This window comes from Tiliqua scincoides, chromosome 4 (genome assembly GCF_035046505.1).
Source record: "Tiliqua scincoides isolate rTilSci1 chromosome 4, rTilSci1.hap2, whole genome shotgun sequence".
In the NCBI taxonomy this organism is placed as follows: Eukaryota; Metazoa; Chordata; class Lepidosauria; order Squamata; family Scincidae; genus Tiliqua; species Tiliqua scincoides.
In genome coordinates this window covers 179,255,264-179,327,352 of record NC_089824.1, presented here as the reverse complement: position 1 = coordinate 179,327,352, position 72,089 = coordinate 179,255,264, and the positions used below count along the sequence as shown (strand labels likewise).

At 44.0% G+C, this 72,089-nt stretch overlaps 1 protein-coding gene across 2 annotated transcripts; it reads right to left on the bottom strand.

Moving 5' to 3' along the window:
* Positions 1-32,075: 32,075 nt before the first annotated feature.
* On the bottom strand, positions 32,076-68,781 carry LOC136647386 (membrane cofactor protein-like). 2 transcript variants are annotated; one of them, XM_066622900.1, is made up of 12 exons: positions 68,570-68,781; positions 54,247-54,444; positions 52,694-52,790; positions 47,424-47,506; positions 46,244-46,441; positions 45,112-45,291; positions 44,944-44,994; positions 42,750-42,779; positions 41,561-41,590; positions 40,943-40,972; positions 37,775-37,850; positions 32,076-32,940 (listed from the first exon to the last, which is right to left on the bottom strand). In XM_066622900.1, the coding sequence occupies exons 1-12, from the start codon at positions 68,643-68,645 to the stop codon at positions 32,841-32,843; spliced, it is 1,149 nt and encodes a 382-aa protein (XP_066478997.1). In that variant the 5' UTR covers positions 68,646-68,781; the 3' UTR covers positions 32,076-32,840. The 2 variants fall into 2 exon arrangements, with proteins under 2 accessions (XP_066478997.1, XP_066478998.1); XM_066622901.1 differs by lacking the exon at positions 42,750-42,779.
* Positions 68,782-72,089: the final 3,308 nt, after the last annotated feature.

Below are 72,089 nucleotides of genomic sequence, written 5' to 3'. Positions count from 1 at the left end.
CAGCCCTTCCCATTCCCCCCACTCCAGCGCTGTATGGCCACTCCATTCAGAAGGTGCTTCAAAGCATGTTTGCACAAATCAGCTGGAAAGGGGCAGTGCCATTCTAGAGAAGGAAGCTCTTGTGAGGCTGGCCAGCAAAGGTGCTGGGGGACACCAGGAAGAGAACGAGGTGGGTGGCTGGGTGAACCCATGGGAGCACTTCAAGCATGTCCAACCCACGAAAACTGACAGGGCAGGACCTGAGTGCTTTTGTATTGCAGCTCGAGTGGGGCGGAGCATGCTGAAAGAGCTGAGGCCCCATTCCTATTTGGCTGCAGTCGTAAGAGCAGGGAAGAAGGAGCCAGAAGTCAGGGGAGGTGTTTGGGTGGGAAACAGAGGGATGAAGGAGAGGGCCATCCCTCAGGAGTGGTCAATTCACTTCTGGCTGCTGTAGGAGAAGGTCATAGAACTTTGAGCTTGCAGTTTTTGCAGAACCTAGCAAGGGATCACAGGCCTGCACAGCTTTTATTTTCCAGAACATATTGGCACAGGATATTGGTGCTTGCCTCAGTGTTCTGATAGCAAACCCTGAGTTTGCAGTCTTGAACTAGAAGTGCTAGCATACAAATACAAGTACATTTGCTCTTTAGTTTGGTGAACACTGCTCTGCCTGTGCAGTGGTCATCCAGTTCTCAGTTTAGTCTAAATGGGATGGGGAGAGCCCATTGCTTAGTGGTTGGGTACATACTTCACATGCAGAAGGTCCCAAGAACCAAAGGAAAGTATACAGTGTTATTTGTATTTTGTTATTTCCCCATCACTATCACAAGCATTGCTTTACCTGGTTTGTCTTCTGGAGCCTTTGTAGATGCTGCACTACCAAGAGAAAAAGAATCATCAAGTGCTGCTTTGCAATTTCTAAAATAAGCACTATAGAAGAATTTGAGAGATTTCTCCTTCCATCCACCTCAATTATATTTACCTCAGCAACACATCCCAAAATGTTGCTTCCTCTAGCGCTGTTTCATTACAGCACTTTTGAGCCTTGGCGTATAGACAGCTACTGCAGCCAATGGGAACAGTGTATTCTGGCTAGCACGGATTCACCAGTTCTAGTTTCCTACTGTATCCTTCATAAAGTTTCCTACAGCACTGTATTGCATAACACTCTGCTTTGTAGGTTTATATCCCTTATGTTATAGGAAGAATTATGGTATTTCCAATACCTCAGTAACTATACATCTGATAGCTTTTCCCTGGTCATTTTCCCCCCAATACAATACATGCTCTAATAGAGATGATCTGTGCAGGAGTCATTCACCCATTTGTTTTACCTTGAGCTTCCCCAAGTTCACTCTCCATCAACCTTCTGGTGTTTCTCTCAATGAACATGATTTCATCTTTAGCTACTCCTACTAACTTCATATCATAGCTCTTCCTCGGCATCTCAAGTTTACACCCAGTAGCTAGCCAAACAAAGGAAAACTGCAGCATTTAAACCTGCCATTCCAGGGCAAGCCCAGGAATGAAATGCGACAATTCAGGCAACAGATTCATGCAGGCAGTATCTGGTATAAACTGTTACCTCCACTGGTGGTCTCCATTTGCTCCCTACCTGGTCCTTTGGTACTCTATGCAAGTGTTCTAGAACCTGTGGGTCATGACCCCAATGGAGTCATGGAGCTTCATTGGGAAGTTGGGGTAACCTTTCAAACCCTGTGCAAGAGAGATCTTGTATCCAATCCAATAATGGTACTGCCGAGTACAAAACTGAGTTCTTGATATAATCCTGCAGAGCTTCTTCTCATTGACTTGCCCCACAGCTGCTAAGATCTGCGCTGCTCAGGTTGCTACCTCACCAGGTTGTTGTGAAGACACAAGAGGTATGGGGAAACAGGGTCAGAGTGGGCACATCAGGTCCTGGGAGGGGCAGGATATGCATTAGGTCCCCAGTCTCACACTTTACTTTTGGTGGGGTTATGACACAAAATAGTTTGAAGACCACTGCTCCGCAATTTAAAACAAGAGTGGAGTGGAACAAGGAAGCCGAGAGGTGCACTGATCTACTTCCTCTTCTGGCTTCCTTGTTTGCCCGACTCTTTTGTGTCATTTCAAAACAGCAGAGAGAAGATGCAACTTCCTTGCAATGGCAGATCAGGAAAAGGTTCTGTGCCACCATCTCCTCTTCCAGTTTGATGACATAACAACCCTCTTAATCTACCTGGCCTCACTTGTGGTGGTGAGTGGACTCAGAAAGTAATCACCATTTTACCATCTCCTCCTCCGTCAGAAAAGGAGTTGCAACAGGTGAGTTAAGGTGATTGCAACAGAAGCAGGAAGTGCATACCTGGCCACAGAGGTGGCAAGGGCACACACACTCCCGTCAATGAAGGCACCAGACTGGAGCCCTCCAATTGGAACACAATTGGAGGCCATACCAGGCCTCTGCAGGCAAGCAGCTAGAAAGCCAGTTTACTTCCAGGTTCGTGAAAGTGACTTCTGGTTGCTTTCAGAGGCCTGCTGAAACCAGGCGCTGGTGAAGGAGGTGGGGCACAGTGGGGGGAAGTTTGAGAACCCCTACTCTAAAAGCTTTGTCACTGCTGTTGTTGCTTGGTGAGGCAAAGCTGAGCCCTCCTGAGCTTTTGAGCTGGCAAGCCCGGCTAGATGGAAGAGTCAGCAAGATGGTTGCCATGTTTCCCACCAAAACTGCTGTGAGGGCTCCAAAGCTGCTGCTGGGTGCTCTTCTTCTGTCGCTCACCAGGAGTCCCTGCCTAGATAGGCATGGAGGCCACAGGCCTCAATCATGCAGTAGCATGAGGGGAAAAGTCTCTTCCAGGTGCACAGTTGTGGTTGTACAGAGCCAGGCAGAAAAATCCCTCCCTTGCCTATGTGAGGCCCAAACCCTGACTAGGGAGGTGCGGGGGAAGGAAAGTTAAAGAGAAAAAAAAATAACAAAGATAAGATACTGTGCTACAGAGCTTAGTGGACTAGGGCTGCAATCCTAACCACACTTTCTTGGGAGTAAATCCCACTGAACACAACAGGATTTATTTCTGCAAAGGATTGTGCCCTAGGACTAGTCTGGTGGTGGAATGCTGTTCACAGGAAGAGGAATCAAAGCTTATGCTGGCACTGCCTCCTGGGTAAGCTATGCCCCTTTTTGTTTGCCAGAGAACACAGGGACGGACACACACACACACACAAACACACACACACACTTTGGAGAGTTCTGGTATGCAGATGAGGCTGAAGCCAAATATATCCTCAAACGTATGCCTTGCAACAGCGTAATGACATAACCCACCTGGTGCAGTTCCATCTCCTGAGGGAACAGTGGTGGAAGCAGTTATTGTAGCAGTCGGAACAGTTATTGTAGTGATACCTGGGCAGAGAGACAGAGCGAATGGTTTAAGTGATAATTACCTCTAGAGCAGCAATTTTCAACCACTGTGCCATGGTACATTGGTGTGCCGCTAGTGGTCCACAGGTGTGCCACAGGAATTTGGGGGAAGGTCATTTATTAGTAGGGCCAATGGGGGATGTGAGCACCCCACTGGCAGCATGGTGTGCCTTGTCAATTGTAAAAAACCTGATTATGTGCCTTGACAATTTAAATGCCTTGTCAGTGTGCCATGCGATAAAAAAGGTTGAAAATCGCTGCTCTAGAGAGAAGCATAATGCTTAACTGTTGTGAAAGATGTAATTATCATAAAACTTACCAAAGACACATGTTGGAACAGGAGGATGCCAGTTATTGTCAGCTCCACATTTAATAAGATTGGCCCCTGACAAAGTGTATCCAGCATCACACGTAATCACCAAGGAATGGTCATAAGGGTACGAAGGCATAAATGCACTTATCCTACCATGTTTGATTACTGGCCGAGGACATTGAACCACTAGAAAGAGAAGAATGGTGTTAATCATGTGTACCAAATAAGAGACAGATTCTGAAGAACTGCCCACTGTTGGAGATAAGGAAGTCTAATTAGAAGCCAGGTCTGTGCTCTGCTTGCAGGGCCTGCACAGACCAACAGCAAAATGGACATACACGAACCAACTGTGAAACCACTCTTTGGTAAATTAAAAAAGTATAGTCTCAGCCATTTTGCATCTGATATTTTGCTGTTCAGGATGTGGCATCTGCTCAAGTTATTTCACCAAAATACTCTTGAGAGTTTTCCCAATGAGAAAAATGGGAGAAGGGAACTAATCCTATCCATACTTTCCAGGGAGAAAGCACCATTGACTTTAATGGGACTTATTTCTGAGTAGACATGCATAGGATTGTGCTCTAAGGGCGCAATCCTAACCAACTTTCCACCTCTGACATAGTTGTGACAATGGGGCATGTGCTGCATCCTGCAGTTGGGAGGCAGTCACGGAGGCCTCCTCAAAGTAAGAGAATGTTTGTTCCCTTACCTTGGAGCTGCATTGCCCTTATGTCATTACTGGAAAGTTGGTTAGGATTGTGGCCTAAGTGATTCAGGGCACTGTATGAAGGATCAGGGCCTAGTCCACAAATCTATTTTCATTTAATTAAGCAAGGCTTCCACTGAAATTGACTTTCTTCCATGCAGGAATATAAGGAGTCAGTATTAGATTCCAAAGCCTTTTTCCTGGCAAAACCTTGACAACTTCCATCTAAATAATCCTATTCTAAAGTTATTGGAGTTTAAGTTCTATCCTACTGATGGTTAGACTTTACAGTATTGCAAAAGCTTCACCAACAAATAGGAAAATTCTTGCTTGTAACTCAGTAGAGGATATTTTGTATTTTTGGGTCAGTTCATTTTGTATTTTTGTAATTTTTTCAGCCCAGTTTAGTATTTGCTTCTAGTATTGTTGAACCCTACAGGAACCCTCAGAATGACCTGCAGCCCAATCCTAGAAATGCTTACTCTGAGTAACTCTTACTCACAGAACAAGTGAGCCATGAAAATTGCAATACAATCGTACTGCGATGACCCACCGGCGCAGTGGTCCCTGCTTTTGCAGGGGGTGTTGCAAACAGGCCCTAAGGCATGTCACAGCAACCAGAAAGTAAGCAGCACCAGCAGGGAGGCCTGCGCTGCCCACCAATGCTGCATCCAAGCCTTCCACCAGATGGCGCAGGTAAGGTCGAGGTGGGTACAGGACAGTGGTTTGGAGGCATGTTTCAGGGCAGGTGCAGACCAAGGGGTGGATCTGGCCCAGGAGGGTGCTGGGGTTGGCGGAGACCTCCTTGTCCACATCCAGTCCTCCTTCCCAGGCCTGGCAGCCTTACACCGGGCTGCATGGATGTCTGCCAGATAAATAGTTGGTGGAGATCTTAACCCCTTACCCTAAGGAGACCTCCTGCCTACTCTTATGCTGCGTTGGATGCAGCAGAGGCCACGTAGCCTGGCTGTGCCAGTACTGGTTAGGATTTTTTTTTTTTGTATTGTATTGGCAACCTTCAGTCTCGAAAGACTATGGTTAGGATTAGGCTGTCATTTAAGTGACTTGTTTTCAACAAGACTTCAAACAATCTAAATTTAGTCATGACTGAGTACGCAAAGACAATGCTTTCAACAAGCAGCAACTCTGAGGGCAGACCTTCTCTATACTGCTACTACTATACTACTATTGCAGTATCACCACTGAATCTTTCACAAAGTTCACTGAAAACTGTGGAGGCTTCACAGCTGCACCATGGACTCCATCCAAACTGGATTGCTAGGAACAGTTTTCTTTCCCAGCAAATGTATTCACAACTGTGCTTTAGCATATTAAAAGGAAGATAAAGATTCCATCACCTTTGCATTCTGGTGGGGGGGAATCCCATTCTCCATTTTGGCCATCTGCTGCAGCTCTGCAGACAAGAGACTTCTTTCCAATAAGAGAATAACCAGCATCACACCGATATGTAACTGCTGTGCCATACTCATATTCATCTCTGACATCACCAGATATTGTACCATGGGTAATTTGTGGAGGGGGAAAACAAGGAATGCCTGAGGAAGATAATCATTAACACTTCAGTTAAATATAATTGCAAAAGCAAATTATTCAGTGAAAACAACATTAGCCTAAAGAGATGTGTAAAGAGATCACATCAGCCTAAAGAGATTCTCCGCCTTGGGTGCCCCTCGGGGAGAAAGGCGGAATATAAATCAAATAAATAAATAAATAAATAAATAAATAAATAAATAAATAAATGTGTAGCTGGTTGAAGTAGTTCATTTCTGAATCAGGTTCACCCACCTTGATACCTTCTGGCACTATTTACAGTAAGGGAACTAACTAGAAAATTAGTTCCCAAAAGGTGAGCTGCTACCCACTGGGTTGCGACCTGATTTCACATAGCACAGAGCAGAGCCTCCTGTGAAAACATGGGTGATAGAAGGATCAGTTAACTGATCGCCTCAAGCCCTGAGGCTATTAAAAAACCAGGTAGCTGTTAATTATCTGCAAAGAGCTCAGCTCCTGCAGTTTGCAATAGGAGAAAAATTAATAAGACTTGACAGGGAAGAAAGAAAACAGGCAGCTAGTCAGGTTGTAGAGAGAGGCAATGAAAAAAGCATGTTACAGGAGCCATAGATCTGGCAATGAATCAAATTAAATTTCAGTCACATAACCTAGAAAAGATTTTTCAAAAAGTATCAAGTAGGAGAGTGTGCAGTTATATTTGCAGATATGAAACTCTGGTAGTTATCTTGATAAAACCTTGTGCATGTATGCACCCCAAATGTTTCTAGGCTCTTCAGTCTATTAAAAGGGCAAATTACCGTTGGAAACCTCCAGCAATCCTTCATTTTATTTTAACACCACCCCCATCTTACAGAGGGCATGCAAACAGGTTGGAGAACAAGTAGAACACCTTGGCCTTGCTGTAACATTAAACCTGAAAATTCATGGACAAAATTAAGCCACAGCAATACAGGTCCAGCCTATTTATACACGGACTTGACTCAACAGGAATGGCCCCTGCAAATGAGAAAGAATGTGCTGATCCCTGGAGAAGGGGAAAGTGCATCCCTTTAAAATCAGTTTGAAAAACTGAACAGTCTTTTAACAATAGCCTCCTTAATGAGAGAGAGAGAGAGAGAGAGAAGGCAGCTGACTGACAAAGTATGGCTGTAGAAACACTTTCTATATCAAATTTAAGATTACCCAAAAGCCTGTGGAATGAAAGCATTCACTCCAGGGGTAGGGATGCCTTCATCTATATCTCATCTCAAGAGTGTTCCCTGCCTTCTTACAGAACTGTCCCAAACCCTTTCCTGCTCAGTATGATGTAGGCCTTTTCAGTTTCAATAGTGTATGGCTTTGCAGGAACAGGACAAACCTGGAGTCACTTTAGTGCAGCACTGACCTGCCCTGGGGGAGGCCAAGACCACCTGAGTGATTGGCAACAGCAATTATGGTGAGTGCACCTGAACTAGTGCAACTAAACATGCTTTGTATATCATCTTGAGGAAGTGGAAAAAAGGATGAGACTCAAATAGAGAGAGATCTATAGTCACATTTCACTTTTGTTTTGAGGCAGTGGTATAATGTACAAGAGTTACACTGAAAGATAGCCATTAATAGCTTTAAACGAACGTATCTTACGTTGGCAAGATGGGCGATTATCCCAATCAACTGTCCCAGCTTTCAAAGTACAACGCGCTGTGCGGTCGCCTATTAATCGGTATCTAAAGGGAATGTTTAATATGTTAAGACATGCAATATGTAGAGTCCGTGAACACAGGATTATATCTGTAAGTAGATTGAGACAAACAAGCTACAGGCGTTTCCAATATCCGCAGAACCGGTATCAGCGGATTCAGTTCTCCATGGATCCAGGAGGCACCGATACCCTTCTGTGTCCATGACAGTATCTTCTTATTTTTTGCTTAGTAGTACTTGAAGCTTTTCTTGCTTAACAAAGCAACATTCTTCCTTCACTGAAGAATGTGGCATGCAGGCAACTAGCCTGCATGCTACAGGGAGACTAAATGGTTAACAGGAACTCAAACTGTCCTGGTTAACAGGATGGGGCTTGGAGGGATTGTTCTGTGGTGGTTCCAAGCCTTCTGGACTGACAGGTACCAGAAGATGTTACTGGGAGACACAGTTGGCACTGTAGCCTTGGGCATGCAGGGTGCTACAGGGTTCCACCTTGTCCCAGATGCTATTTAACATATACTTGAAACAGCTGGAAAGATCTAAGGGTTTGGAGTGGGTGTCATCAATATGAGGACAATACCCAAGTTGACCTTTCTTTATGATGGTGAGGCTGTTGAAATCCTGGTGTGCTGCCTGGAGGCAGTAAGGGACTGGGTGTGTCGGTTTAACACACCCAGGGTTTTTTTTGTAATGGAACGCACCGGAACAGCGTTCCGGCACCTTTTTTCCCCCCCCCCGGCACCTTTTTTTTTTCTCTCCTCCCTGCCCCCGAACCTCCAACCTTGTGCTCCACAGCCCAGCACTCTCTCCATTGGGCTATAGGAAAGCCTATAGTTAAAGTGTTCAGAACTAATATATAAGGTCTTCAGCCCAGCTGGTGGCCATCAGCGCCTCAAGTATTAGTTCCAAACACTTTAAGCCTAAGACTTCCTATGGCTCAATTGCTAAAGTGCTGGTCTATGGAGCCAGAGGCTGGGGGTTCAAATCCCCATAAGGAATAATTTTTCTTCTTCTTCTTTTGTAGGTGGGGAGGTAAATAAATAAATAAAAGATTGCACTTGTTAATCTTAAACTGGTACTTGTAAGTGAGCTCCTGCACTTTTTTTTTTTTTACAGAAAAAGCACTGCCCCTGCCTCACCGCAGTCACAGCTCTCGCCTGAGCCCAGCCCGCCTTTCCTCTCCCCACGCTCTGCTTCCTGCGCAGCTTCCAAGCTGGTGGAGGGCACAGGGACATGTGCTGAAGAGGAGGAGGACGACGACGACGACGACGGAACGGCCAGCCAGCCAGGGAGACGGGCTGCAGCACCCAGGTACTGGTTTGGCAGAGGAGGGAGGGAAGGAAGCTGGCTGGTGCAGCCCCTGCACCTGAGACAGCCTAGGCATGTCTACTCAGAAGTAAGTCTCATTGTGCTCAACGGGGCTTGCTCCTGGGAAAGGGTGCATAAACTTGCAGCCTGAGAGCCCAATCCTATGCATGTCTACTCAGAAGTAAGTTCATTTTTAGGGGGGAAGCACATAAAAAATATTTTATTTCTCCTATAAAAAATGGTTAATAAATAAATAAATAAATAGATAAAAGATTAACAAGTTGTGAGTTCCTGCACCTTTTTTTTTTTTAACAAAAAAAGCACTGAACACACCCAAATCGAAACAAGATTATCTGGCTATTCAATCATTTGGACTAAATCTAACGGTTGCCAATAGGGCAGGGTTTCTCAAACTGTGGGTCACGACCCACCAAGCTGATGTCAGGTGGGTCCTAAGAAAGTCCAAGCTGCCATCTTGGAATCTGGCAATTGAAGTGGGTGCCGCCATCTTGGAAACTGGAGCCCGGCAAAATAGACTGCCGGCTCCACCTTTGAAGCTGTTACAACCTTTCCCAGGCAGTAAGCTCCTCCCAGAAGCAAAAGAGCGGCAGGCACAGGTGTGAGGCTGTGCCTGCTCCTGCAGCATCAAGTGGAGAGCTTGTGCTTCTTGATTTGGAGGTGGGCTTCCTGCTTTGCTTTTGTTTGTGCCTGAAAAGACAGGCACTTTGTTTTCTTTGCTCTCTCTCCCCCCTTAATTATTCAGGGCAGCTGAGCTGGACCTTCCCTGGTTCCTTTCACCTCCCTTCCAAGGCAGTGGAGGGAGGCAGTCAGATCCTGCTTCTGTTATTACAGCAATCCTTGGGAGGGGGTGGCAGTTCTCTTTTTGAATGGCTAATCTCCCCTCCTTAATTATTCAAGATGGCTGAGGGACCTGCCCTTGCTCCTTTCACCCCTCTGCTTCCTTCCAAAGCAGTGCAAAGAAGCAGCTGAATCCCACTTTCAGGCAGCACTGCCTGCCTTTGTTATTACTTGCAGCAATTACTTGCAGTGATCACAGGTCTGCAAAAAAAAATTTTTGGACAGCTGTTTTGGTTTTGTTGACTCTTACGTTTTTTGGTGCGCTGAATCCAAAAATGATAGCAGTTTTGTTCTGGGATGTCAGGTTTTCGAACAAACGGGTGGTCATCGTTTTAAAAAATCTCTTAACGCAATTATTTTATTTACATGAAAAATATTAACTCATTTGCACAGGTGACAACACAATTAACACCACACTCAAGTAGATTGCTTGTGAAATCGTCTTTTTTTAAACTCTAAACTTCTTTTTGAGCTTTTCCTCTTGTAGATCCCTATACAACATCTAGCAGTAGTCAGCCATCATCGTTACACTCCATTTCCCTTGATACCTTCTTTCCATTTCTTTTATATCTTGATGGAAACGTTCTCTCTGCTCTTTACTCACTGCACCCAAATTTTCAGGAAAATAGTCAAGGTGTGAGTTGAGAAAATGGACTTTTAAGCTCATGGACCAACCAAGCTTGTGGAACACTTTCAACATTGTTTCCACCATTTCCTTGTAATTTGGGTCCTTTTTGGTTTCCCAAAGTTATTTATGACCACAGTAAAGGCAACCCACGCTTCTTTTTGAGTTGGAGTCATTGAACTGATGAAGTCTTTGTCGGATATGAGTTTTCTAATATCCGGGCCAACAAAAACCCCCTCTTTCAGTTTTGCCTCCGTTAAACCTGGAAACTTGGATCCCAAGTACTTGAAGCATTCGCTATCTTTGGGAAGTGCCTTAACAAATTGTTTCATTAATCCTAATTTTATATGGAGTGGTGGTAATAAAACCTTCTCAGGGGTACCAATGTATCTCTGAGAACATTCTTTTCACCAACAACTAGACTTCTTGATGGCCAATTTTTTTGCTTCCAGTGATTTTGTCGGTCTCTACTGTCCCACAAACATAGAAAACAAGGGTATTTGGTGTACCCAGCCTGTTGTCCCAGCAGCATACACAATACTTTTAAATCCCCACATACCAACCAGTTTTGGTTTTGATAACCCACTTTCTTGAGTACCAACTCCAAGTTCTCATAAGTCTCCTTCAAGTACATCGAATGAGCAACAGGAATGGACGCATAACAGCCACCATTGTGAAGTAAAACTACTTTTAAGCTTCTTTTGGAAGAGTCAATGAAAAGCCTCCATTCAGAAGAATCATACTGAATGTGGAACTGAGCCATCAACCCCTCTAAATCAGAGCAAAACACCAAATTGCCCTCATGAACAAAGTAAGACAGAAAGTCTTTTTCCCGATGTCTGTACCATGCAAAAGATGTACCTTCCATCAACAAATTTTTGCTTTTAAGTCTAGAACCAAGTAATTCAGCAGATTGCTTAGGTAGTTCTAGGTCTCTCACCAAATCATTGAGTTCCTCTTGCGAGAAAAGTTTTGGTTCGTCAACTTCAACATCTGAAGAACTTGATCCATCTTCAGGCTGAGGTACAGTTTCATTCTCGTCAGGACAATTGACTTCATCCAGGTTTGTAGGAGGGTCGGGCACAGGGATGTCTGGACCATGGGGAATGGGACGAATAGCAGAAGGAAGATTGGGATACGTGATGGTGCACTTCCACTTTGAATTGTACCCCTTCACATCACAGGAACAGAAATAACAATCATCACTATGATTCTTTGGCTCGCGCCACATCATAGGAATTCCAAATCGAAAAGCTTTTATCTTGCCTTTTGACCAATTAGGATGATCTTTGATGCACCACTTACATACTTTATGAGGAGCCCAAACTTTATCTTGGTCACCAAGTTTTAATTTAAAATAAACGAAATAAACTTTCTTAACAAAATCCGTAATATTCAACTGCTGCTTTTTCACCATGAACTCTCCACATATGAAACAAAAACTGTCAGGCGAATTTACACACTTTCTTGGAGGCATTGCACTAATTTTGAACCACACAGACAATAGCAGGATGACGACTAAAATGAAATACAAGATTGTGGAGGAAAGAACATGTCCGGGCATGCCCTAGCAAGCACACTCAACAATGCAGTGATCACCATCAGGACCAATAAACATGTATTTTCATGTTTTTGGGAGCACTGGCAGTGAAAGGGAGACAGACAAGGGACAGACTGCACTTGCTCCTAGTGTGGAAGGGATTGTCACTCCCGATTGGCCTTTTCAGCCACACTAGACGCTGTTCCAGAACCACCTTTCAGAGCGCGATACCATAGTCTTTCGAGACTGAAGGTTGCCAACACACCTTTGCTTCCTCTCTCTCTCTCTCTTTTTCTGGTTCTTTCAAACCCCCCCCCCCCCACCACCACCTCTGCAATGACTGAACCCTGCCCTCCAGCCCTTCTCATCCCTCTGTCCTCATACCCTTAGACTGCAATCCTATGCACACTTTCCTGGGGGTAAGGAATAAGCCCAACTTAACACAATGGGGCTTACTTTTGAGTAGACATGCATAGGATTGTCCTGTTAATACAACATGTGCATAGTATGCAATTCAACTCTAAGAGACAGGTTGATGACATTGTTAAGAGATATCTGTGGAAAGATGCATCTGTTGCAAAGAATGGTCTCTGAAACGCAAGGCAAGCAACAGTCCTTCCTTGGGCTCTCTTTGCAGCCTGCTGTTTGTTTGGCTTTTTTAGTTGTACTAAACAAGACAGTTTTCTGAGCCTGACTTTCAATTTGTGGCTTACTGTGCTCACCTGGCTTACATTGGTGGGGGGGGGGGGGCGATTGGACGTAGCTTCTGAGCTGCAATATTTTATTTTATCTTTTGCAATTTGAGTTCCTAGGTGAGAACAGTGGTGTCACTTCCTGCTTGATGACATCATTTCAGGCTCTGGCACAACAATGATGGCACTTCCTGCCTGATGATGTCACTTCCGGTCATGACATCATTTCCAGGTTGATGACATCACTTCCGGCGGGTCCTGGTCAGGTTGTCATTCTCAGAAGTGGGTCCCGGCCTAAAACATGTGAGAACCACTGCACTAGGAGATAATAGTTCACACAGTTTATATTAATTGCCCTTTTAATGGTGCCCAAATGTTATTGAATACTTAGATATACAAATCCCTAGGGAAATAATGCAGATTATCACACTGAATGTTAACAAATGTAATAACATTAAACTTGGACAGGTGGGCACCTTTTAATCTGTCTCTTTGGGACAAAGTTAAAGTTATAAAAATGAATGTATTATTTATGTGCTATGTGCATTCCCCCTGTATATTCCCTACAGATACACTCATAGTCATATACTCATTTTATGTATTGTTTAGGTAGTTTTTATGGGGCTCTTACTTACCAAGAATTTCACTAAGGAGGATGCAACTTCCATACTCTGAAGGAGGATTTGGATTTCCTGATCTCAGCCTGTATCATTAGGCTTATCTTTTATCCTCTACCAGTTACTGGGAGCACATCTCAAATACAGACAAGCCCTCATGGGCCATTTTGGAAACCTCATATTTGACACCTCTTCCTAAACAGATGCTTTAAAACAGCAGGTGCCCCACCTTCAGGCTTTTCAGTTAGAAACCTTTGGTCAATTATTTCTATGAAACACAAATTTGATCCTCATATCTATGATAGGTTAAAACTGTGGGATAATCCTGACATAAAAATAGTCAGGAAGTCCTTTTTATGGAATGCTGATGTGTGTCCTTTAGTGACCTTCCAACTTACAACCTATCACATATATGATGGACCTCTAAGATAAGAACATAAGGTTCTTACAGCCTCAATTTCATACTATAGACACTATTGAAGCTATATCACATTCAGCCATTAGTTGGCGTTGGATGCTCACATAACAAGTTCGCTTTACTAGAGAGATCCCTTTTTTTAAGTGATGGACACCTGTATTTGGGCTGACAAAGGAATTTTCACTTTGGACCAGATGACTGACTGAGATCAGGAGTTTCGTTCTTTTATCAAATTGAGTGATAAATGTAAACTACCAGCTTCAGCTAAATGGCAGTATTTACAAGCAAAGCATGTAGTAACCAAATTTGGACAAGCTGCAACCTCAGCTTCTCAGACTCCACTAGTGTTAGGAAAAGTTCATTGAAGCCAATACCCACAATATTTTTATATAAGCATTGAATGTCATTGAATAACTATGACCTTGTGTATCTTCAGGATTTGTGGTACAAAGAATTGGAATGCCCTATGGAACTGACCAATGGAAAATAATGGCATTAGCAAATATCTATGCATCTTAAATAACGAATGATCCAGCAAACGGTTCTTTGTAGAGCTTACTGGACTCCAACATGTCTTTTCATTAAGGGACATGCCAAAGAAGCTAATTATTGGTGATGTGGTAAACCCAAACCAAAACTTGGGCATACTCTTTGGTGTAGCTATTCAGCCTTTTTGGATGGAGGCTATTTGCTGTACTAATGGGGTATTGGATCAATCATTACTGTTCACTGATATGTACAGTATTTTTTTTAATTACTTGTCTTTTTTATGGAAGTTACTGGATGGACAACAAAAATCAACTTGCTGTGCTCTTACTGTTGTTTGGAAACAGAAAACTTGGAAAGATAAGTGCCAACCCGCCATCTTTCAATGAACTCTTAACTCTCTACTTTGAATCACAAGGCAATTTCGTACGGATAAATATACGGAAATCTGGAAGCCCTTTTGAAAATATCTACAGATGTTGGCTATTTATTCCTGTTTTATAAGGGCATCTGCATTTAATGTGTTTATTTTTTTTACTGATTATATCTTTTCTTTCCCCTTTTCTCCTATATTGTTATACTGCATATATAGTATTTGTATTTAAGATTTTACCGTTGTTTCATTTACTAATAAAGGGTTATTTTTAATTAAAGATCAAATCAAAACAAACTAGAGATCCACAGCCTGGGTGCTGGGTCCTCAGCCTGTTCTCAATGGGGCTGCATTCCCTCTGCAGGAGCAGGTTCACAGCCTGGGGATTGTTTTGGATTCCCTGCTGTTCTTAGATCATCAGGTGGCAGTAGCAGCAGATGGGGGAGCTTTACTCAACTTAAGTTGATGCACCAGCTATGGCTATGTTCAATCAGACCTAACCACAGCACTCCATGCCTTGGTGACATGAAGTCTGATCACTGTACTGTAGTGCTTCTTAAAGAGTCTGCTTTTGCAGACTGGCAATTTTTTTCTGATGTGCCATATATTGACTCTATATAGAGAGCCTGTTCATGGTATGTCTGCTCACGTGGTCTTTGCCACTTCCTTTTCTCCTTCTCAGAGTCTTTTGTAAGCTTTGTTGTACATATAAGTCATGCAACAACCCTCAGGAGAACCTGAGAAGCAGTGAGAATGAAGCCCCAAGAGACATGCTGTGGGCTGGTAGCCAGTCTGCAGACCATCACTGCTGTAATGCACTCTATATGGAGCCAACCTTGAAGACTTCCAAGAAACTGTAAGTGGTGCAAAATGTGGTGGCTCTTTGGCCATTTGAGACTAACTGCTGCTCCAGCAGCTACACTGTTGACCAGTTCATTTCTGGGCTCAATCGAACATGCTGGTTTTGACCTTTAAAGCCCTTTATGGCTTCGGGTCAGGAAATCAGAGGACTTGTTCCATATTAATGGGCTCATCCCAGTGGTGTCAATAGGGAGTGCAAGGGTGTGGGCCACGACGGGTGACATGCACAGGATGACATCACTTAACATAAGAACATAAGAACAGCCCCACTGGATCAGGCCATAGGCCCATCTAGTCCAGCTTCCTGTATCTCACAGCGGCCCACCAAATGCCCCAGGGAGCACACCAGATAACAAGAGACCTCATCCTGGTGCCCTCCCTTGCATCTGGCATTCTGACATAGCCCATTTCTAAAATCAGGAGGTTGCGCATACACATCATGGCTTGTACCCTGTAATGGATTTTTCCTCCAGAAACTTGTCCAATCCCCTTTTAAAGGCGTCTAGGCTAGACGCCAGCACCACATCCTGTGGCAAGGAGTTTCACAGACCGACCACACGCTGAGTAAAGAAATATTTTCTTTTGCCTGTCCTAACCCGCCCAACACTCAATTTTAGTGGATGTCCCCTGGTTCTGGTATTATGTGAGAGTGTAAAGAGCATCTCCCTATTCACTCTGTCCATCTCCTGCATAATTTTGTATGTCTCAATCATGTCCCCCCTCAAGCGTCTCTTTTCTAGGCTGAAGAGGCCCAAACGCCGTAGCCTTTCCTCATAAGGAAGGTGCCCCAGCCCCGTAATCATCTTAGTCGCTCTCTTTTGCACCTTTTCCATTTCCACTATGTCTTTTTTGAGATGCGGCGACCAGAACTGGACACAACACTCCAGGTGTGGCCTAACCATAGATTTGTACAACGGCATTATAATATTAGCCGTTTATATTATAATTATAATATTATAATTATAATATTAGCCGTTTTGTTCTCAATACCCTTCCTAATGATCCCAAGCATAGAATTGGCCTTCTTCACTGCCGCCGCACATTGGGTCGACACTTTCATCGACCTGTCCACCACCACCCCAAGATCTCTCTCCTGATCTGTCACAGACAGCTCAGAACCCATCAGCCTATATCTAAAGTTTTGATTTTTTGCCCCAATGTGCATGACTTTACACTTACTGACATTGAAGCGCATCTGCCATTTTGCTGCCCATTCTGCCAGTCTGGAGAGATCCTTCTGGAGCTCCTCACAATCACTTCTGGTCTTTACCACTCGGAAAAGTTTGGTGTCGTCTGCAAACTTAGCCACTTCACTGCTCAACCCTGTCTCCAGGTCATTTATGAAGAGGTTGAAAAGCACCGGTCCCAGGACAGATCCTTGGGGCACACCGCTTTTCACCTCTCTCCATTGTGAAAATTGCCCATTGACACCCACTCTCTGCTTCCTGGCCTCCAACCAGTTCTCAATCCACGAGAGGACCTGTCCTCTAATTTCCTGACTGTGGAGTTTTTTCAGTAGCCTTTGGTGAGGGACCGTATCAAACGCCTTCTGAAAGTCCAGATATATAATGTCCACGGGTTCTCCCGCATCCACATGCCTGTTGACCTTTTCAAAGAATTCTATAAGGTTTGTGAGGCAAGACTTACCCTTACAGAAGCCATGCTGACTCTCCCTCAGCAAGACCTGTTCGTCTATGTGTTTTGAGATCTTATCTTTGATGAGGCATTCCACCATCTTACCCGGTATGGATGTTAGGCTGACCGGCCTATAGTTTCCCGGGTCCCCCCTCTTTCCCTTTTTAAAGATAGGCGTGACATTTGCTATCCTCCAATCTTCTGGCACCGTGGCCGTTTTGTGGGACAAGTTGCATACCTTAGTCAAGAGATCTGCAACTTCATTCTTCAATTCCTTAATAACTCTTGGGTGGATGCCATCAGGGCCCAGTGACTTATTGATCTTTAATTTATCAATAAGGTCTTAAACATCTTCTCTTTTAACCTCTATCTGACTTAACTCCTCGGTTAGGAGGGGCCATTCGGGCAGCGGTATCTGCCCGAGGTCTTCTGCCATGAAGACAGATGCAAAGAACTCATTTAATTTCTCTGCCATCTCTAAGTCTCCTTTTATCTCCCCTTTCCCTCCCTCACCATCCAGAGGGCCAACCGCTTCTCTGCGGGTTTCCTGCTTCTAACATATTTGAAGAAGCTTTTATTATTCCCCAATAATAAAACTTTTAGCCAATACTTTTTAAAAACTTGATACTTTTGAATAATACCATCATGTTATATAACGTTCGATGCGTAACTTCATGAAGAATGCAATGAAACAAACCGTGTTGTAATATCTGTATTCTATCAAAACTTATAGCAAAAAACCAGCAGGGGCGGGGCATCACCATGCCCACTGCCCAGGGTGTTGCCCCACCTACTGCATGGGAGGAGGTCCATCATGTGGGTGACAAGTGATGCAAACCCTAGTGACGTCACTGATTCATGCCTAGAGGATAACTGCAGGGGCGCTGCTACAAGTATTTCCTTTGGCTGAAGTCAGATTAGTAGTAAAAAGGAGCAGTCTTTTCTGTGGCACTATTGTGGAATTTCTTCCCAATCAAGGGAAAAGCTATCTCCTCCTATTAGCTTCTGACAAGGGTTGAAATCTTCCTTTGGTTCAGCCTTTCCATTCTAGTTCAGTCTCTTTTAGGTTTTTTTTTCTTGCTTTGTTATGTTTATTCTGTTCCTGTCTTTTGGTTTGATCTGCTGGCTACTATTTATAGAGATTTCAAAAGGTTTTTATTGATAATGCTGCCTATACTGCTCTGAGTTTTAATTTTGTATTGATTGATGCATTATTGCACAGTATGTATTATTGCATACATACATACAGGGGTGACTGCAACAACTACCGTGGCATCTCTCTCCTTAGCGTTGTAGGAAAGTTGTTTGCCCGAGTTGCACTAAAGAGGCTCCAGGTACTTGCAGAGAGCGTTTATCCAGAATCACAGTGTGGATTCCGAGCCAACAGGTCCACCACTGATATGGTATTCTCCCTTAGACAACTGCAGGAGAAATGCAGGGAACAACGACAGCCACTCTTTATAGCCTTCATAGATTTCATGAAGGCTTTCGACCTGGTCAGCAGGGATGGCCTCTTCAAGATTCTCCCCAAGATTGGATGTCCACCCAGGCTCCTCAGCATCATCAGATCCTTCCACAAGGACATGAAGGGCACTGTTGTCTTTGATGGCTCCACATCACACCCCTTTGACATCCGAAGCGGCGTGAAGCAGGGCTGTGTTCTTGCACCAACCTTGTTTTGGATCTTCTTCACTGTCCTGCTGAAGCAGGCCTTTGGAACTACAACAGAAGGCATCTATCTCCGGACCAGATCAGATGGAAAGCTCTTCAACCTCTCCAGACTGATAGCAAAGTCCAAAGTCCAGCTGAAATGTCTGCGTGACTTCCTCTTTGCCGACGATGCAGCTATCACTACCCACTCTGCCAAAGATCTCCAGTAGCTCATGGATCGTTTTAGCAAGGCCTGCCAAGATTTTGGACTGACAATCAGCCTGAAGAAAAAACAGGTCATGGTTCAGGATGTGGACTTACCTCCCTGCATTACAATCTCTGCGCATGAACTGGAGGCTGTCCATGACTTTGTGTACCTTGGCTCAACGATCTCCGACACTCTTTCTCTCGATACCGAGCTAACCAAACGCATCGGTAAAGCAGCTACCACGTTTTCCAGATTCACAAAGAGAGTCTGGTCCAACAAGAAGCTGACGGAACATACCAAGATCCAGGTCTACAGAGCTTGCGTCCTGAGTACACTTCTGTACTGCAGCGAGTCATGGACTCTTCACTCACAACAGGAGAGGAAACTGAATGCTTTCCACATGCGCTGCCTCCGACGTCTTCTCGGCATCACCTGGCAGGACAAAGTTCCAAACAACACAGTCCTGGAATGTGCTGGAATCCCTAGCATGTATGCACTACTGAAACAGAGACGCCTGCGTTGGCTCGGTCATGTCGTGAGAATGGATGATGGCCAGATCCCAAAGGATCTCCTCTATGGAGAACTCGTGCAAGGAAAGCGCCCTACAGGTAGACCACAGCTGCGATACAAGAACATCTGCAAGAGGGATCTGAAGGCCTTAGGAGTGGACCTCAACAAGTGGGAAACCCTGGACTCTGAGCAGCCCGCTTGGAGGCAGGCTGTGCAACATGGCCTTTCCCAGTTTGAAGAGACACTTGGCCAACAGTCTGAGGCTAAGAGGCAAAGAAGGAAGGCCCATAGCCAGGGAGACAGGCCAGGGACAGAATGCACTTGCTCCCAGTGTGGAAGGGATTGTCACTCCCGAATCGGCCTTTTCAGCCACACTAGACGCTGTTCCAGAACCACCTTTCAGAGCGCGATACCATAGTCTTTCGAGACTGAAGGTTGCCAACTATTGCACAGTACAGGTCCAAACTTGTTATACACGGATTTTTTATATACGGATTTTTAACTCAACACAAATGGCCATTGCAAATGAGAAGGAATGTGCTGATCCCTGAAGAAAGGGAAAGAAGCATCCCTTTAAAATCACAGTTTTAAAAACTGCTTTTCTTACTGTTGTAGAGAGACAGAGGCATGAAAGCAATTACACATATAACCTAATAATCTATGATTTTTCACCTGTGGAAAAATCCATGGATTTTTCTATCTCAACACAATGAGAAGGGCCCTTTAAATTAAAGGAAAATAGTCCTTTAACAATAGCCTTGTTAATGTGAGAGGGAAGCCTGCTGACAATACATCAATCATTTTCTCTCCAGGCACTTGGAGCCCTCCCTTCCCCTCAGCATGTGAAAGAAAGATAATCACTTTGCTCTGGGTGAAGGGAGGGGTCCCTGGCTGAGAGTGGAGTGAAACCTTTCTAAGAGACTGACTAATGAATTATCTGCCTAATGACTCTATTTTACATCACAAAGGTCAACAAGGCTGTTTTTAAATCGCCCAGCAAAAGGACATTGTTTTTTAATAGGATTTGCTTTAATGTGATTTTTGCCATCCACTGATTTCTGGGAATGAACCCTGGTGAATAATGAGACACAACCTGTAATTTTGTATTTCATTGTAATCCCCAATAACAAGGGGACTGGTAGATGTAAATATTTTAAATAAACACAACTGGGAAGTGTAGTGACATCGTGGAAGATATTACCGAGGAGATAGGGTGTGGTGTCCACAGTGCTCCTTGCTCTAAGTGAATGCAGGATTAAGGCCCAGGTGGTAGCTGGAGGTGTGCTGCACAGCTGCAGCCACTAGAGGCTAAAGGAGATCCCTCAGGATATAAGGAGCACCTGAGATAGAAAGGATTGTGGGTTGTAGGAGGAGTGAATGTGGAAAGGACTGGCTGACTGGACTTACTGACTTTGGACTCTGACTTGGCACCTTTGACTGATTGGACGGACGGACGGACGGACGGACCTTGGACTGTGAATTGGCTTACTGACTCTGGACTCTGACTTTTGTGTGCTGTACTGGTGAGTCAACCAAGGAAAACTAATCAGCCTTAAGCGGGCACAAGGCCCAGTGGGGAGGAGCTGTGACAAGACAGGAAGTTGTCAAGGAAGTCCAACACACATACTTGACTTCAAAAGGACTTCTCAAAGATGAGGATGCCAATAAAGAATGAAAGTGAAAATCAAGAGAGTCAACTTTCTCCAGAATGCATGAAGGCACAGAACTTCAACTAGAATGTATACCACTATGAAAGTAAAGTGCCACCAGATCCTGAAAGTGGCCAGCATGGTTCATGAATAGAGCCAAGAAAGCAATAAAAAGTGGAAGTAAAAAGCAGCTTCCTTCAGAAAATGGAGATCTTTCCCAAATGAGAATGTAATCACAAACTGGCAAAAAAAGAAAAGAAAATATGGGATACATAAAAAGGATACAGGAAGCACATGTCTAAAAACAAGCGTAATCAGAATTTCTTTAAACACATCAAATGCTGGAGCCTATCATGCAATAAGAGAATAGGGTGTCTTATGAATTGGTAACTGCTCAAAAAACAGGAAGCATGGAACAGGAATAAGTGGGCCCCCAGACAAAAGAAAATATTTTTTTACTCAGCGTGTGGTCAGTCTGTGGAACTCCTTGCCGCAGAATGTGGTGATGGCATCTGCCCTGGATGCCTTTAAAAGGGAATTGGACAAGTTTCTGGAGGAAAAATTCATTACGGGATACAAGCCATGATGTGTATGTACAACCTCCTGATTTTAGAAATGGGCTATGTCACAATGCCAGATGCAAGGGAGGGCACCAGGATGCAGGTGTCTTGTTATCTGGTGTGCTCCCTGGGGCATTTGGTGGGCTGCTGTGAGATACAGGAAGCTGGACTAGATGGGCCTATGGCCTGATCCAGTGGGGCTGTTCTTATGCCATAGTAGAGGGAAGAAAGAAAAGGAGTCCAGGAAGAATTTGTCAAGGGCCAGGACTTTTTAACTTGTTCCTAAGTGATCTGAAGTTGGGGGTAACTAGAAAGATGGCCAAGTTTGAAATGACCTGCTATTATTTAGTCTGATGGAATGGGCATTGTGATTCAGTGTCAATAAGTGATACACCCTTGGACAAAATATCCTGACTTGACATATACACTGATGCATCTGAGCTGTCAGGGACAAACCAGGAAAGAGACCTTTTGGTCAGTGAGGCTAGCTCAATGAAAATAGCAAATCCAGTGTGTGGCAGCTGAGAAGGTGGCAAATTCCACTCTAGAAGTCATTAGAAATCTCAAATAAGACTGCTTATTTGGTTTTGATTGCCAAACCCTAGGAAAGCTCCTGCAAATCTAGAAAATCTGCAAAGAAGGATAACCAAACTGATCGGAAGGCTGGAATACATTCCTTACAGGGTTTTACAGGGTCCTTACAGGGAAAGACTACGAATAGAACTGAGAGGGTAGATAGATGTTTTTCTCCTCTGACAGTACGACAACCAGTTTCGAAATGAAAATGTTTGGAAGGAAATGAAGGATACACAAAGTGACTACCTCACACAATGCACAGTCTGTCTGTTGCCATAGGGCAGAGGTTCCCAAACTCACAGACAGTTTGGGACCTGGTGTTTGCAGGGAAGGGGAGGGCAACACAATTGTCACAATCACTCTGCAGCCAGGGAGGAAGGGGTTATTTTGGACTTACCTGGGGGTCTGTATGGATCTCTGGAGGGTGCAGGGAGCCCATGACCCCCTTTGCAGGGCTTCCCGGTCCTCCAAACTTCTGTAAAAAGCAAAAGAAAGCTACTTCCAGTTTTTGTTGCAAAATCAGAAGTGGCTTTTATTTTTTGCTTTTTACAGGAGGCTGGGGAGGCCTGCAGAGGGGGTTGAAGGCTCCCTGGACCCTCCAGAGACCAACTACGACCCTAAGTCCAAAAAACCCCTTTCCTCCCTGACGGCAGCAAGATTGCGGCAGTTAAGATGCCACTGTTGCCCTGTCCCTTAAGGGGGCTGTGACAGAGTCTCCCTGGCTGGGGTATAGCAGCGTCCCAGTTTGGGAACCTCTGCCATAGGGTATGGTGCAGGCCAATAGCCTGAATGGCTTTAAAAACCATTAAAGCTTTATTATTATTTAAAAATCTCCAACATGACCAACAACTCACCCCTGATCACAGGCAAAGGTTATTTGATCACCAAGTCGCATGTCTGTCGAGGATACAATTTTCCCATACTCTAAATCTGGAGAAGGACATCTCCTTCCTAAAAGAAAAAATTAGGTCTGGCATTAACTCATTCTGCTGATTTTAAGCACATACGTTTACACCAGCACCCAGAATAAAGGTCTGCCAGGCCAGAAGAGGGACTTCTTCAGTTCAACACATTTGGCCAGCAAGAGATTTTACTATGAAATGTCTGGGCATGAAATAAACTTGTAACTAAATGTAAATATGCAATGTGTATGAAGACCACTGCACTAGAGCACCACCAGGTAAATGAGGAGGCATGTGGAGTACCCCTTCAGGTACCAGGAGACTGTCTCCCAGTTTTGCGCACGTCTTAGCAATTGTACTAAAATATGAGCTTTAAATAATGCCACGCTTCAAGGTAACTTTTTCTGCTCCATGAATATTTTCTGCTCTCTTAATAAGAGTAATGATCTGTGATATTGTTAAGTGTCAGAGCATAAGGAAGAACACAGCACTGAGGATGCTCAGGCTATTCTTCCTTCCCAATTTAAGTTGGAAGAGTTTGCACTACAGAAACAGATTACAGGTGGGCTGATTTGGATTTGACTCAGCACAAGTTCCAAACCTACACTGGAAGGCCTCACCTGACCTGCTAGATGAGGACAAAAGTGCCTTCTAGTTGCTTCCAGGAGGCTTTCTGAAACTTGGGGATGCTGCACGGCCTCTCTGGGCCTCAGAACACCTTCCAGAGGTGTCAGAAAGGCACTTCCACTTTCAGCAAAAACTGGAAGTGCCTTTCTGACACCTCCAGGAGACATTTGGGAATGCATTCTGCACAGATACCAAGGTCCAACTGTATATTGTTCCCACAAGAAAAAACTAGACTTAGTTATGGTGATTCTACTGTATTTACCTGATTTTATAGCAAATGCATAATATTTTAAACATATAGTATAGATTAAAAAGTAAAGTGCTGAAGGTTTCTTTAGCTTTTGCTCTTCAAGTGCATTTCAATCAGCATTTCACGGGAACCACTGCTGACAAAACAGACACAAATATGCTCACCTTGACAAAACCGAGGTGCTTTAGGTGACCATTCTGAAGTAGGAGAACATGTAATTCGAGGAATTGTTCCAGGAATAAGTTCATAACCTGGGATGCAACGGTATGACAAAGTAGTTCCAACAGGATAGCTGTTTTGTACTGCCCCACTCCTTAGCTCAGCATGTTCAATTCGTCCGGGGCTGCTACAGTCACCTGGGCAGAGAGACAGAAACACATTTTAAGCTTGAATGCAAGGAAAGGTTCATGATAGTTCTGAATAATAGACAATTTGTAAGGCCTCACACCATATTTCTTTTCAGAAAGTTACTGAGAGACTTAGGCCCATATCCTAACCAACTCTCTGGCACTGAAATAGCTGTGCCACTGGGACATGTGCTGCATCTTACAGTTGGGCAACAGTCACAGAGTATAAATTACTTTATAATTCATAAAGTATAACCACCAAGGTTTCTGAACTCTTCCATGTTTGGGCTGTACATTGTTTGTTGTACCTGTTTCAAGTTGCTCATGTAACTAACCCAATGAATAAATGCAGTGCTTCATACTCTCTCACAGGGAATTTCATGGGGGCACCTCTCCTATATTTAAATCAACTGATTAGAGACTTTCAAGGACTTGCAAAGAAACAAAGCAACAGAAACCATTTAGCTACAGATGAGAAACTGAATAACCACTGAAAAGTTTAACTGCTAGGGAAACCAAGGATTTCAACATTTGACCAATTTTTAGAAGACAGAAGCAGTGGGTGAACTTATTCAGTGTTAAAATAAACAGTATTAGAAATTGGAGACCAGACCTAATCCTATCCAATGTTCCAACACTGGTGCAGCTGCACTGCAGCCCCAGGGTAAGGGAAAAAATGTTCCCATACCTTAAGGGGGCCTCCCTGACTGCTGCCCCACCACAAGAAGCAGTGCAAGATCCATTGGCACAGCTGCACTGGCACTGGAAAATTGGATAGGATTGCGCCCTCATTTGTTACAGCATGGAGGATGCCAGGTACAGAGAGACTTACTTTTGACTAATGGCAAGTATGCATGGGATTATTAGTCTTTGCTCACTATGAGAGATTTGCAAGCCACTGGTACAGTGAACCACTGCACCTAAAACCCACCATCCACATGGAAGTTGGTATGACTGCTGCTCATCCAGACTGGGCCTGAATACCTGAAATAGTCCAACTTGGCCATGGTGACCCACACTCTGGTGACATCTAGACTACTACAGCACACTCTATGTGGGGCTGCCTTTGAAGACTGTCCAGAAACCAATTAGTGCAGAAAGTGGCTGCCTGTGTGATTGTGCAGCTCACTGGATTGACTCAGTCAGGCCACTGCTTTGGCAGCTATTCAGCCTGCCAGTTTGTTTCTGGACACCATTCAAAGTACTGGACTTTAAAGCCCTGATGAGGACCAGGGTATTTAAGGGACCACCTCTTTCCATATATTCTGGCCCGTCCTTTGAGGTCATGAGGGGAGGGGGGCTTTTAACACATTGCCAGTGAAGGAGGCACGGTGGGTGGCAGCAAGGGACAGGGACTTCTCTGTCCCTGTCACCCCAGCTGTGCAACTCACTCCCTCTCTAGAATTAAGAACAGCTCCCTCCATGGAGACCTTCCAGTAGGGCCTTCAAACCTTTTCATTTAGGAGGGCATCTGAGGGCTGACATGATGAGTTGCTGTTTTTAACCAACACCATTTTAAATTGCCTGTAGATGATCCTTGGGACTTGTTCTGTATTTTATTGTTTTTTTCAAATAAATTTTTAAAAATGTTTTATGATGTTCTAATGTTGTAAGCCGCCTTGGTTGCCTGCACCATGAGAAAGGGGAGATAGAAATGCTTAATACATAAAATGTATACAATACACTACAATTTATTTATTCAGTTCTTAAAGTGAACGAATGTTGACCCGTTTTTGCCTGGCCCACAGGTGTGCACATTGGGTCCCTCTTGCGCATATGCATCGTTGGGCAGGAATTGTAAAAAAACAGTGCCTCTGAGCATGTCCAGAGCACCTTTCCCGCACAGCTGACTAAGCCTCCCCCCAGCCAGCTTGAGGGGCGGGGCGGACGGGGCGGGGCGGGGCTCCAGCGCGGACAGGCGCCCCCTCGGCGCTCAGCCCCTCCACTCACCGCGGGCTGCGGGCACGAGGAGCACCAGCAGCGCCAGCGCAGGGAGCCCCGCAGAGCAGCGAGGAAGGCGCCCCATGGCGGCGGCGGCGGCAGAGAGCGAGCGCCCCACGCTCGGCCAAGGGCGGGCGGGCAGGAAGGGTGCGAGGCGCTTCTCCGCGGCATGGCCGCGTTGCCGTTGCGGCGCCTGCCGAATAATGCTGGCGCGCCCGTCGCCAAGAGCAGGCAGCGCGTCTGCAGGCGCGCGCCCGGAAGGCTGGACGGGCTGCAGGGGAAGCTCCTCTTGCAGGAGGGAGGCGCGGCCTGGACGGAGCCAGAGCAGGGCCCGGAGCCCCCAACCCCTTGCCGCAGGTGCGCCTCTCTTTCTGGCCCAGGCTGCTGCTGAAAAACGAAACACCCGCACTTCTTGCTCACACCAGACTTGTCATTCGCCCTTACGACTTGCGTGACTCAAGCTGCAATCCTAGCCATACTGTTCTGGGAGTACGCCCCATTGACTAGAATTAGACTTACCTCTGAGTAGACATGCATAGGAGTGGGCTCTCAGGCTCCACCTTCCTTCTGCAACATGCAGTCTTGATCTCAACACAAGCCAAGGGGACAGCTGGAAGAAAGCACAGTTGCCCTGAGGGTGTGTTTCTCAAACTGTGGGTCGCGAGCCCATTTCAGGTGGGTCCCCATTCATTTCAATATTTTATTTTTAATATATGAGACTTGATGCTACCCTGGTATGTGACTGCACTTGGGGAAATGTTGCAGACCTCTACTTGTAACAAGCTACAATGTATAGTCAATGTACATTGACTATATGTACATTGACTACAGTGTATAGTCAATGGGACTTAATCCTGGCTAGGATTGCAGCCTAGGATTGTTTGTTTGTTTATTTATACAGGTATTTCTATACCGCCTTTCTTTGGTCATCAGATTTCTCCTCAGACGTTAATCCAAGGCGGTTTACATAGGCAGGCTGTTCTAAACCCCCGCAGAGATTTTCACAATTGAATAGTTCTAGTCTTTCACAGAACTCCTCCTTTCAGCTGGATTCCTTCCCAGTCTGGCCTCTCTCTGGCCCTTCGCCTCCCACGCTTCACTTGATGGCAACTCCTCTCTGCCACTGAGGGTCAGCTCAGCAGTATATCAGTTCTTGGGTACTTCTGGTTGTTTCGAACTGGCAGCCTCAGATCTTCAGGCATACAAGGCGGCAGCTCTACCAACTGAGCCAGACCTCCTGATTGTTCAAAATGTTCCTGCTTGATGATGTCACTTCTGGCCATGACATCACTTCGGGTGGGTCCTGACAGATTCTCATGCTAAACCGCCCTGGGTCCCTTTAGGGAGAAGGGCGGGATATATATAAAGTTTATTATTATTTATTATTAAACAGTGGGTCCTGGTGCTGAATGTGTGAGAACCACTGCTTTGGGGACATTTGAATATAGCACATTCAAAACTGTACTACAGTTTGAGCCTAGAACAGAAAAAGATATTGGTAGTATGAGATTAAGCAAAACACTGTGGTGAGTAAATGGGTTTCGTAGAAAACTCTGACGTGTTGAAATGCATAGTCTGAATTAAGTCATTTCTGCCCAGTGTTGCATATATGCAACAGGGATCAAACATGTACACCTGTGGGCTTGGCACAAGGTAGAAGGAGGTCCTATTTAGATACACTAGGAAATAAAACCTGAGGAACCCTAGCTGTCTGATTTAGGACTCAAAGTATTCATTTATAACTAGACTGCATTCATTCATTTCAGCTAAATGTTCATGTCCCAATCCAAAGCTCTGTGGCGTTTTCCATTGACTTCACTGTTGCTCCATGTGTGCAATGATACAGAATGGTCCTCTCTGCCTTTAAAAATGAATGGAAAGCATCGGAACCTTTGTGCTAGGCTCAGATGCTGGGGTGCAGCTAATGTACAGTACTGGCATAGTTGACTCTCAAGAGTATTGCAGGCCCTGATGCAAGGCCTCTGAGATTAATTTAATCAGGGAGTACAAAATTTCTTTTGGGTCCCTTTGCAAAGGGGGAGTTCAGGTCTACCAACCCATGTGGCACTGGCAGCTAGATACAGTAATACAGAAAACCAGACAGACTAAGGGCGCAATCCTAACCCCTTATGTCAGTGCTTTCCAGCTTTCCAGCACTGACATAAGGGCAATGCAACTCCGAGGTAAGGGAACAAACATTCCCATACTTTGAGGAGGCCTCCATGAGTGACACCCAACTGCAGGATGCAGCACCTGTCCCATTGGCACCGCTATGCCAGTGCTGGAAAGCACTGACATAAGGGGTTAGGAATGTGTCCCAAGTCTCTAAAATCTTTTAAATATAGAAAATTGTGCAGAAAATTGATACAGAATGGTCCTCTCTAACGTTAAAAATGAATGGAAAGCATCCTCCCAGATTTGACACTGTGTTAAGGAGCATCATGTATGCGTTCTTCAGCCCAGCACGTATGGCTTGCCAATAGCTGCAGCCACACACTCCTGGTAGTGTCCCCAGCATCCCGTGCGGGCAACTAGAAAACTAAACAAGTCTGACTAGAAAGGGGTGCCCAAGAGCCAAAGGAGGGGGCCCAAAAATTTCATGAGATCTTACGTTAAGATCTCATGAAATTTCTGGACCCCCACCTTTGGCTCTTGGGCCCCCCTTTTGACCCTGGGCCCGGGTATAAATTATCCCCTTTACCCCCCTCTCCTAGGCCCTGCCCTGATGCTATCCCCCATCATCAGTGCCAAAGTGCACTGGATGCTATATGGGGGGAACAAAAAGCAAACACAAAGTAAAGTAAAATGTTTTTCCTTACCTCCATGTGAGTCCTCAGGCCACCTATGGGTCTCCTTAGACATACACAACCTATTTTGGTTTCATATGTCTGGGGAGGGAAAAGGTGCAGGGAGGTTTCCAAAAGAAGGGGTAAAATCCAGCATGCGCCATTGCCACCAGATCCAACCTTCCCCTTCCTGCTTACAATCTGCCCCCATGCCAGCTTACCTGCTCTTATATTGCAGTTCTTATATTGCAGTTTTATAATCCTGACTTGTTCAGGAATCGCTCAACTTTAATCCTCAGGAGAATGAGGACAATTTAACTGCGATCAATTTGTTAGGCACTTCATGAATAAAATTGCTCACATCTCCCATGACTTGGACTCCACATTTACAATATTAGTCAATATTCCCATTCTATGGCATCTTTTGGTCCTGTTATTCTGAATCCTTTTCAGTTTGTACAGCCTGAGGGAGGATGTGGATTGGATCCTCTGGATGGTGAGGCTGTCCTCCTGTTACTTCACAGCTTGGCTTATTAGATCTGCCCTCTGCTCTGGTTTGCCCCCTCATGAAGAAAACTCTCCTGGACCCCATTGTATTGGATAATTACTGTCCAGTTTTGGACCTCCTATTTCCGCTCAAGGTGATCAAGCAGGTTGTGGTATCGTAGCTCTAGCAAGACCTGGATAAAGCAAATTATCTTGAACCACTGTCAGTTTGGCTTTAGGTTGGAGACAGTGGTGGTTTCCTCAGTGGATGCTGTATTCAAGGAGGAGTCCATCCCCATTGTTCCTGCTGGATCTCTCATCATTTCCAATACCATTGAGCATGGATCCTTCTAGGTTGGCTGGTCATGGTGGGGCTTGAGGGCATGGCTCTGTAACAGTTCTAGCCCTCCTTGCTAACAAATCTCAGAAGTTGGTGCTGGGGAACACCTAGACACCAGCATCTTGAACTTTAGATTTTGGGGTGCTGCAGGGTTCCATTCTGACCTGTTCAATACCTACTTGAAACCACTGGGAAAGGTCACCTGAGGATATGGAGTTGAGGTGTCATTATGCAAATGTCAGCAAGTTCCATCTCTCATTTCAACAAAAGTTGAGAGTATAAAGCTAGGAGGGATTTGTGGGGAAAATATACAGTATTGTTAACAGTAAATCAATTGAAATAACTCCTCCAGGCAGGGCTTTTTTTCTAATGGAACGTGGGGGGGACGGAGTTCCGGCACCTTTTTGCAGGGGCCCCTCCCCTTTGGAGGCATTCCAGGAGGGGGGGAGCAAAACAGGCATTTGCTGGGTGGGTGCAGGGTGGGCGGGCACCTGGCCCCTGCCTGACCGCACAACAACCCCCTCCTGCCCCCATCTCCAAGCTCTCGCCTGAGCCCAGCCCGCCTCCCTTCCCCCCGCGCTCTGCTTCCCTTCGCAGCTTCCAAGCTGGTGGAGGGCGCAGGGGACATGCGCTGACACTGAGGAGGAGGACAGCCAGCCAGGCTGCAGCACCCACGGAACGCCCAGGTACTGGCTTGGCGGAGGAGGAGGGGAAGGAAGCTGGCTGGTGCAGCCCCTGTGCCAATCTGCAGCACGAGCCTAGGTGTGTCTACTCAGAAGTAAGTCTCATTGTGCTCAATGGGGCTTGCTCCTGGGAAAGGGTGCATAGCCTTGCAGCCTGAGAACCCAAGCCTATGCATGTCTACTCAGAAGTAAGTTCCATTGTGTTCAATGGGGCTTACTCCCAGGAAAGTGTCATAGCCTTGCAGCCTGAGTAGACAGGCAGAGGAAGGGCTCTGAGGCTGCAGTCCGCTCCACACCTTCCTGGGAGGAAGCCCCACTGCCTCTAATGGGACTGACTTCTGAGTAGATAGGCACAGGATTGGGCCCTGAGGCTGCCATCCTATCCACAGTAAGCCCCATTCACTATAATGGAACTTACTTCTGAGTAGACATGCATAGGATTGGGCTCTTAGGCTGCAATCCTAGGCACTTTCCTGGGAGTAAGTTCCATTGACTAGAACAAGACTTACTTCAGAGTAGACATACCTAGGATTGGGCTCTTAATCCTGGCAGAGATATATATCTGCACCCATTTTCACCTGCTAAGGGCAAGTGAAAAGGGATTCTACGTGTGTACAACATGTTGTCCAGCCTTGCCAGAGATTCTCCTCATCCTTCCCCCACAAGCATGCCCTCCACCAGCCAGTGTTTGCAGCTCCTCTCCAGCAATGTACAGCAGCTGCTCAGGGCAGCAGAGAACATACATTTGCATGCCAAGTGCCTTCCCAAAGACACAGAGTATTCTGATACCTGAATTAGACCATATTTAATTGCTTGTTTACAAACGTAGCTGTTTCTATGTGCACCTAAGGACCCCTCTCATGTAAGAATTCCTTTTTTATTCTTACTCCCACAGTTGCTTAGAGTAATTTTACTACATGGAACTCATGTAAGCCATTTTTTGGAATCCATTCACTGCTTCCTCTCCTCAAAGTAGTGCCACACTATATACTACACGCTACAAGTGCACCTGTACAGTATTTTTTCCCCATGTGTAGAAAAAGTAGCTAGGGGGAAGGGGATGTGGAGATTGCCAGCCCAATCCTATGCATGTCTACTCAGAAGTAAGTTCATCTTTAGGGGGGAAGCACAAAAAATATTTTATTTCTCCAATAAAAAATGGTTTAAAAATAAATAAATAAATAAATAAAAGATTGACAAGTTGTGAGTTCCTGCACCTTTTCTTTTACAAAAAAAGCACTGCCTCCGGGCTATAGCATTTACTCCCGAGGGTCCCTTTGGATGCACAAATTCAGAGGGGCAAACTACAATCTTCTGGGGATCATATCAGCTCAGACTCTCGGTTCATGGAGAGGCCAGCCTTTACAAGAACCCAAGGATGGTTGCAGCAAAGAGCATGGGACTTGAGGCCATAGATTACTATGGATTACCTTGTGTAGCCATAGCCTAATAGCTGCAGACAGTTTCCACAACATCACCAGCCTGTCTTCTCAGAGTGGAAAAATCATCCATGATACACAGGAGTCTTACTCAAGATTTGCAAACATGATCAGAAACACATTTTATTCTTTATACGACAAGTTCCTTCATTTAACCAAATATAAGTTTTGTACAGTGCAAAACAGAAATAACGAACATCACACAGAATATTTTCTTATATGTAACAAGCTCAGGCTTAATCTGCCGAAGCACAGCATTGAGATCCACTGATTTGTATTTATGACAAAAAGTTGTTCAACTCACTTCTACCAGAACTAAAAGTGCCTCTTGATTTTTTTGGTTAAGTATAAAAAGCTCTGGTTTGCTTACTAACCCACCCACCCACCCTTGTATTAGGCACATATTGTTGTCAACACTTTAAGTCTAAGACGAAGCAAGAAAGCATTAGCTATGGCTCTTCACTGGAAAGTCCTGTGGAATTTGAGATTGGAGAATTTAACAGCCACACTTGTGGCCTTTCATGTCAGAAAAATGGCTTGTCCTTGTGATCCATGAAATACGTTAGGACAGCCAAGGATCCCAGCAAGAACCCTTCAACTGAAGCACCAAGTGCTTATTTCCCTTAGAAAGAATAACGCATCTCCTCCAGGGCGAGGCACAACTAGACCCAATTCTATATTTTATTCAGAAAGCTAAATGAGTTCCACAAGAACAGAAGTGCAGACCTGTTCTGTGCAGAAGCAACATGTGCAAACAGGTAGGATTTTCCTGAGGCCAAACACTGCTTCATGCTCCTAAGGTTCAAGCTGGATGGTCAGTGATGAGACCAGAGTTTTGCTGAAGAAAGTCAGTACAATCAGATCATACTTGCGCAGGTTCCTTTTTCTCTTCCAATGCCATATCTATGTTCTGTGGGACTACACGATAAGAATCAGGAGGGCTAGTACCAGTGTCCGTTTTCCTAGAAAAACATAGATTAAAAAAAAATCTTACACATTTTACTTGAGAAATTAGATTACGTCCTTTTTGTTCTGTTGCTTGTCAGGAAGAAAAGCAAACACGCACTCCCCACCGTGCACAGTATAAAATTCACTTTTTGAAAGTTAGTAATTTTCACATTGAAGGTGTCCATGCTGGTGCTTCTCAGGCAAGAAAGTTCAATCATGGAAACTAAAGCAGAAGTAATTGAATGTTAGTTACTAAAGAACATCGTTACAAGTAACAGAAACTGTACTGATTACATAATCCTAAGAAGAGAAGCAACTCTGGAAGACAAGTATGATCCTAACTATGGAAAATATTCAGACTCGCTGCTCTAGTATTAAAACTCCACAAACTAATAAAATACCAAAACTCCACAGGGATTCCTGTGCATTCATGCATAAGGGCTTCCCACATCCACTGACATGCACAGGAAAACACCTGCAAGTACAAATGTTTGTACCCAAGCTCCCACATGCAGAGGCAGGTCCAAACACTGCCTATGGGAATAGGGACAAAGTTACATTTCCCCAGTTGCAGCCTAATGCTAGCACAGGTCTATGGATGTCACCTATGAAAATACTGTTATAGAAGAAATTCTTCAGTTATGATGAGCAGCAGCAACTTCCAAATGGTGGACTGGAAAATTAAGTTCCTAGCTGTGTATGTTAGCTCCCCCATACGTGAAGCTTGGAATTGGCAGTAGGCCAGGATAGGCAGATGCCAAACAGAGGTAACCTATCCTTGCAATACTCATTTTAACTAATGAAGTATGTTCATAGTCTGGAACCAAGTAACCAGCACATTAAAAGGGAAAAAAATTCCAATAATACTCCAAAAGGTGAGATAATCAAAACACACCTAAAAGCATGGCATAAAGAGCCCTGCTGGCTCAGGCTAAGGGCCCATCTAATACAGTTTCCTCTACCTCAGTGGCTCACCAGATGCATCTGGGAGCTACAATAATATACCTGTATCCTGTGCCACACCCTTGCCTCTGGCATTCAGATATGGGCTACTTTTAAAACCCAGAGGTTGCATATAGTCACCATGACTTGTAACCAGTGATGGACTTTTCCTCCATAAATCTGTCCAACCCCCATTTAAAAACATCTAGGCCAGGTGCCATTACAACATCCTATGGCAAGGAATTCCACAAATTACATGCTTTTTAAACTTCTGTCTGTTCTAACTTTCCTGCTAGTAAATTTTAGTGAATGTTCCATTTGTGTTAGATGGCCATTAAAAATCCTGTTTTTTTAAAAAAATGTAGTAAGGGAAATGTTGAGAACAGCACATTTCTAGAACAATCTGTATTTGGAAAAAGTGTCAAAATGCAAATATGACATCTGGAAAGAATCAGAAAACTCCCATTAGGCAATACAAATGATTGTGCATTCATTAGATGAAGGGTTAAGATGACATCTTAGCAAATATCTTTCAGGAATGAGACTGTTACAGCTGGTGTCATTTACAAAGTTGCTGATGACATACTCATTTGAGTCAGACTTGGAACAGCAAGAAGGAGAAAAAATAGTTAAAACTGAAGATAATGATATGCTGAACATTTATGTTCAAGATTAACATTAGGAACCCAGATGGCTACTAATAAGGCACGCTGCCATGGAGAATATGTCTTAGATGAAAAGTTTTCTGATTTAAAGGAGATATTCAATGAAAGTGGAGAAAAATGCACTCCAAATCAAAACACAACTATAAAGAAAATTACACACACTAATGCAGTTCCTAAAAACAGGTTGCAACCTACTGGTGGGTTGCAAGTCCGTGCCAGGTGTGTCATGACCTGGGCCTCCCATTCCGCCATTTGGCTCCAAATTGGAGCCATTCTGGAGGTGCAAGGAAGACCCGGAGGCCACTTCTGGGCTGTGCAAGGCCAGCAACCTACTCTACAGGCCTCAGAAAGGCCTGCAGAAGCCACTGAAAGTTACTTAAGAACAACATAAGAACAGCCCCACTGGATCAGGCCATAGGCCCATCTAGTCCAGCTTCCTGTATCTCACAGCGGCCCACCAAATGCCCCAGGGAGCACACCAGATAACAAGAGACCTCATCCTGGTGCTCTCCCCTACATCTGGCATTCTGACTTAACCCATTCCTAAAATCAGGAGGTTGCGCATACACATCATGGCTTGTACTTACAGGTTTTAGAAGGCAACTTCTGGTTTGCCTCCAAAAACCTACTACAGGTGGAGTCTGTTTATCCACAGATTATACATCCGCAGATCTGGCTCAACGCAAGTCCAGGCATACCTCAGAATGCCAGGTGCAGGGGAGGGCACCAGGACGCGGGTAGTGTCTTGCTATTCTGTGTGCTCCCTGAAGCATTTGGCGGGCCACTGTGAGATACAAGAAGGTGGACTAGATTGGTGGGGCTCTTCTTGTGACCCATATTGAGCCAGATTCTACTCCACCTAAGCCTTCCAAACTGTGATCCAGTCCCCTCTGGAAGACTTTCCAAAGCACATGTCTGCCTATTGCCTCTCTGGGCTTCAGAAAGCCCTCTGGAGGGGACCGGAATACAGCTCTGGTCCCCTTCGGAGCGGTTATTGGGGTGAAGATTGTGAATTTGTGTATCCATGAAATTCTGTATCAGCGGGGGTGGGGGTCCAAAACCAGATCCCCCAAAGGATACCGAGGCCCACCACTAAGGCCTGCAGAGTGGGTCACCAGTCTGGTACAACCCAGAAGAGACCTCTGGGACCTCCCCAGGCATCTTCATGATCATTGGCCAAATGAAGTGGGTTGCAGGGTGAGAAAGATTGGGAACCACTGCACTAATGTATACATGTACTCTTATAGAACAAAATCTACTTTGAAATCTGTTTAGTGGTATAATTACAGGGAAAAGATGTTCTCTCATTAAAGAAAGTAAGGCACCAGTTTCTATAGGTTGGAGCAGAAGAGCCCTTTCACTATACAGTGCAGTTAGGATAACATAAAAACATTCTTGACTTTGTGACAAGCAATTGATAATATCCCATTAAACTGACTTTCATTCCAACCCTAAGATATGAAAACATTTGCTGTAAGAAGGGGAGGAGGAGAGATAGGAAGGTCAGTACAACAAGGCAAGACATTAAGATTCTGGACCAGGAATCAAATTCCAACGTCCACATTGAAGTGTTTTAATTTGGCCTTGCCCAAAGTTTTATAACCTTGAGGATCTGATAGCTAAATTCATTTCTGTAAAATCACCCCAAAATGAACCTGCAATATCAAAGTACATTATTCTGAAGATTGTCTGTTGGCCTTCTCTGCCCCCCCCCCCCCCAAGAGGAGGTTAGGATACAGCAAGATAGATACATTGAAGGTGGTTCCGATTCCTTGGGAAATAGAAATTTAAACTGTAATGACAAACATTCTCAACCAGGTAAGATCAAGTAGTTAACAGTTTTAAACTCTCAAAATAAGGAAATTTCTATAGCATTACCTGAAAGTCAGACCCCAATTCAAACATAATGGTATAGTTTTAATTCCATAGAAAATGTTTGTGCAAACACCACAGCCTTCTAGGGGCATGCAGAACAAGGTACACTTTGTACAGATTACACCTGATGAATGAATTCTTCCTCATCCATAACCTCATGATTACATCAGAACAGTTTGTTACCAACTCTTAACCACACAATATTTTGAGTACTTGAAAGGTACATCACAACAAACACAGGAAAAATCATGCAGAGAATGCAAACCAGAAGTGGACAGACTTGCACACCAAGACTCACTGACAGAAGCAAGAAAGATGTCAATTATGCAAGACAAATGTTCTAAGAATTTTAACCTGGTTTGAAAATTATAATAGCTACAAGTCATTAACAGTTTTAATCTGCAAACTAAAAATGGCACCGACTTTAGATAAGCCTGCTCAAGGAATGCTGATCAAGTCTGTGGTCCTTAGACATTATTTGTAGATTGCTGCAGTGTGTAATTGCTGGGGGTGCAAATGTCCTCGCACATACCACTGTATATCATCCAGCTTCCCATCTGACAAATGAAGAGTTCTGCAGAGTCTGAAAGTGTACTGGGGTTCCTCCCCCTCATTATTTTTAGTTAGTCCCAAATAAACGACTACCTGATCTTAGACTGCGGATTTTTCTTCTGATGGACCAATACAGTCACATAGAATTTTTGTTTTATTACTAAGTGTTAGAATTACCAACAACGTTTGAATGCTACTATCATTGAAGAATTGGGATATACAATTCTGCAGTCCTTTTTGGGAGTGGTGTTATTCTTCTAGGAGTTTAGAGATTTCAGAGCTAGAACATTTCAGAGGTGTGAACATTCACATTCACCAGCAATGAGAACAGATAGTAAAGAGGGACCAAAGCTCAGTGAAAGAGCACCTGCTTTACACACAGAAGATCCCAGGTTCCATCTTCAAATACAGCAGAGAAAAACAGCTGGCTGCTGAAAATACAGCAGAGAAAAACAGCTTGCTGGTAGATATCTGATGCCAGTTAGCACCAACAGTATAGCCTTAGATGGACCAATGATCTGAATCAGGAGGCACCTTCCTGCGAGGCAGACTGTTGCTCCATAAAACCAGTGCTAGGAACTTGATAAAGATTAGCTGTACTAGATAAGTTACAATGTTTTGCTTGTTATTTCAAGTTCTGCGCTGCAGATTAGTGGTACTGTAGCATGCGTAAGCCTTCTCTGGACATCAAGCACATTTATATAGAAAAATTATGTGTTATAAGAAGGCAGAGAGAAGCTCAGCAGCATACGCTTATTCACACAGCCAAAGAAAGGCTACAGGCAATCAGAGACTGTATCTTGGGCTGACTCACCCCTGTGTACGATGACCTCTATAACGCAGAATTAACACTATTACAGCAACAAGAATCAAAAGACCAATGAGGCAACCTTGAAGGAAAAAGAGAAAATTACTTAAATCCTTTCTTTTCCAGCTTAAAAGTAAAAAGGGCCAATGAGAGACATGACACCTCAACAGGCCAATACAGATCAACAAAACAGTCTCTATCCCATGCAGACAAGCTAGCTGCTACTAGAATCTCAAAGGGGAAGACCAGATAGCAGTTAGGCAGGGTGGGCCAATGGAAGGGCCTTGCTTGCCCTGCCAAGTTGCAGAAAGGCTGACCCTAACTGGTCAGATAAAAATGGAGGGAGAAATGAGAGGCCTGCGTGGTTTAACAGGGAGACATAGTTGAAAGTTCTCTGGTCAGAAATAGATCCTTCTAGTCAATGAGATGGTGACTAAAATGTATTCCCAAAAGGAGTTTCAAGCTGGGCTTGAGAAAAGGCATATTATGCCCCACCACCACCACAGAATTGACAGCCTAGGCTCCATTCAGCACAGGAAGACTATTTGTCTCATGGATGCACAGAATATATTCTAGAATAAGCCTCTTTGCTACAACACCTGTCTAATTACAAGACATAAAGGCAATAATGCAATAATTTAGGAATATGAGATCATGTACCATTGAATGACAAAAATTTCTCACTACATATGTTTTCATTAATCCCTGAAAGCAGACAGTTAATCAACTTATTAGTAAAGAATCAAACAAGAATGGTTTAATCTCATTAACCTGTGGTTCTCAAACTCCTAGGGAGTTTGAGGACTGCAGTAAGTCCTTGCAGGGGAGGGGGGAGACAGTGGGACGGGGGAAGGCTGGGAGTGGCATGTACTCACCAGTCCCTGCAGCAACCTTCCTGGGATGCGGGGAGCCCTACGCGAGCATCTGCAGGGCTCCCCGAAGCTTAAGTGAAAGAACAGACACTCGCGCAGGGCTCCCTGCACCCCAGGGAGGCTGCTGCAGGGACTGGTGAGTACATGCCAGTCCCTGCAGCCCCCTTAGCAACGCGATCCTGAGTATAAAAAAATTCCTTAGAAAGTAGTCTGGATGAGATAAACACAACTGATGTTATTAGAAGTTAGACTGTAGATAGATTTCTGGTCTTCAAAGACAAAATTTGCATTCAGTCATAAGGCAGAAATATTGCTTGTGTACAGGGTCACCTTATTCATTGCAACAACAATTAGACTGGAATTAAGACTGACAATGCATCTAGTAAGGAAGAATACTATTCTGAATTGTATACATCAGATTTTCATTAGAACAATATCAGTAAGGTGCTCAGTAAAATTCTATTCTTACACATGAGGTCACTAGAACAAATATTCCCTTACAAGGCTTGAGAATTTAAACACATAATGGTAAAATGTTAACTGGGTACGCAGTATGTAATGTTACATCTTCAACTAACTGACATGCACAACGCCTAGAATAATGTGAAGTTGAGCACACTATGATAAAAAAAATGAAGGTTTACTGACTATGATATACCAACTGTAAACTGAATCTTGGCTGTACTGACTACTTATTGTATTGAATAAAGCAATTACCACCTCAAAGTTATATCTATATATATATATAGATATATATCTATATCTAATGAGGATGATCTCCTGTATTATTTTAATAGAAAACAAAAAGCTTTGACTGAAGGCAAAGATTTAAACTCTTTGGGGATTTAAACAAATGTACTATAATACATCTCCAAAGTACAAGCAATGTGATTACATCAAAGCCAATACAGCACATATGCTGGAAATCTCCATTAGTTCATAATTTAAGAACTCAAATCTGTTCGCATATTCTGCAAGTGTGGACATTGCTCACTCTTATAGAATGCCAGAAGTGCACCTGCAAGCCTCTGCTCACCAGCACAGTGTTTATCTCCATAGGCAAACACTGTACTTAGGGAAACATTTTCCATGCAATTTGAGACATTGTACAAGTGGCTTGCTGGTGTATTCCTGCTAAAGGCACAATGTTCCTCCATGGAGAGGGAATGTCTGAATATGGAGACTGCAGGAGCAGTGGTTCTTCCATCGGATCATACAGCACTTCTGGAAGAGGCTGGTTCGAAAAGGAAAGTAGAATTTATTCTCAATCTTAGAAACTGCAAGTGTTTTCTTAGCTCATCTTGGAAAGAAAGATGTATTACCCTAAACTAGGCACTTAGAAATGAAACACTAGTCAGTAAAAGTCTTTTACGGTATCATGCTATAGAGAATAGAATTAAATACTTTGACAAAATGGGCTTCCAAGATTGGATTACAAGGATAAAAGTCAACCTACTCAAGTTTAACAGGATGGGTATAATGCAACACAAAAACACTGATCAATCTTTTGTGCTTAAATTAGAAGGGTATAAATCAAGTCTTATTTTCGGTTCGTAAGTATTTGGAAATGAATCAATGTTAAGACACACTATTCACAGAAATGTCGTCAAATATTGCTTGTGGCATTAAAATTTAGGTTGCTCGGAATAATAAGGGTAAGTCACAGGAAATTTTTATCCACTTTTAGAGCACATTGAAGATATTTGCAGGAAAGGTGTATACACATCAAGAGTCTACAATGACTCGGCGTTCACCGCTTGGACCAATGTATAACCTTGTTCTGAAAAAGCAAGCTCAAGAGAAACCAGGTCCTCCTATTCCCAGCAGATGCCAGCAGTGCAGAATCCCAACTGACTGGCCTTTGTAACAACTGCAAGGCAACTCTCCTCCGTTGATCCAGAGCAATGTTTCAAGCTGAAATGCATTAAGTTTTCATAAAAACCTTAAACATATTCAGGAACCAGACCATGTTTAAGAGCCCAGAAGACAACCTGAAGCTTTGGGGGGGGGGAGGGGAGGGAATCAATGCTGGATCCAAGTCAGGGATCTGTTTCATTGCAGGAGTAAAGGTAGAGTGAAGCGGTATATACCCCAAAAAAGGAAAAAAGCTATACCAGCCCCTATATGTAGGCATGTCTGTACGTACCCTATGAATAGTTTTTGCAAGTGCCATCCAGGTTAACACTTAAACCACAGAGTGGAGAAAGAGAATAGAGGGTTAAGTGTTCCATATCACCTTTGCATCAGATATTTCAGTATAATATTAGTAGCTGTATACTGAAATATCTTACTCTATACTTACCAATAGCAATCCCCAGGACATTGCTAGACCCTAAAATTGAGAGAGAGAAACAAAGGAATGAGTTAACATTTCACATGAATGCCACATATGCAGCCACACTCTGTGCACATGGAGACCTATACAAGACAGTAACTCAGATAATCATTTTATGCACTTTATAATTCACAGGACAAATACTGAACCTCAGAATATTTTTTACAGTTCACTTCCACTATAGTTTTCTGCACTGTACACTCGAAAGACCAGGAGAGAAACCAATTGCCACATCAGGATCCCTCAGGGAATTAGCAATAACAAGCTTACTCTGCTCTGCAGGAATTAGAAGGAAGGAAAAGCAAGGCCACAGAGATGACTAAATGGGCAAGTCCTTGGAGCCTAGTAAGCAAAATCTTTCCTCACAAGCCAATTAGCAAGGGTGGAAAAAGAAGCATTCCTTCATCATTCACAAGATGCAAAGTTCTGGGAATCGTCCCACTCGCATTTTCTTCTCAGAGTCTCAAATGGCATGTCTCAAATTTTCTCTCCAGTTAAGTGTACAAAAGTGGCGTTTTCAAAACACAAGCTCTAGCTTGAGCAGAAAATTAGATTACTCATTTCTGCTACCCACCACCGATTTACCTGGTGTGCTTTCCGGAGGCTTCGTGGATGCTGTATGGGAGAAAGAATCATTATCAATTCCTGCTTCACAATGTTTAAAATAAGTACTATAGAAATGTTTCCTATGCATAAGAGTTCTCTTTACTTCCCACCAACCTCCATCATATTTACCTCTAGACTGCTGTGGTCCGACATGTGGCTCACAAAACCATTTCTGGCAGTGCTCGGGTAGCATACAGCCCCCCCCCATACTGACGTTGCATGGCCACTCCACTCAGAAGGCACTCCAAAGCACCTTCGCAGACGTCAGCTGTAAAAGGCAGGGCCATGTTAGGGAAGGAAGCTCTCACAAGCCTTGCGAGAGCTCCTTTCTTCAGCATGGCCCCGCCCAGATCCAACAGACTAGCAAAGGTGCTGCAGAGCACCAGGAAGAGAGAACGGTAAGTGGGTGGACCCATGGGAGCTCTTCCAGCATGTCCCGCCCCACTCGCGCCAACAGGGCAGGACCAGAGTGCTTTTGCTCAGGTGCGATGGAGCATGCTGAAAGAGCAGAAGTCCCATTCCTCTTTGGCTACAGCTACAGCAGTAAGAGCAGGGAAGGAGGGGCAAGAGTTGCATGGGAGGTGTTTGGATGGGAGACAGGGGGAAAGGAGAGGACCATCGCTCAGGAGTGCTCAATCTGCTTCTGGCTGCTCTAGGAGAAGGAGCGGAACCCTGAGCTTGCAGTTTTTGCAGACCCTTGCAAGGGATCGCAGGCCTGCAAAGCTTTTATTTTCCAGAACTTATTGGCATAGGATATTGGTGCTTGCTTCAGTGTTCTGATAGTGAACCTTGAGTTTCCAGTTTTGAACCAGAAGAACAAACAATTGAGTCTGTATGAGGGCTGCTGCTTTGGATGTGCAGCACTCTGCTCCTCACAAAGCCTAAAACTCCCTTAGCACCATCATCTCCCTTCCTGTCTAGAAAAGGCAAAATACCTCCTTTTTTTCTGTCTGGCTTTCTACTGCTTCCTCAGAACAATTCCTGGTAAGTCAGTTACAAAGAATTTCACATTTCCCAAAGAATCATTCCCCCCATCCCGATTTATCCAAGGGTCACAGAAAATTCCTTGATTTGGGGTTCAAAACATGCCCTTGACAGATCTGCGAGATTGCCTTATAGTCGAGTATCTGCGGTACTAGTATCATCACTATTGCCAACACTGCTTTACCTGGTTCTTCTTTCGGAGCCTTTGTAGATCCTGCATGAGGGAAGGAATTTTTCTCAAATGCTGCTTTAAAAATGTTTAAAATAAGCACTATAGAAATGTTTACTATGTGTAAAGGTTTGGGAGATTTTCTTCCCATCCACTTTCATCATATTTACCTCCTCTATCATTGTTGATTCTCATTCCCTAAACAGCAACACTCCCCAAAATGCTGCCTTCTCTTGTGCTGTTTCATTACAGCGCTCTTTAGGCCCTGGAGTGATTGACAGCTACCGCAGCCAATGGAAGCAGTGTATTCTGGCAAGCAGAGATCCACCAGTTCTAGTTTCCTACTGTATCCTTAATAGCACTGTTTTTGCACAGCACTCTGCTTTGTAGGTATATATCCCCTACGTTATGGGAAGAATTATGGTATTTCCAATACCTCAGTTACTACACTTCTTTGTAGCTTTTCCCTGGTCATTTTTTCACCCAATACAACACATGCTCTGATAGAGTTGACCTGTGGAGGAGTCAGTCAACTTCACCCATTTGTTTTACCTTGGATTCCCCCAAGCTCACTACAACCCCATTCCCCATCTACCCTCTGATGGTTCTCTCAATAAACATGACTTCATTTATAGCTCTCCTAGTTATCACATTTCTTCCTCAGCATCTCAAGTTTACACCCAGTAAGTAGCCAAACAAAGGAAAACTGCAGCACTCAAACCTGCCACTCCAGGGCAAGTCCAGGAATGAGATGTGCTGACTCAGGCAACAGATTCCTGCAGACAGCATCTGGCATCATCTGCTGCCTCCACCAGTGGCCTCTGTTTGCTCCCTAGCTATTCCTTTAAAACTCTGTGCCAGGGTTCATCAACCTGTTGGTCACAACCGCAATGGAGTCATGAAGCCTCATTGGGGGGGGGGTTGCAGCAACCTTTCAAAGCCTGTGCCAGAGAGGTCTTGGATCCAATCCAATAATGGTACTGTCAAGTACAAAACCGAGTTTGTGATATAATCCTAAAGAGTTTCTTCTCACTGTCTTGCCCCCCTCCTCAGGCTGCTACATCACAGGCCTTTTGTGAAGACACAAGACATACAAGGAAACAGGATGGGCCGGGGTGGGCGCATCAGATCTTGCGATAGGCAGTGGGTCCCCAGTCTCAGACTATTTTTTGAAAAATGGATCATTTAATTTTTGGAGCTTTAATTTTCAAGGCAACATACAACTGTATGCATTTGTTAAAGTTCTGTCACAGTGGACTGTTATTCATTATGTTCTTATACCATGCAAAAGAGACATCTGCCTGCATTTCCTATACAATGGGAGAGATGCCTGCCACATGCGTATTCCTAACATGGACTAACTATAGTCCACAAAGTCAAAAGTAGTAATTGATATAAATCCATATTTGGAAGAACTGCAACAGAAGCCAAAGGATTACACCGAATACAATGCTGCAGACCAAAGATTTTGATCTTGTTACACTAAATCAAGGGAAACTATTTCCTACTCAAATCCAAGAACTGAGACCTGGCCCAATTCCCTGAAAGTTCTGGCATAGAAAATGATGAGATTGTGAACCCCACTTCCCTGAGATACTGGCTTGGTGATGGTGGTTGGTTCATCTTGGATTAGGATTGCCCACCTACCCCAGAAAGGTCATCCATGGAGACCATACCTACCCCTTGCAGAGGTTGGGACATCCATTGCTGCTCTCCTTTCTGCTGGTTGCTGCCACAGTGTGAGCACAGCAGGCATGACACAAAGGACTCTACCCCACAGGCCCCCCTCACACCATAGCATGGGGGAAAAAGTCTCTTCTAGGTTAACAGTTGCTACTGTAGACAGCCTTCCAGAAAAATCCCTCCCTTGCCCGTGGGGGATCCAAACCCTGACTAGGGAGGCAAGGGGACAGGCAGGGGAAGGTAAAGAGAAAGGAAGAAAAGAAAAAAGGTAAGGTAAAAACAGAGAGCTACAGAACTCAGTGGACTAGTGCCTAACCCTAGCAGAGGCAGGGGCAGTATCATGGCAGGATGCTCTCAACCGGAAAAGGAATCAACATTTGTAATGGATTAAGGAATGTCCCTTTTCCTCTACCACAGAAAAACAAAGTTGAAGAGTTCGAATATTCAGATGGGGCAAAAGTCAAAATACATCCTGAAAAAGCCCATGGCTGTTACAGCCATGTAACATTCCAATCACATAACCCACCTGGTGCAGTTCCATCTCCTGAGGGAATAGTGGGAGTTACTGTAGTAGCACCTGGGCAAAAAAGAGAGAGGAATATAACAGTTTAAGTGATAATTACCTCTAGAGAGAAGCACAATGCTTAAACTTGAATACAGTTGTTGTGAAAGACTTAATTGTAATACAACTTACCAAAAACACATGTTGGAACAGGAGGATGCCAGTTACTGTCAGCTCCACATTTAATAAGACTCGCCGCTGACAAAGTGTATCCAGCATCACATGTAATCACCAAGGAATGGTCATAAGGGAACGAAGGCATAAATGCACTTATGCTTCCATGTTTGATTTCTGGCCGAGGACACTGAACCACTAGAAAGAGAAGAGCAGTGTTAATCATGTACCAAATAAGTCAATTCTGTATTGAACAAGTTAAGGAAGTCTAATTAGAAGCCAGGTCTGCCCTCTGCTTGCACAGCCTGCACAGTCCAAGAGTACCAGGAACATACAAGAGCCAATTGTGAAACCACTTTCGGAGTAAATTAAAAAACTGGAGTCGCAGCCATTTTACATCTGATCTATTGCAGTTCAATGACGTGGCATCTGCTTAAGCTATTTCACCAAAATACTCTCAACAGATAGAGGCTTGCCGCGGGCCGCATCTGGCCCCTGGGCTGGGGTTTGGAGACCCCTGTCTTCCGGTATCGGAAAAGCTTCTCCCCTCCCCACAAATATGAAAATACTTGCTAGTAATTCAATAGCGATAAATTCAAGTCGTGTTATATTTTTGTAAATTATTTTTTGTAAGTCAAGTATTTGCTTTAGTACTGTTAAACCATACAGGAACCCTCAGAATGACCTACAGCCCAATCCTATGAACACTTACACTGAGTAAGAGCCCAATCTTAAGCATGTCTACTGAGAAGCAAGTCCCATTATAACCAATGGGGCTTACTCCTTGGAAAGTGTGGATAGGATTGCAGCCTGAGTCTAACTGAAAACTAAACAGAACAAGTGAGCCATGACAAGCAAGTGACTTTTCCTTTCAACAAAACTTCAAACAAGATAAATTTCATCATGACTAAGCAATGAGCTTTCCCCCAAAGACTTTCCTTTTCACAAGGAGCACATCTGAGGACAAATGCACAAAACTATTGCACTCTCTCTATTAAACATTTCACAAAGTTCACTGAAAACTGCAGAAGCTTCACAGCTGCACAATGGACACCATCCATACTGGATTGCTAGGAACAGTTTTCTTTCCCAGCAGGTGTGTTCACAACTACACTTTAGGATATTAGAAGGAAGATAAAGATTCCATCACCTTTGCATTCTGGTGGGGGGGGATCCCATACTCCATTTTGGCCATCTGCTGCAACTGTGCAGACAAGAGACTTCTTTCCAATAAGAGAATAACCAGCATCACACCGGTATGTAACTGCTGTGCCATACTCATATTCATCTCTGACATCACCAGATATTGTACCATTTGTAATTTGTGGAGGGGGAAAACAAGGAATGCCTGGGGAAGATAATCATTAACACCTCAGTTAGAATACAATTGCAAAAGCAAGTTATTTAATGAAAAAAACAGCAGTCTAAAGAGATGTGTATCTGGTTGTCCAATTCTGAATCAGGTTTACCCACCTCAATACCTTCTGCCCCAGTCACAATAAGGGAACTCACTAGTTTAGCCTCAGCTAATTTTGTCTTACCATTAAAAAAGGAGCTGCTATAATAAACTTATCCTCTCTCTCTTCCCAGGAGATTTGTCACAAAGCACTGGCTCTCCTTCCTGACCCTAGGCAAGGGAACTAGATGGAACTGGGAGATCTATTCTTTGCCCTGCCAGCAGCTCTTGAAGCACTGTAGTTACAAGCCTCTGTTACAACAGAAGAAGTGACTTTTTTCTTCTAATAGTCATTCTGATCTCTCAGAGGCTGCGGGTGGACATGTGTGGCCTCTGTGAGACTCACAAGATCCCCCAGAGGTGAGGGGAGTGCAGCTGGAGGCCTCTTGCATTCACAGAATCGCTGATAAGTGAAACCACTGATACGGTCCCCCCATATGTACTATTGTAGTTCAGTTGCACTTACCATAATGCAGAAATGCAGAAGCTACAGGCAGACATGCAAGCCTTCTGAAGGGCTCAGAAGAGCCCCCAGAGATGAAGGGAGTACAGCTCCCCTTGCCTTTGGAGGTTCAGGAAAAGGGGGGCATCCTGTGCACCTGCAGTTTCTGGCATCTGCGGAGGGGTGGGTTCTGAAACGGAACTCCTCCCCCCACAGATACTAGGGCAGCACTGTATACAAGGCTTTGCACATCAACTTGAGGAAGGAGAAAAAAGGATAAGACACAAGTAGAGGGTGATCTATAGTTACATTTCACTTGTGTTTTGAGGGGAAGAGTCCAATCCTATACTAAACCTGAGCAAACTAAAATATAAAGAACAAGAGTGACACTGAGAGAAAGTCCTTAAATCACTTTAAATGAACATATCTTACGTTGGCAAAACGGGATATTATTCCAATCAACTGCGCCAGCTTTCAAATTACAACGAGCTGTGCGTTCGCCTATTAATCGGTATCTAAAGGGAATGTTTAACATGTTAGAACATGCAATATGAAGAATCTGAACATAGGATTATATTTGTATGTAGATTGAAACAAGCAAACTACTAAAGAATTCCCTTCCCAACTATAGAAAAGATGTCAAAAAGCATACAGAAATCATTATCTTCCCAACAAGTTTTAGCATTGATATAACTTAACCCAATAAATTCAGAATAAAGATATCTTTGCATAACAGATTTTACACAGTGAATTTTAACAAATGTCAGTGTTATCAAATATTTCCATTGCCACATTTCCATTTCCATTCCATTGCCAATACAATTTTAACACAAGATACAAGAACTTTAACTTCACACAGGGGAGCAATTTCCTTCATCAAACTTTGGATGTGAAGCAGGTTCTGAAAGATCTTCTTGCCCATATGACTTATCAGTCTATTCCTGCTACATCCTTTTTAAGTCGGGTGACCATATAATTTATCGTCCAAAATAGGTACAAACTGGATGCAAATTAAGTAAGACTGTATAATTTTTTTTGAAATATTTATTCACTGACAAATTAGCCTATTAAAAATCTTTATACTGATTATCGGAACTTTAAGCACAATATAAGCAGAATTATTCTTTGGACATATTCAGGTACTTTTAAATCAATTTAAATACCCATTGGTAGAGATGTTTGAAAATTGTGTTACAGTACGTCCTCTGAATCCATGGGAGGGAGTCTGTTCCCAGTTTCCCATGGATACTGAAATCTGCAGATAACGAAATCCATGGTTGGACCTCACAAGACCTAGTGCTTCAGGCACAAAATATAAATCACAGAAAGGGGGGATGAACTGCTAAAAGTGAAAGGAAACTACAAATTCTTCCCCTTCAAAAAGGGAATGATGAAAACCTCTCCACTTAAACTGGTTATAGCTGATAATGAGGCAGCAACAAGGAAGCTTAAAGTCTCCACCAAAACTTCGACAAACAGAATGTGATTTCATGCTCAGGACACCAGAAATGCTGCCTGAAAAAAGTAAGACCAAGGAAGCGCTGCTGCTCTGGATTGAAAACAGGATCCACCCCTTTAAGCCAGGTACCATTCAGATGCAACACTTGACACCTTGGTCTCAATTCCAGAACAAAAAAAAAACAGGATGCTGGGACAACATACAGAATCCAGGACTGGCCTGGGCAAACCAGGATGTCTGGTCATTCTAATCATAGTAACCAAGAGTTTAAATTGTAACAGAACATCACACCTTTACTGAATGTGTAGATTGACCACTATTTGCCTCCAGGTTGCTTTTTTGGTACTGTGGGAAGCAGGATGCTGGCCCTTTAGTCTGACCCAGCAGAACTCATTAGCTATGATAATTAAGAATGGAAATACCACCTATGAAGCTAGTCTACCTCAGATTACAGATGCTAGGGACAAACAAGAGAGGTCTGCCACTGGAGACCATGCCGGCCACTAAGCATGTTTATGCAAATCAAATTTTATTCAATGGGGTTTATTTCTGACTAAACGGGTACAACTGCACTGCAAATTTATTGCAGAGACTTACAGCCCAATCCTAAGCTGCCCAGAGCTGCAGGACCCGGCTGCTCCACAAAGGGCTCCCCCTGGATCCAGAGCCTCCCGCGCAACCACGAGAGGCTCCTTGGGAGAAGGGGACTTTGTCCCCTTCCCCTGAGTAAGGAAAGCAGTCCCGCAATGGGACTACTCACTTTAGCTGCGACTGGTCGCCGCTAAAGTGAAGGCGCTCGTGTAGGGTGAGTAGCCCTACCCGAGCGCCCCGGATCCTGCAGAGCTCGACACTGCGAACCCATCTCTCCCCTGCCCCCGGGAATGCCCATGACCACGCCTCCCCCCTCCCCAGAACGCCTCCCCCACGTCCCTGGGAACACCCCCATTCCCCGTTCTGCAGCCCGGTGGTCGCAGGCACCACCGAGCTGCGGAATGTGGGCACCTGCCACGCAGTTGCTCAGCACCGGCCAAAGCTGAGCCACCTCCAGCAGGAGCCCAGCAGTGAGCCCCGCAAACGTGCCTTATGGCACGTTTGCAACTGTGGTCCGTACCACGGAGGCGCGGCGTGGACCACAGGATTGACTGCATTCTCTATGCCAGGGGTGCCCAAGCCCCGGCCCTGGGGCCACTTGCAGCCCTCGAGGCCTCTCAATGCGGCCCTCAGGAAGCCCCCAGTCTCCAATGAGCCTCTGGCCCTCAGGGCAACAGTTTGGCCTCTCCTGTGAGCTGTGTGGGCTGAGGGCTCCCACCACTGCTTGCTGTTTCATGTCAGTAGCAGCAGCAAAGGAAAGGCTGGTCTTGCTTTCTGCAAGAACTTTTATAGGCCTTGAGCTATTGCAAGACTTTCATTCATTCATATAAGTTCATCATTAATATATTCATTTATGTAAACTTATGTAAATTTATTCAAATTTTAAATATAAATTCTTTTTTTCCCTGGCCCCTGACACAATGTCAGAGAGCTGATGTAGCCCTCCTGCCAAAAACTTTGGACACCCCTGCTCTATGCTCTAAGACTGCATTCCTACAGATGTTTACCTGACAATATCCCATTGAAATAAATGCAGACATGTGTAGGACAATGCTGTAAATCAGGTTTGTTTTTTTCTTGACTTGTATACAGTAATAAACTTTAGGAATCCTAAACAAATGCTCTACAATGAGCATCTAACAATGGTGTTCACTGGCAACAAGGACTGGCATTCTGGATGTGCAACTGCATGCTCCTTTAATCCTATCACGTGTAAACCCATGTTAGATGCCTGGATTGCAACTCATTTTAACCTGGGGAAGTTGCAATTTTACAAAGAGATGAGATAAGACCAAAGCCACTGAAGAAACTGAGACAGCTATGAAGGAAAAAGCTATGGCCACTGGTTTCACATAGAATATCCAGCAGCATGCTTAGCAGTGGAGGATATCCCAACAGCGTTCCTTTGTTCTTTAATATGTAGTTATCTCAATGGCATTTATAGCAGCAAACAGGCAGCAAAAAAGCAGTGGCAGTATGCAAGAAAATGTTGGCGCCTCAAGGAGCTACACCAATATAAATAATGCTCAGTGACTACTGAATTAAAAAACCTGAAACCCAGAAAAACAGGAGAGAGAAGCCCAATGAACCAGACCATAGTAGCAAGCACTTGTCACCTTGCAAAATCCCACAAAGCTTTGGAAAATATATACAGCATAAAGGTTAGCAAGGTTTTCCCGAAAGCCCTTCCAAAATGAAAAACGGTTGTCAAGCTGGCTATTGTAGGTAAGTATATTAAGCGACTGCAACAATCACAAGATGGTCTTTAGAAACTACGAAGAAAAGAAACACCATTTCTGGGTAGTCTTAACTATACAATAAAATTCCGAGTTCTTGAAAGTCACAGCAGAATCCAACACTTTCTTTTCCAAACAATATGTTATGACACTTCAAGAAGCACATCCCACAGCAAATTTTCAAATGCCCTGAAATTTTCCAGATTTTGTCAGTTGCATATTGACCTGCAAGTATTACTTGTTTTCTGTTTCCCACATTTAAACATGACTGAAAATTTCATAGTGTATAAATGCCTATGAACAAAATTTGGTGAAATAGTCAAAGGCAACTACAAATGTAACTGTGGTTACTCTAATACAAGCAAAGCATAGCTACTGAGAATACCAAAAATTTTTTGCCACACAGTGGATGTTACCACTGCTACTGAACAGTGGATTTTACCACTGTTCAGTAGCAACACACCTAGCCTGGTACGGAGCCCTCTAGGACAGTGTTTCTCAAACTGTGGGTTGGGACCCACTAGGTGGGTCGTGAGACAATTTCAGGTGGGTCCCCATTCATTTCAATATTTTATTTTTAATATATTAGACTTGATGCTACCATGATATGTGACTGCATTTGGGGAAATGTTATAGACCTGTACTTTTAACAAAATACAGGGTGACCCAAAAAAAACAGAACCCACAAATCTTTGAATAAAACTGTCAATTTCAATTTTTCATCTTTTTTCTTTCAGGGTATACAAGTCGACTTTGTGCATGAAATATTGGAACAATAATCTTCCCCAATATGTCTTGGTCAACCAAGGAAAAGACATTTTGCGTGGAGGCCTATTTCGCCAACAAATCATAAAATTTCTATGGGTTCTGGTTTTTTTTGGTCACCCTGTACTATGTATATTCTTTTAACAATGATAGTAAAGGAAACTTACTCCTGGGTATGTGTGGGTAGGATTGCAGCCTAGGATAGTTAAAAATGTTCCTGCTTGATGATGTCACTTCCAATCATGACATCACTTCCGGTGGGTCCCAAAAGATTCTCATTCTGTCTCAGTGGGTCCTGGTGCTAAATGTGTGAGAACCACTGCTCTAGGAGCTTTCTGGGAGGATTTTCCTGAGCCAATCCATGCTGCAGGTTCCCATGACAGGTCTCCTCTGAAGGGGCAAAATCAAAGAATGAACTCTGGCTTGTCCTTCTGAAGAGGGGCAACGACCCTACCCCCCTTTCCCTCCCATCCACTGAAACCCTGTGAGAAAGGATAGTGGTTGGGTGCTGGGGGTGTTAAGTTAGGGATCCCTTGTTGGATTTGGGTAGAAGCTATGTCCCAGAACAGAGTAAGTGGCCCTTTTCAAGATCTACCCACACACTCATTTGGTAACTGGTGGGGGACCTAAGCCGGCTTGGGTGATTTCTGATGTGGCATTTGAAGTCCCCCAGAACAACAATGAAGGGCACTATTACGTCTATGCTGGGGCCCCTGGTACTAGAGGCAACCATGGGCCTTTCTCAGCCAATCACAGCCCCAACAAACATGGCAGGATACACAATGGACCTGGTGTGTTCAGGTAAATGATTATATGGATTAGGTCATCTCCCCTACCTCACAGGGTTGTTGTGAGGACAAAAGGAGGAGAGCAGCTGTGTACACTACCTAGAGCTCTTTGGAGGAAGGGCAGTATAAAAATGTGAAAAATAATAAAATAAATGGGCAGAACATTTACGAACAGCAAGGACCTTCAGCACAAGACATCTGACAACATTCAGCATTCACTTGAAACAAATATCAGTAGCTTGTGTTTAACATCAGCTTTTCCCAAGTTCTGGAAATTACTGTTTTGGGGCTGGGTACCCCTCAACCTCAACACAGAAGTTTTATACAAAGCGAAGCTATTAAGGAAGGTGATCAATAACTCACCCATCATCACAGGCAAAGGTTATTTGATCGCCAAGTCGCATGTCTGTCACAGATACAACTTTGCCATTCTCTAAATTTGGAGAAGGACATTTCCTTCCTAAAAGAAAAGTTAGATCCAGTATTATCTCACGCTGCTGGTTTTAAGCAGACATTGTCAGCATATATGTTTGCAAAGGCACCCAGTAAAAGAGAGGAGGAGAAACTCTGAACAAATCCACTTCTGGCACAAAGTTTTGGCAGGAAATGGGGGCTGGAAGGCAGCAGCATGGGAATGGCAAACACAAGGTCAGAGGCAGTGTTTAGGTATTATGCCAACTTGAGGGCTTCTGAAGTAATGAATGCAATCAGACTTTTTAAGTAAAAGTGGTCACTTCATACAACTAATTCAGCAGGTGCAATTCATCATTTTTCACATGGAGGAAAGGAGGGAGGCTAAAGTAGCTACTGCCTAATATTGTTGACTATTTACCGTAACTCTACTGCAGGGCTACTCAAACCCTGCCCCTCAGGTGTCCCCATCCAGCCCCCAGGGGGTCCCCCATCTCCAGTGGGCACTTGGCCTCACCCCAGCCCATGCTGGCCCACCGCGTGAGCTCCATGCCTTGCTTTCCCTTGCTGCCGCTGAGCTCAGTGGCAGTGAAGGAAAGACAAGCCCAGCGAGCACGCAGGGCCTTTTATAGTGGAAAGGCAACATGAGACCTCCCACTATAAGAGACCCTGCGCACGCGCCTGGCCCGTCTCTCCCTGCCTTGCCCATGGGCAGGATGCTCCTGGAGCCAGGAGAGCACAGGAGAGAGATCCCGCACGTGGGAGGGGAAGGCCAGTCAGCCAGCCAGCACATGCCGCCTAGAGATTGCGAAGGAGGGAGGGCTGGCTGGCCAGGCAGGCAGGCAGCAGCACATGGCGCCCTAGTGAGCAAGGAAGAGCTGTTAGGTGGGCTGGCAGGCAGGAGCACATACTGCCCAAGCAAACAAGGGAGGGAAGGAGGGCGAGGGGGCAGGTGAATGAGGGAGGGAGGGAGGGCGAGGGGCAGGCGAGCAGGCGGGTGTATCTGTGTGAAAGTCTGGAATATCTTCCTCCTCCCCCATTAGTGTGAATGGAATCAAACTGGCTTGAATTCATTCATTCATTTTCCGTCTCTAATATATTCATTTATGTAAATTTATTCAAATTTGAAATGTAAATTTTTTTCCAGACCCCGGCACAGTGTCAGAGAGATGATGTGGCACTCCTGCCAAAAACTGTGAGCACCCCTGCTCTAGTGTATTAGCGATTCAGATTTTCTGGAAAGTTTTCTCCAATACCTAACAAACTGCCACCCAATGTATCTTACTTATTTGATACATTTAGTAAACACAACTAAAAATGGAGACCTTTATCTAAATCTTACATGCTGCATAAATCTCAGAAGTTTTCCCAACAGCCACAAGTATTTGAGCCAAAATATTTTATAATAAAATAAAGTGTGTTTAGTGTGCTTTAGCTCTTCAAGTGCATTTCAAGCAACGTCTCATGAGAGCCACTGTTGACAAAATGGACACAAATATGCTCACCTTGACAAAACTGAGGTGCTTCAGGTACCCATTGTGAAGCAGGAGAACACTGAATTTGTGGTGTTGTTCCACGAATAAGTTCATAACCTGAGATGCAACGGTATGTCAAAGTAGTTCCAACATCATAGCTATCTTGCAATTCCCCCGTCCTTAGTTCAGCATGTTCAATCCGATCAGGGCGGTTACAGAGACCTGTTTCTACAGAGAAACAGAAACATGTTTTAAGCTTGAATGCAAGGAAAGGTTCATAATAGTTCTAAATTCTAGGCAATTTGTAAGGCCTCACACCATACTCCTGTACTGAGAGTTATATGAGCAGGTTCTTAAAGATTCCTGGACTTAATTATTCAATACAGATGAAACAAGACTACCACAAAAAGACTTGCGTTCTCTACCACCTTTGCAACACTAGGCCCAGTATCCCAATAAGGGGGAAAGATGCCAATAATTCATAAAGTATAACCACCAAGGTTTCTGAACTCTCCCATGCTTGAGCTGCACACTGTTTGATGAAACTAACCCAAAGAATACATGCAGTATTCCATAATTCTCCTGCAGAGAATTTTACAGAGACATCTCTCCTATATCTCCTATATATTTGTAAAAATCCCTATAGGGATTTAGTATAGCCTGCCTATGTAAACCGCCTTGAAATAAAGTCTGAGGAGAAATCTGACGATCATGAAAGGCAGTATATAAATACCTGTATTATTATTATTATTATCATTATTATTATTAAATCAACCGATAAGAGATTTTCAATTATGACTTGAAAAGAAACAATTTAACTACAGAATCTTGAAGAAGGTAAACTGCTAAGGAAACCAAGGATTTCAGCATTTGACCAATTTTTAGAAATGCAAGACAAAGAAGGGGTGAACGTATTCAGTGCTAAGAGAAATTGCACTGAGAAAGTACTTCTAAGAGTACTAGAAATTGAAGACTCGTTTGTTACAACATGAAGACTGCAAATCCAGGCCCAGTGGGACTTACTCTAATCCCATGCATACATGCTATTAGTCAAAAGTCTCTGCCCACTTCGAGAGTTTTGTAGACAGCTGATACAGTGAACTGCACCTAAAACACACAATTCACATGAAAGTTGTGTTTATTGCTGCTCATCCAGACTAGTGAGATTAGCACTATGGGGGATAGTATTGCCAAGTCAGCCACTGCAGAGCCAGAACAATGAGACAGACTATGCACCTTCTGTGACTTACTTCACATTCACCTACTTCTTCAGGTAGCCATAAGAGAGAGTACAGTCTGGATGTACTGCCAAGTACATCCAAAGTGAGTAACTAGATGTTACCAGAGATACAGAGCTACTGCTCTTTGATGTTTCTCCCCTTTTTTTCCATAATGTCTAGTTGAGAGTTTCCCAAATTGTGGGTTTGTAATCTACTGGTGAGTTGTGAGCCCATGTGCAGTGGGTTGCAAGCTGGCCCTCCCGCCCACTCCAGGATCATTTGTCTCCAAATCAAGCCATTCCAGAAAGGAGGGAGTGCTGGTCCAGTGACACTGTTGGCTGACTTAACAGGAGCCTCTTCCGAATTGTGCCAGGCCAGTGATCCACTCTATGGGCCTCTGTGGGCTTCAGAATGGCCTGCAGAAGCATCTGGAAGGGGCTTCTGGTTTTTGGAAGCAATTTCCAATTTGGCCAGAAGCAGGATCTGGATGCTTCTGAATGCATGGGAGCCAGTAAAGTGCTTCTGAGTGCATGGGAGCCAGTAGAGTGGGTCAGTGTGACCTAAAAGAGGTCTCCAGAGGCTCCCTGTAAGTCATTATGGACAGCAGTATTGTGACCCCTGGGGGCTGGGGATAAGAATAGGCCCTCAGTTTGGCTGTACTTGTCGTAAGAGGCGACTAAACAGCCACCAGGTTGATGGGACTCATCAGCCTGGGAAGGCAGCTCATCTGAGAAAAGGAAAATTCTGACCCCAAACCTCCACTGCCTTGTGGCTACATCCAGTTATGGAAAAGGCTTCAGGAGTCAACCTCGAGGCAAAATCAGGAGCCGGAGTCCCTGAGGCAGTTCATGGCTGAACACAGTCATGTTCTGGCTACTCCTGCGACACCGCTGGAACCAACCGTATTGGCCTCTGCCTTTCCATTGGACCATTTCAGCGACGTGGAGAGGGGGGATTTGCTGCATGAATAACAGCCTATCCTCCATACCTACTTTACCTAGGCTTCGTGCACTGGAGAGGACACTCTGTTCCAGAACCACCATTCAGAGCGCGATACCATAGTCTTCCGAGACTGAAGGATGACAACAACATTGTGACCCACCACGAAGGATGAGCTGGGTTCAGGTGCTGTAAGGTCTGGGAACTTCTAGTCTAGTTTAAACAGAAAGCATGATATGATGTCTTCACACTGTGTGCTGCCCACCCCTGCTTCATTAGGACAGGAGTGGAAGCAGGGTGGGAAACAGTGGCTGGTCCAGCAGAACAAGGGGCTGTAGGGATAAAGGCACAAACCAACAATTCTTCTTGGGGGACCAGATACATAGATAGTAAGGGAAATTTTTGCCAAGTAATCAAGCTCCAATTATCGCTTAGCCTTATCTCTGGGTCAATCAGAGGGCACAGTTTTTCAACTCTGAAAAGTTTCCTTTCTTGGGGGTCATTAGAAACAATGCAGAGATTAGTTTCTATAGTTACTTCATTAGGAAATTCCAGCCAACCATAACCTTTTATTCTCCTCTGTCCCATTTTGCAAATGCTGTTGCAGCCTGGTTCTGTTATGCAAAGGCTTGCATTTAGCAGAGATCTGTTGTTTTTTTCTCAACACCAGGATGGGATCCTCCTTTCCATTTGAAGCAAAATCCCAGGCTACAATTCAATGCACCATTACTTAAGAATAACACCCATGGAAAGCAGTGGGTCTACTTCTGAGTAAAAAGGGTTGCAAATATATGCAGCTGCACCTCTCTGCTGTGAATTGAATTGCACACTCCCAGTTATGTGTTATGGGTTGTATGTAGAGCTTCTGGTTTAACACCTTAAAGGTGGATTTGATTCATGGATCTCCTGCAGTGGTTCCCAACCTTATTCACTTGCATATCCCTTGGCAGCCCATTTCCATAAATTGTACCCTTCCTATTAGCAAAATGTTTGTGATTAATAATACAAGCCCTTATCTGCTCTATATGAAAGCCCAGATCTCATGTATTTATCACAGTGTTTTCTCTTTTCATCTGTTTGAAAAACAGAAGACTCTGCCTCTGCACTGTTTTGCACCGGAAGTGTGCTGAGAAATTCTGGGTGATTGATTACTTTCCATATTATGCTTCAACTTTTTTTACTGTGCTGGTTTTCAATCACTGGTTCATAGATGAATTGATGACCAAAAACTAGCTATTGGTGGGGCTTTCACATGCAACTAGCTACCTTCCTTCCTGCCTTGCTGGCCCTGCAAAGCATTCTGGAGCACAACCTACCTTTTTCTGCCATTATGCCATTCTTTTTCAAGTACCCCTAAAGGTCCTGTTGAGTGCCCCTGGGAGTACATAAATCCCAGGCTGGGAACCACTGATCTACTGGTATGTTTACAGTGCATGTAGTGTTTACAAAAAGGTGAACACCAGAATTTAAAAAGAATAAAAATGTATCTTATGATCTTTTGCTATGCTTTTAATAAATGAGAGACTGTACAGTTCTTAGGTAACAATTAGTGGTAGGTTATTTTTCAGGATCTGGCCTTGGGTAAAATCAGTCAAAACTATAGTCAGACATCCCCCTAAGTTTAACCCCCGACTTATCCAAGGATCATAGAAAATTTCATGATTTATTTTTTTTTTACTCAAAACCTGCCCTCGATTTATCTGTGAGATTGACTTGTGGGTGGGTGGGTGCTGTAGGCATTTCTATTCAAATGTCTCTGAGCTAAGATGGGTGAAACATCTAGAGGCTGGGAAAAACACTGATCAAGGATAAAATCTTACTATATAGAAGAGCAAAACTTGCTTTTTCAAAATAAATGTTTATTTATTACAGATACAGGACAGGGAAATGGGCTAGGCTTAGGGATGGGTTCACACTGGTTATCATGTTGGCAACCTTCAGTCTCGAAAGACTATGGTATCGCGCTCTGAAAGGTGGTTCTGGAACAGCGTCTAGTGTGGCTGAAAAGGCCAATTCGGGAGTGACAATCCCTTCCACACTGGGAGCAAGTGCAGTCTGTCCCTGGTCTGTCTCCCTGGCTATGGGCCTTCCTTCTTTGCCTCTTTGCCTCAGACTGTTGGCAAAGTGTCTCTTCAAACTGGGAAAGGCCATGCTGCACAGCCTGCCTCCAAGCAGGCCACTCAGAGGCCAGGGTTTCCCACTTGTTGAGGTCCACTCCTGAGGCCTTCAGATCCCTCTTGCAGATGTCCTTGTATCGCAGCTGTGGTCTACCTGTAGGGCGCTTTCCTTGCACGAGTTCTCCATAGAGGAGATCCTTTGGGATCCGGCCATCATCCATTCTCACGACATGACCGAGCCAACGCAGGTGTCTATGTTTCAGCAGTGCATAGTATTGGTATTGGCAACCTTCAGTCTCGAAAGACTATGGTATCGCGCTCTGAAAGGTGGTTCTGGCACAGCGTCTAGTGTGGCTGAAAAGGCCAATCCGGGAGTGACAATCCCTTCCACACCTGGAGCAAGTGCAGTCTGTCCCTGGTCTGTCTCCCTGGCTATGGGCCTTCCTTCTTTGCCTCTTAGCCTCAGACTGTTGGCAAAGTGTCTCTTCAAACTGGGAAAGGCCATGCTGCACAGCCTGCCTCCAAGCGGGCCGCTCAGAGGCCAGGGTTTCCCACTTGTTGAGGTCCATCCCTAAGGCCTTCAGATCCCTCTTGCAGATGTCCTTGTATCGCAGCTGTGGTCTACCTGTAGGGCGCTTTCCTTGCACGAGTTCTCCATAGAGGAGATCCTTTGGGATCCGGCCATCATCCATTCTCACGACATGACCAAGCCAACGCAGGCGTCTCTGTTTCAGCAGTGAATACATGCTAGGGATTCCAGTACGTTCCAGGACTGTGTTGTTTGGAACTTTGTCCTCCCAGGTGATGCCGAGGATGCATCGGAGGCAGCGCATGTGGAAAGCGTTCAGTTTCCTCTCCTGTTGTGAGCGAAGAGTCCATGACTCGCTGCAGTACAGAAGTGTACTCAGGACGCAAGCTCTGTAGACCTGGATCTTGGTATGTTCTGTCAGCTTCTTGTTGGACCAGACTCTCGAAAACGTGGTAGCTGCTTTACCGATGCGCTTGCTTAGCTCGGTATCGAGAGAAAGAGTGTCGGAGATCGCTGAGCCAAGGTACACAAAGTCATGGACAGCCTCCAGTTCATGCTCAGAGATTGTAATGCAGGGAGGTGAGTCCACATCCTGAACCATGACCTGTGTTTTTTCAGGCTGATTGTCAGTCCAAAATCTTGGCAGGCCTTGCTAAAACGATCCATGAACTGCTGGAGATCTTTGGCAGAGTGGGTAGTGACAGCTGCATCGTCGGCAAAGAGGAAGTCACGCAGACATTTCAGCTGCTCTCAGTCTGGAGAGGTTGAAGAGCTTTCCGTCTGATCTGGTCCGGTGATAGATGCCTTCTGTTGCAGTTCCAAAGGCCTGCTTCAGCAGGACAGCGAAGAAAATCCCAAACAAGGTTGGTGCAAGAACACAGCCCTGCTTCACTCCGCTTCGGATGTCAAAGGGGTCTGATGTGGAGCCATCGAAGAGGACCCATTATCCTGGTTACACATCAGGATAATGGCCTTGGAATACAACATGCATTCTTAAAAAAGCTTTTTTAAAACGGCTAAAAAACCAAAATTTTCCATGCAAATGTTACCTCTTTTGTCATTATAATATTTATTTATTAATCTAAACAATCAATATTATTTATCTAAAATTGTCTATCCAGTCATAAGAAGGCTTCCAATAACTTCTTATTTTACCTATTTCTCTTTCATTATTTTTGTTAATACATCCATTTCTGCTATTTCATATATATTAATTTTTCTTTATTTGGAACATCTATAGATTTCCACATTTGCGCATCTAATCTTGCCGCTGTACTAATATGTACAATAAGGTGTTTCTTGTGTTGGTCTTTAATTTCAAATATCACATTTAGGAGGAATATTTCCAGTTTGAATGGTATTACACATTTCAGTATCTCTTGTAACATTTTAGGTATCATTTCCCAATATTTCTTTGCTTTTTCACATGTCCACCACATGATAAAAAGTCCCCTCAATCTCTTTACACTTCCAACACTTGCTTGATGAACCTGAATACATTTTTGCTATTTTCTCTGGAGTCAAATGCCACCTATAAAACATTTTATACAAATTATCTTTAAAAATACTGCTTTGGTTATCTTAATATTTATATTCCAAATTTGTTTCCAATCATCAATCGGTATATTATATCCAAGATTTTTTGCCCAGAGCACCATTAAGTCTTTTACTATCTCATCCTCCATTCTCATCCCAAGGAGAAAGTTGTACATTTTTTAAACGTCATAAACGTCATAAATCAAAAATATTTTATTGAAACTTACATCTTCTTCATAGAGACCTATTTTATGGTCTTCTTGTATTCTTATCTGCAATTCATTCCACCAGTCCAGATTTATTCCTTTCTCTTCCAACTCATATTTAAGAACTCTCCTTTGGTATTTAGCAACTCACTGTATGATTTATTTTGATTCAATTTGGATTGGTTGCAATTTCGAGTGGTTTTATCCATCTGATAGATTAGAATACATTCTGTATTTTATCTGTTCCCATATCCAAATTAATGATCTTCTTAAAATATGTTGTCTGAAATATCCATGCTTTTTAACTTTATCGTAAAACAGGAACGCATGCCAGCCTATTTGTGTAAGTCATGTGCTTCTAATAATATTTTTGAGTTTGGCATGGTTCCCCAGTGTTTTACCCAATTTACAGTTGCTGGTTGATAATATAACTTACAGTTCAAATCCTGCTCTTTTTTTATCGTCTTGCAGTAGTTTCAATCTTATTCTCGGTTTTTTTCTCTTACCAAATGAATTTTGTGGTAATTTTATTCAGTTCCTCGAAAAAAGTTATCTTTAAAATAATTGGAATAGTCTGGAATAGGAACATTAATTTTGGTATTACTTTCATCTTTAATAAAGCTATTCTTCCCATTAGGGGCAGTTGTAATTTATTATATTTCTCCAGATCCTTTTGTGTTTCTTTCAATACTTTGATATAGTTGTCTTCCATTAATGTGCTTGTCTTTTTAGTAATTATAATTCCTAAATATTTTACTTTTGTTATTAGTAATCCAAATTCTTTCAATCTTTCTATACATTTTCTTTTATATTATTAAGTATCATTTTGGTCTTTTGATTATTTTTAAGCCTGCAACTTCTCCATATTCTTTTAGATCTTCCATCAAAAATTCTATGGAGTTGAGTGGATCTTCAACAATAAATACTATGTCATCTGCAAATGCTTGTAATTTATATTCTTCACTTTTAATTTTGAGAGCTTTAATCCAGTTATCTTCTCTTATTACATTATTCAAAATTTCTAGTGTCAGAATAAACAACCATGGTGAAAGTAGACACCCTTGTCTTATTCCTTGTTGAATGCTGATCTCTCTTGTCAATTCTCCATTTATTCTTATCTTTGCTTTCTGTTCAGAGTAGATTCCTTGTATCATCTTAGTAAATTTTGGACCAAAATGTAATTCTTGAAGGCATTTAATCATAAAATCCCAATGGAGATTATCAAAGACTTTCTGAGCGTCTTAAAAACAATAGGGCTAATTTCCTATCTGAGTGTATTCTGAAAAATTCCAATATATTCATTATAGTTCTCACATTATTTTTCAGTTGTCTTTTGGGTAAAAAACCTGTTTGATCTTTAATTATTTGATTTAATTTTTTTTAAATCTTGTAGCTAAAATTGCAGCAAAAATTTTATAGTCCAAATTGAAAAGCGAAATAGGTCTAACATTTTTGATTTTTCATCTGTATCTGATTTATGCATCATGGTGATTGTTCCTTCCTTCCTTCCTTCCTTCCTTTCCTTCCTTCCTTCCTTCCTTCCTTCCATGAATCCAGTATTTCTCTACTCTCCCATATCTCATCAATCACTTTTTAAATTGGCAACAGCAGTACTTCTTCCAACTTCTTATAATATTCACCTGGTAATCCATAAGGGCTTGGCATTTTAAGTTTTTGCCTTCTGATTGCTTCTGTTAGTTTGCTTATAGTAATTGTATTTTCCAATAGTCTCTTTTGATCAACTGAAATTTTTATATTGTTAATTTTCTTCAAATATTCTGTTTGTACCTTGAGATCTATGTTTTTTCTCCCATATAGTATCAGATAGAATTGTTCAATTATTGCTTTTTTTGCTTCTAATGATAATTCCTCTTTTCCTGTCGACTCTTTCAATATCTTGATATGTTTTTTGTCTCTTTCCTCAGCTTATTGGCTAGCCATCTTCCAGGTTTATTTGCATTTTCAAAAAAGTTTTGCTTTGCCATCCTCAACTTTCTCTCAATTTCCTGAGTTTGTATTATTTTAATTTCATGTTGTATCTTCTTAATCTTTTGTTGAATTGTTGATTCATGAGTTTTCCTTGTAATTCCATCTCCCCCTTCTTCAGTCTTTGTTTAAGATGCCTAATTTTCTTCTCTTGTCCAATTCTTTGTTTTGTTGCATTTCTTATTGCTAATCCTCGAAAAAAGCTTTACTCATATCCCATACAATTTGTGGTTTAATTTCTGACTGAAAATTGGTTTTGAAAAAATGTCCATTTCTATTTTTCCTTGATTCAAAAAGTTCTGGTCATTTAAGTGGGATGTATTTAGCCTCCAATATAAGAGCAAGACTTGCTGAGGGAGAATCAGCATGGCTTCTGTAAGGCTAATTACAGAACCTCATGAACTTTTTAGAATTCTTTGCAAAGGTTAACATGTATATGGGTGAACCAACTGATATATATTTGGACTTTCAGAAGGCATTTGACATAGTCTTCACCAAAATGTCCAAGAAAACTGTGGTGTCAAGAAATAAGAAGGCAGGTCCTCTGCCCTGGAGGAACTGTCTGAAAAACAGGCAACAGAGAGGGAGTGTAAATTGGAATTTTTCACAATGGTGAGAGGTGAAAGGTAGTGTGCCCTGTCACTTTTTCACCCTTGGGGGCCCAAAGTGATCGTAAGCCAACAGCTCACCCCTGCCCCTTGAGGTTTACCACAGCTCATCTGCTCAAACTCCAAATGTGCCCCTTCCAACTGCCACCTCTCTGCCCAAGCCTTCAGTGTGCAACAGGGAGGAAGAAGGGCCAACTTCTTTGCAGTCCCAGATATCTGCACCAGCACCACCACACCACACCCCACCCCACTCCCAGGTTCCATGGGGCTATCAACCCTCCTCTGGCCAGCAAAAATATGCACACTTCCAGATGGAATGAAAGATTATTTTAGCATAAGCCAGAGTTAATACATTCGGGGAACTTATCACCTAACCTGAAGGTGAGTCACCCATCCTGAAGGTGGTGCATTCAAGGACAGTCCTGGTATCCTAAGTACACACAGCAACCACGCAACACAAAAGAGGTAGCTAGAATCTACTCTCACTACATGATCTATCCTTCGGGTTACCAAGCTGAATGTTCAGATCTCCACCGTGAGTTCTAACCAGCAGCTAGGACCACAGCAGATGCAAGAACATGCCAAAATGCATATCTTGCAGGGTTAAGGAGCCATGTCCTCAAAGCCTCTCACGGGATTGGGCCCAATCACATTTGCCCTAAATCTGCTGGGTAATGTTGACTGATCAAATTTCCTGCACATAAGCTAACACACTTGGCATAATATTAAATTAATGTCACTTGGTCATTAATTGTGCTTTTCAACTTGTATACAAGTGAACTGGGGTTGGAGATGAGCAGAGAGGTGGCCGCATTTATGTTTGACATGAAGTTTTTTCGACTGGAAAAGTCCAGAAGGGATTGTGAAGAGCTCAGAAAGGATCTCTCCAAACTGGGGGAAAAGGTAGCAAAATGACAGATGTACTTCAATTCATGCACATTGAGGCAAGATAACATATACGCACATTACATATTATATTACGATCTCCGACACTCTTTCTCTCGATACCGAGCTAAACAAACGCATCGGTAAAGCAGCTACCACGTTTTCCAGACTCACAAAGAGAGTCTGGTCCAACAAGAAGCTGACGGAACATACCAAGATCCAGGTCTACAGAGCTTGCGTCCTGAGTACACTTCTGTACTGCAGCGAGTCATGGACTCTTCACTCACAACAGGAGAGGGAAACTGAATGCTTTCCACATGCGCTGCCTCCGACGTCTTCTCGGCATCACCTGGCAGGACAAAGTTCCAAACAACACAGTCCTAGAACGTGCTGGAATCCCTAGCATGTATGCACTACTGAAACAGAGACGCCTGCGTTGGCTCGGTGATGTCGTGAGAATGGATGATGGCCGGATACCAAAGGATCTCCTCTATGGAGAACTCGTGCAAGGAAAGCGCCCTACGGGTAGACCACAGCTGCGATACAAGGACATCTGCAAGAGGGATCTGAAGGCCTTAGGAGTGGACCTCAACAAGTGGGAAACCCTGGACTCTGAGCGGCCCGCTTGGAGGCAGGCTGTGCAACATGGCCTTTCCCACTTTGAAGAGACACTTGGCCAACAGTCTGAGGCTAAGAGGCAAAGAAGGAAGGCCCATAGCCAGGGAGACAGGCCAGGGACAGACTGCACTTGCTCCCAGTGTGGAAGGGATTGTCACTCCCGAATCGGCCTTTTCAGCCACACTAGACGCTGTTCCAGAACCACCTTTCAGAGCGCGATACCATAGTCTTTCGAGACTGAAGGTTGCCAACATTACATATGCGCGGATGGGTTCCAAGCAGTTTCTAATGGATCAAGAGAGAGAGGTCTTGGGGGGAGTGGATAGCTTGATGAGAGTGTTGACCCAGGGTGCTGCTGAAGCTCAATTACATGCTCACAATCATATTTGAAGAGAAAAGCAAAGCTATGCAACAATCCTGTCTGCCTTCAACATCCAACAAGGTTCTGCTGCTGTCCAAGAGGTTTAAAGACAAACAGCAACATTCATTTCTAGTCAAATTTGATGAGCCAAGTTTACATATTTTGAGGCATTTGTCAAGAACTGAAATAGAAGCTGCTCCTATTTCATCCACTGTAGCAAAGGTAAGGCAGAACTGTCACTTTAACCATGCAATAAGTTCAGAGGAGAGGCTGAAATTACACAGTGGACATAAACCAGGACCCCCCCCCCCCAGCATATGCCCTTCTGTACCCAGAGTGTACAGAGTAGAAACATGTCTGCTATAGAAAACAACCTCAATTCTTTCAGTCAGGTATTGCCAATGCTGCAACTTGATAAAGCACCATGTGGCCCTGCTCAGTTCTTTGATCTGCTTCTTCCAAAAACAGACAAAAAACAAGTATTATCTAGCAACTTTATACTGATGCCATCATAACCAGGAAAATTCAGTGTTTTCTTGAATTAGCAGAGTTAACCCTTGATGACATTTGAAAACCTCAAAAATAAGATTTTAGCACTGCCAACTTTTATTTTGAAAGCAACCATTCAAGATCAAGAATCCCATTGTTTTAGAGAAAAAGATAACTGATTACATAGAACAGTTTCTTGGACAGCTCTGGTGATACACACACAAAAAAGAATAGCAGATGTACCTATGATTAAAAGTAAATCCCCTAGAATCAACTCAGGCACAAACCAAGGAAAAATGAGCTACTCCAGTGGTTCTGTGGATCTGAGACCCACCAGTGGGTCATGACCCATTTTTGATGGTTTGCATATCTAATAGGGCAGATTAGGCTAGATCAGGGGGCCGGATGTGGCCCGCATAAGCTTTTTATTAGGCCCTAGGGCTCTCAGCTGCTTAGCAGTGCTGAGGTGGCACTGCGGAAAGGACAAACCACATGAAAATTAGGCTCTCCCATGTCTTGAAATATGATCAAGATTTAGGTGTTTTCTCTTCTGTCATTTGCAGCTAACGAGTTCCTAAGTGAGAAAAAGTGCTTATTTTTGGTTATGACCTGTTTAATGACATTACTTCCTGCCTAATGGCATCACCTTCGGCCCTCAGCAGGCATCATAAATGCCATTTGGACCTCAGTATAAAACAAGTTTTACACCTGTGGGCTAGATGCATCAAAGCTGCTACAAACCTTTGGCCCAAATGCACTGGTAAGCACTGCTACCAATCACCATTACAGCCATACCCCTTGGCATTTATACATCTGGCAGCAGCCTCCAAGAAGTTTGAGAACCAATGAGCTACTGGTTCACTGATTCTGTGATCTGTACATCACCAGAGCTAAAATGACAGTTAACAACACATCAGCAGCCACTTGCCCTGGGATGGCAACAAATAAGTTCCACTCCAATCATTTTCATATCTTTGTTTGTAGCGCAGTCAGTATCTGTAAACCCTTAAACTAGAAAAAGGTCTTCGGGGAACCTAAGATGGGTCCTTGGCCTGAATCAGCAGGAGTCATCTAGACCAGGGGTGCCCAAACCCCGGCCCAGGGGCACCTGCAGCCCTCAGGGACTCCCAATCTGGCCTGTGGGGAGCCCCCAGTCTCCAATGAGCCTCTGGAGACTTGCTGGAGCCCACACTGGCCCAAGGCAACTGCTCTCAGCGTGAGGGCATCTGTTCGACGTCTTGCATGAGCTGTGGGATGAGGGCTCCCTCCACTGCTTGCTGTTTTACATCTGTGATGCAGCAGTGGCAGTGAAAGAAAGGCCAGACTTGCTTTGTGCAAGGTCTTTTATAGGTCTTGAGCTATTGCAAGACCTACATTTATTCATATAAGTTCCATCTCTAATGTATTCATTTATGTACATTTATTTAAATTTGAAATGTAAATTAATTCTTTTTTTCCTCAGCCCCCCGACACAGTATCACAGACATGATGTGGCCCTCCTCCCAAAAAGTTTGGACACCCCTGATCTAGACCAACTTCCTGTATCTTACAGAGGGCCATCAGATGCCTCAGAGAGTACTCAAGGCAACAAGATACCTGTGTCCTGTTGCCACTCCTTTGTATCTGGCATTCAGAGATGGGCTACCTCTAAAACCCCAAGATTACATAAAGTCATCATGCCTTGTAACCTGTGATGGACTTTTCCTCCATAAATCTGTCCAACCCCCTTTTAAAGACATCTAGGCCAGGTACCATCACAACATCCTGTGGTAAGGCATCAGACACATTATTAAGAAAAACTAAGCAAAGAAATATTTCTTTACTTCTAAGAAGAGAGGGGTTTTTTTGCCATGATTTATCATAACACAGAGAACAAAGTTTAAAGGGACCCATTCAATGGAGGGAAGGGGAGATCTGAAAAAACAAATTGCTAATCCTTCACATAAAACAGTTAAGGAGCCTTAAGCTGCAATCCTACTCACTTTCTTGGGAGTAAGCTCCACTAAACACAATGAGACTTAACTTCCGAGTAGCCATGCATAATAGGATTGCAGTGTTAATCAGGATACCTTTGTACACAAGACGAAACAGAGCTCCTAGCAAAAAAGCTCAGAATATCAGAATACCACGCCTCATTCTAATCAGTTAAATAAATATTCAGAACAGCCAGGTCTCCCATTCTGTTTAAGCAAATAAGTTTCAGTTCGACTCATGCGCTAAGCAAAAATATCGTTTTAATAATTCCTGCGCCAAAAAGAGAACCAGAAATGAGGGTAGCTCTCCGCCCATATCCCCCTACATGGTGAAACTGGGCTTTTCCAGGGGGACGCCATGAAGCACAGACCTTTGAACAGCACAACGCTGGAAGGTGCTGGCTGTCAAAGAAAACACCAGCTAACCTGAACAGAGAAGCAGTGCTGAACCACAAAAGATGGGGGCAGCCCCAAGAAACGCAGCACACCCTCTGCGTGCAGGGTGACCAGATCCAAAGTGGGGCAGTGCCTCTATCTTTAATCGCTGCATAGGAGGAGGAATCTGGGCAGGAACAGCTCAACGCGGGAGGGTTTAGAAAGCTGCACCTGCCCAAATTCCCTCTCTATACAATGGTTAAAGCTACAGGCACTCCGCCCCCCTTTGCATCCGATAACCCTGCCTGTAAGAACCAGGTGTTGGCTCCTAAGCTCCAGAGCGCCACCCTAAAGTATGTGAACCAATACTAAAAAACAGTGCCTCTGAGCATGTCCAGAGCACCTTTCCCGCAGAGCTGACTAAGCCTCCCCCCAGCCAGCTTGGGGGGCGGGGCGGGGCGGGGCTCCAGCGCGGACAGACGCCCCCTCAGCGCTCAGCCCCTCCACTCACCTCGGGTTGCGGGCACGAGGAGCACCAGTAGCGCCAGCGCAGGGAGCCCAGCAGACCAGCGAGGAAGGCGCCTCATGGCAGCGGCGGCAGCAGCAGCAGCAGAGAGCGAGCGCTCCAAGCTCGGACGCGGGCAGGTTCTGCCAAGCTAAAGCCACTCGGGCGGAGACTGCTTTCCGGGAAGGGAGCTGTGCGCCTTTCCGGAGCATGGGCGTGTCGCCGCCTCCGCCCCTCCCCCCCGACTGCCGAAAAAAGCCGAGGCGCCAGTCGCAGGAAATGGAATAGGTTGTGTCATCGGTGCGCGCATGCGCGCAGGCGACCTGGGCGTAACGCGTGACCTGGAACGTTGGAAGCCGCAGAAGCAGCAGCATGGACTGCAACCGTATGCACGCTTTCCTGGGAGCAAGTCCCATTGAGCATAATGGGATTTACTTTTGAGTAGACCCACTCAGGCTGGGGCTGTTAGTGGGGTGGTTAAGGGAGCACTGGGTTGTGTTGCCCATTGAATGCTGATCACCCCCCAAGCAGTGGGATTCAAGCCCTCCCCAACCTACACTGGGACTTACTCCTGAGTAGACGCACTGCAAGGAGTGTGCTGCAAGGTTTACATAGGATGCACCCTACAAAGCATGCAACTTATATCGGGTGCACCCACCAAAAAGTACAGCACTGATCTTATGTGTGTCTTACTCAGGAGTAAGCCCCACTGTAGCCAGTGAGGCTTACTCCCAGGAAACGCAAGCATAGGATTGCTGCCTTGTGCCTCAATTGCCAGATGTCTACCTGAGGTTTTACCCTTCCTTTTTAAGGCAAGTCCTGACATGGGGCAGCCAAACTTTTAACTTTAGGGCTCCTGGATCTTTAGCAATTGTGTAGTAGAGGAGGGAATTTCAGCAGGTGCCGCCTGTCATCTTGCCAGAGGTGACAAGCTACACCTGCTGAAATTCCCTCCTCTACACACTTGTTAAGCCTTTTCTGCCCAACGTTGCATATACACAACAGGGAGCAAATGTGTACAGCTGTGGGCTGGGCAGAAAGGGACTCAAGGTCCAGGAGCCCTGAAGTGGAAAGCTTGGCTACCCCTGGCCTAACAGGATCTGAAGAGAAAACTCATCCACCTCAAAATTCTTATAGGATTTATGGTCAGGTCTGTAATGCAGAGTTCAGGCCACTTTCCAGGGTTTATCCCACTCATGCTTTCATCCTCACGGCCATATGAGGTAGATTACCACATGGTCATGTGAGGTAGGTTAAACTGAGTGAGAACCCAATCCTGAGCTTGTGTCGGCCTTACGTCGACACTGAGGGCATAATCCTATCCAGGTCTATTCAGAAGTAAGTCCTATTCTGTTCAATGGGGCTTATTCTCAGGAAAGTGTGGTTAGGATTGCAGCCTGAGTGTCATAAACATGCCTTCACTGAGCCCAGCACCAGCTGCACATCAGCCACACACTGCCTAAAGCAAGGGAAAAGCTCCAAGTGGCAGAGAAGTTTGTTGGGGGGGGGGGAGTGTAGCAGGACCAGTGGAGCCCTGCTTCACCAGATCCAGAACCCCATGTCAGGCCTTCAGGCCCAAAACAGAGGCTCTCAATTCTGTGCTGGCAAAATAGCCAGCACAGATTTGAGAAGCCCCATTGTGGGGCCTGCACCCTTACCCAGGTTAAGGGGACAAATGTCCCCTTTCCCCAAGGAGACTCCGGTGGCTGACACAGTGCCCACAGGATGCAGCAGTAGCCATTTTGGCGCTGCTGTTCCTCTGGGCTCGGGGCAGCTCAGGATTGGGCTGTGAGTGTCTGGCCCAAGGGCACGCAGCAAGCCTCATGGCTGAGTGAGGATTTGAACCTTGATCTTCTCATGCTTTAACCACTGCAACCACAATATATTGTATCCTAAAAAGATATTCTTTTGTTCATGGAATCTTGGATATGCTGAAGTGTTAGCGCATGGTTCTTGCCCACAGGAATCCAAATGAAATCCTGGCTTGGTTTTGTGCTTGCACAACACATTGCATAATGTGTTGCACAAAATGTCACATAAAACTATCAGTACTGTTATTAACACTGCTCATTCACATGCAAACGTGTTTCTTATACATGTCACACACACAAAACTGGGAAAATTGACTCAGATTGGGAAAATTAGCAATGCCATAGAGTGAGAAGTCAAATTTAGCAGTGCCTGACAGTTTTGGGATTGTTGACATGGGTGAACAGTACAAACAAGTGCCTCAAATCTAGGCTGCTAGTAAACACACATGTGTATGATGAGCAGTGTTGGCAAGAGTACCTCACTGTTGTCCAGTTTCTTCCGCATGTGATTACACTACTGCATGAGGATCTGTTCAAAATACCACCTTCTTTCTGTGCGTGCTTCTTAGGTCACAACTCACTATAATGGAAATCATTTTATCACTTTCCTTGTCTCTTGATTGGTTTTGTGTGCAAAAAGAGTTCCCCAATTCACCCACATGCCATCCACCCACAAGCACGGCATACAAAAGGAAGCAGATACACACACACACTCTGGGTTGTAGAAGTTTCCTGTTAGAGCAACTAGTCTGGAACCATTGTTCTTTTCTGCTTTAGCTCACATTAATATTAGACTGAAAACATATTTTTGGCAATTGCTCTGTGCACTTGCTGGTGTTTTTATACTCCTTTGCCAATAAGAAAACAACCTCCTTGTTAAAGCTCACCAGCAGCATTCTGCTTCCACCAGTGGCTTGTCAGATGTGTACTCACAACCAAAGCATGAAGATATTTTTCCATCGGTTTTATATCCTGGTTGTCAAAGATCATTGGCTATCAAGAGATAACTCATGATAACGGACACTTGATTTTTGATTAGCCACCGACAGGTCCTGTCTTTCAGGCATTTGTTTGAAAACCTGACTGTACTTTTCAGAACTCTTGGTATGTGCTGGGTGACATATTTTGTTTGTCCTAAAAATATGGGGTGTGTGCGAGTCAGTAGTGAGAATGATTTCTACTCATTCTTTCCATACTGTTCATTAGTGTACACACCTCTATAAAGGTGAGGCTGCAGTCCTACACTTATCTGGGAGTACATCTCACTGAACTCTTTGGAACTTACTTCTGAGTAGCCATGCACACAGAATTGTCCTGTTGAGTTTGAGTCACTTTTTAAAAACTTAGGCTGCAATCTTATCTACACTTCCCTGGGAGTAAGCCCCACTGAACCACAGTAAGACTTTCTTCTGAGTAGGATTGTTCTGTTAAAAAGGCCCAACCTCATAGCTTTCCTTACAGACTTCTTTCTTAGTCTACTGCTGCTCCTAAACTCATTTCAGTCTCTGAAGCATTGGGACACCAGACACTGTTTGCCCTCACTCTTGAAGGGGAAGCAGGAAGTACAAATGTAACATAATCTGGGTATTCATGTTTGTTTATTTAGCTTGTTTAAGTATGGAAACTAGGGAGCACAATCCTATCAACATTTACAGGAACAGCAAGCTGTTAAAGGTTAGAAAGCAATCAAGCCTGTACTTTTGAATTGCGCCTCT

Excerpts from the sequence above, each read along its gene's own strand:
- LOC136647386 (XM_066622900.1), bottom strand. The coding sequence starts at position 68,645 with ATGAGGCGCCTTCCTCGCTGGTCTGCTGGGCTCCCTGCGCTGGCGCTA. Across the intron at positions 42,780-44,943 it reads AGGAGATGGAACTGCACCAG|GATCTACAAAGGCTCCGAAA; the intron begins GTGGGTTATGTG and ends TCCCTCATGCAG. Across the intron at positions 41,591-42,749 it reads GGCTCCGAAAGAAGAACCAG|CATCCACGAAGCCTCCGGAA; the intron begins GTAAAGCAGTGT and ends TCTCCCATACAG.